The following is a 71,636-nucleotide window of genomic DNA, read 5'->3' on the forward strand; positions in this document are numbered from 1 at the left end:
CGACCTGGTGGAGCAGGGTCCGGCACCTGAGCCCAGATGGGATCGGGCGAGTCGGAACTTGCGTCCGAGGCCCTGAGGGGTCGGGCGAGTCGGAACCTGCGTCCGAGGCCCTAAGGGGTCGGGCGAGTCGGAACTTGCGTCCGAGGCCTTGAGGGGTCGGGCGAGTCAGAACTTGCGTCCGAGGCCCTGAGGGGTCGGGCGAGTCGGAACTTGCGTCCGAGGCCCTGAGGGGTCGGGCGAGTCGGAACTTGCGCCCGAGGCCCTGGGGGGTCGGACGAGTTGAATGAACTGAGGCCCGTACCCTGGTGATTGTGGTTAGTATGTTTTTTTGCGTTTTATTGCTCTGATTTGGGTATCCCTTTTTTATGGTACCCAACACTCCATGTTCTTGGAATTAAAATATTTTATACTCTTGGAGATGCTCTTAGAGTTAAAATAGCAACAGAGAACCTTGATATGGTAAAAGGATCTCAGTTTATCATTTGCTCTTTTGTGTTCACCATATGCTCCCTTATTTGTAAATAGCAGACATTAATTCACAGTCTAAAGTAAAATATATGCAATATACTATGTTATTATACTCTTAACGAGCTGAAAGGTCCTAATATAGTTTGAGGGTGGTGAATAACCTATCTAAAAAAAATCTACAAAGCACTAGAGCAAAAGCTTAGTACAACAAATAGCGTAATGCAATTTTACTCTAGCTCTACAAGGGTTGCAAGTTACCTATCCCTAAAAATTCTAGTTGTTGTAATCTCTAGAGCAAGCAATTGCTAAGACACTAAGAGCTCTTACGGTTGGACTCCAACACTGGAAATTCCAGCTTAGGGCAATTAGATTTTCAGCGAATTACGTCAAACTAATGGAGCACCCCTAACTGGAAATTTAGTGCAGCCGAGCAAGAAATTCTAGTTAAACTTCACAAAATACCCAAAGCAAGTGCTACCTATTCCTAAAAAGCACCAAACCAAATTTAGCACTTGAGGTAGCTTTTCATGAAGAAAATTCTTGGGCTTTCTCACACATCTCGCCATGTCACTAAGCACAATGTATATGCAAATAAGACTCACACTTAGTGGCACTAGATAACCATTGTAATTAAAGATTTTCCCTCTTTATAGTATGGATAAGGGCTTAGTGACATGGATAAGGGCTCCGATAGCATTTCCTTCGATGGCTTTATCATCTTTTCCCTCTCTTTTTTCTCAAAATTCATAGTGTCTAAGTGATTGTCCTTTTTTATTTGAGCAACCAATGGCAAAGCGAGATCTGATGTCCCCAAGCAAGGCAAGTGGTTAGGGCTTCAATATTTTGAGTAAGGTTTTTATGCTACTACCTTTTACAAAAGGAACTCGGAGGCAAATTGGTCAGTGATTGAGGCAGGGTACTTTGGATCATGAAGGTAGAAGCAAAGGGGTTGTCATTGGTGGCAATAGAGGGCAGTAATAATAGAGTCAATGTTGCACGCTTTGGACAAGATATAATAAAGAAGAAGGCGATTGACCCCACTTGGTTAGTGGTTGACCAGGGTGAAAGGACGACAACAAGCAATTGATGACGTAACTGACTAAGAGTGTGCCAGTGGTCAAGGATGACTATGGAGGCTTTTGGCAGGAAAAAAACCAAAACTGAAAACAAAAGTGTTATTTATTTTTGTTTCTGTTATTTATGGGTGTACACGTGGTCATCCTGCATATCTTATCTTATACTCTATAAAGCTAAACCCCACTAGAGAATTCTTTCAACATGCAAGTTATCCACATCAACAATCCACTAGAACTTGCAATTATAGCCAACTAGCACATATAATTATGATAGTTATCTCTTCATCCACTAACATATATTTAGTTGGCCAGCCAAATCATTCACCAAAATTAATTTAAGATAGTTTCATCTATATAACTATAAATATAAATAGTCTAATTTTTTTTTAAATTATGTGGAATCCCCGTAGCAATGCGCGGGGTATTCTCCTAGTTACAAGAATGTTTGAATCTTTAGCCAAACATTCACTTACCTTGGCAGGTAAGAAAACCACATGTAGTTGAGTGTTTGAATCTTTTATAGATTTTTTTTCCGTTTTTTGTTGTAGGATTTTCTTGCTACCTCAAGCTAGCCAATTTGGTTATCTCACCTTAGCAAGGTGCTAGCCTAGCCTGGCGAGGTAAGGCAAGATAGCTAAGAAACCAAACTGACCCAAAGCTATAAGGCCTTGTTTACTTCCACCCCAAATCTTATCTTATACTCTTATAAAGCTAAACCCCACTAGAGAATTCTCTCAACATGCAAGCTATCCACATCAACAATCCACTAGAACTTGCAATTATAGCCAACTAGCACATATAATTATGATAGTTATCTCTTCATCCACTAACATGCATTTAGTTGGCCAGCCAAATCATTCACCAAAATTAATTTAAGATAGTTTTATCCATATAACTATAAATATAAATAGTCTAATTTCTTTTTAAATTATGTAGAATCCCCGCAGCAATGCGCGAGGTATTCTCCTAGTTACAAGAATGTTTGAATCTTTAGCCAAACATTCACTTACCTTGGCAGGCAAGAAAACCACATGTAGTTGAGTGCTTGAATCTTTTATAGATTTTTTTTTGTTTTTTGTTGTAGGATTTTCTTGCTATCTCGAGCTAGCCAATTTGGTTATCTCACCTTGGCAAGGTGCTAGCCTAGCCTGGCGAGGTAAGGCAAGATAGCTAAGAAACCAAACTGACCCAAAGCTATAAGGCCTTGTTTACTTCCACTCCAAAACCCAAAAATTTTCAAGATTCTCCGCCACATCGAATCTTTAGACGCATGCATGGAGTATTAAATATAGATAAAAATAAAAACTAATTGTACAGTTTGGTCGAAATTTACGAGACGAATCTTTTAAGCCTAGTTAGTCTATGTTTGGACAATAATTACTACAAACAAATAAAAAGTGCTACAGTGTCACGAAGTTTTTTCCTTCAAAAACTAAACACGGCCTAAGATTGGCTTGAGGTGTTAGCGTCGTGCGTTACAAGAGTGTTCACTTCAGCCGCTATGAGTGTAGTAGTTGATCACACGTTCATAAGCCGCCATATATGCCTTCATCGTCGTTGTTTTTTCTTTCGCATTATTAGCTCTGGTCACTACCGCTGCGGTCGCATATCCACATTTATATTGTAATATAGTACTGTAGCACATGCTATACCAATCACAATTCGTAGTAATATGCCGATCAATTGATTACTACTACTTGAGCATTTTTAATAAACTTGACGTTATGGCCATGCATGATACCTGTCGGACCTATTTATCCCTGACAAAAATGAGTGGTTACCAGGGATCCCGCTTGCATGCGCCAACCCACGCCCACCAGGGCTCAGGCCTCTTTGTTGTCCACGCCCAGCCGCATGCATGCGCGCCCACCAGCCACCAGGGATCGAACCTGGGACCCACTGCTTTAGCCTTCACGTACTAGCCAGCTGAGCTAGTTTGCTTTCTCGTATAAAGAGCACCCATAACTATATTTATTAGGGGAAAACATGGAAAACTAACCCCTTGACAAAAATGAGTGGTTACCAGGGATCCCGCTTGCATGCGCCAACCCACGCCCACCAGGGCTCATGCCTCTTTGTTGTCCAAGCCCAGCCGCATGCATGCGCGCCCACCGGCCACCAGGGATTGAACCTGAGACCCGCTGCTTTAGGGCACTCACAATGCAAGACTCTATCACAGAGTCTTAGACAATTAACTACATATTATTTATGGTATTTTGCTGATGTGGCAGCATATTTATTGAAAAAAGAGGTAAAAAAAAAATAAGACTTCAAGTCTTATTTAGACTCCAAGTCCACATTATTCGAGGTAATAAATAACTTTAGACTCTATGATAGAGTCTGCATTGTGAGTGCCCTTAGCCTTCGCGTACTAGCCAGCTGAGCTAGTTTGCTTTCTCGTATAAAGAGCACCCATAACTATATTTATTAGGGGTAAACATGGAAAACTAACCTCTAATTAATCATTCATTGGTTACAACAATTATGTCCTAAACATAAAAAATTATGAGTATAGAGGGAGTACTAAACTAGAACTAGGTTAGAAAACAGGAAGAAAAACCAACATCCTATCCTATTGTCTTTTTGACCCATTCCCATAGAGACCCAACAGGTGCAAAACTCAAGCACACATCGTTTCAAAAAAAGAAAAAAAAAAACTCAAGCACACATCTAACCGTCCATGAAACTTGGCATCAAACCAGCGGCTCAGATGTCTATCTCTGGCGGCGCCGGATCGTAGCACCGAGGGTTTCCAGTCCACGTTCTAGAAGATTCCCGTCTACATTGGCCGACCCCGCGGCACACACCGTATATCACCGCCTCCTCTCCCCCCCTTCTAGTTCTCGCCAAAAGGAAAGCCCTGCCCGTACCTCCGTTGCGGCGCTACGAGCTCGACGGGCCTCGATCTCCACCTCTGAAGGTACGATCGGAATCTCCATTCCTTCTTACTGGATGGCTAGGTTATTTTTTTTGGATGTTTTTGCGGCGGGTTTGGAGCCGTCGACTGGGGCGGCGGGTTTGTAGTCGTCGGCTGGGATTCGCATTGCGTTTGGTTAGAGTTCATAGCTGTTCGCTTTGATGCGTGAAATTCATGGTTTCGGCGTTCTTGTCTTAGATTCACTGAAGAATTCGCTACTTCTGTGCTCTGCCTAACCAGTAGATCTCTGCCTTTTGCGATGCAGTGGCTGCTCGTGATCTAGATCTGAAGCCGTAGCGGTCGGCACAGAGTGTGAATCGAAGATGAGCGTGGTGGGGTTCGACCTCGGCAATGAGAGCTGCATCGTGGCGGTCGCGCGGCAGCGCGGCATCGACGTGGTCCTCAACGAGGAGTCCAAGCGCGAGACACCCGCCATCGTCTGCTTCGGGGACAAGCAGAGGTTCATCGGCACCGCCGGCGCCGCGTCCTCCACCATGAACCCCAAAAACTCCATCTCTCAGATCAAGCGCCTGCTCGGCCGCAAGTTCTCCGACCCCGAGCTGCAGAGCGATCTCGCCTCCTTCCCGTTCCGTGTCACGGAGGGCCCCGATGGTTTTCCCCTGGTCCACGCACGGTACCTGGGCGAGGAGCGGACCTTCACCCCCACCCAGCTGCTTGCCATGGTGCTGTCCAATTTGAAGGGCATTGCTGAGGGTAACCTGAATACCGCAGTTGTTGATTGTTGCATTGGTATCCCGGTCTACTTCACGGATCTGCAGCGCAGGGCTGTTCTTGATGCTGCTACTATTGCGGGTCTCCGGCCATTGCGATTGTTCCATGAGACGACAGCCACTGCCCTGGCATATGGTATTTATAAGACTGATCTCCCGGAGAATGACCAGTTGAACGTTGCATTTGTTGATGTCGGCCATGCAAGCATGCAGGTCAGCGTTGTCGGTTACAAGAAAGGACAGCTCAAGATGTTGTCGCATACGTATGACCGGTCTCTTGGCGGGAGGGACTTTGATGAGGCCCTGTTTAAGCACTTTGCAGCTAAATTTAAAGAGGAATATAAGATTGATGTGTACCAGAATGCGCGTGCATGCATTAGGTTGCGCGTGGCATGTGAGAAACTTAAGAAGGTGCTGAGCGCCAACCCAGAGGCCCCACTGAACATCGAGTGCTTGATGGATGAGAAGGATGTGCGGGGTTTTATCAAGAGGGAGGAGTTCGAACAGATCAGTGCCTCTGTGCTGGAACGCGTGAAAGGACCACTGGAGAAGGCCTTGGCTGAAGCTGGGTTGACTACTGAAAATGTGCACTTTGTTGAGGTTGTCGGATCTGGTTCTCGTGTTCCGGCTATAATCAAGATAATTACTGAATTTTTTGGGAAGGAGCCAAGACGGACCATGAATGCAAGTGAGTGTGTTGCGCGAGGATGCGCTCTTCAGTGTGCTATTCTCAGCCCCACTTTCAAAGTGCGAGAATTCCAGGTATTGGCTCCTCAGCTTACCTTTCTATATCTGTTTTAAGTTACTATGCATTGGATTATACCAGACTAGTACTATATCTTAAACTGCTGTCTATGCTTGCTGTGTTCTTTTTTCCTAGAACTAATGCTGATAGTTGGTGTTGGTTAACCTGAAAATCCTGCTTTTGATTACCATCAGTAAGGAGTCTGTTTTAAAGTTTGAAGAAAGCATTTGGTTTGATGTGTTGTCCTTTTTCAGATCACACAATGACACACACTTCATTGCTTGTAAATTGGTGAAATTGTCGTTTAGTGGAGTAGCTGAAATTGTCGTTTAGTGGACTTGCATATTGAAGTTTAGAAAGATGTGTGCTGCTGTCTATGCTCAGTTAATAGTAATGGATACTGCAACAGTTGCAATGCCATCTGGATACTAAAACATGGAAAGATGTGCGCCACTGGAACTGCTTATTCATGTGAAATAGATCACAGCACTGTGTCAACAATCAAACAGTCTATCACTCTTTTTCTTTTTTCTTTCAATGTTATCTTCACCTTTCTAGATATTCTTGTTGCATGCCGGCTTTTATTTTTTCCTCTGTTTCCTAGCGCTAATGTTGATAGATGCTATTGTTTAACCTGAAAATCCTGCTTATGATAACCATGTGTTCTTTTTCCTAGAACTAATGTTGATTGATGCTATTGTTTTACCCGAAAATCCTGCTTATAATATCCATCAGTACGGAGTCTGTTTTAGAGTTTGAAGATAGTATTTGGTTTGCTGCGTTGTCCTTTTTTGGCATTACAAATGCTACACACTTCATTGCTTGTGAACTGGTGAAATTGGTGTTCAGTGGAGCAGCCGATATGTATACTTGTATTTGATTTAGGTCGGCAATAATAGCCACTTAACTATTTAGTGGAATTTTTTTCCCAGGGTGTCCAACCGTTGCTTGTACCAATGGGCAATGGCCAACTAAATTTGCAATAGTATTCAATGAACCAATGGCCAACTAAATTTGCAATACTATTCAATGATGAATGTGGTCTGTTTTTTTCCTGGTTTGTGTTTTAATATCTTACAAAAAAGGACTAATTTGATCTCAGTGATCCTGTCTAGTTAAAGTGTTAATTCAAAATGTTCTTAAACTACGGATTCTTCTAAAACAGCCTTTAAGCTTTTCATGAAAAAAATGCTGAAGTAGTTATTGCTGGATAAAGTAGGTACTTAAGTATTCCATTTTCCTGTTATGGAATAGTGGTAGTAGTGTTAAAAAATGCCCTCTGCGACATTTTAGGTGTGTCCTTGTGACATTCTCACTAACTTATTTTTTTCATTAATTCTTTATTATAGTTTGTGTTGTTTTCCTTTAGTGGTGTATTTTGTGGAATCCTGTCACATGTTGAACAGGAGCAGTCTGATCCACATCACATACAAGTACATGGTTGTGTGTTGTTATGTATTTCTGTACTTAAGATCTTAATTAAAACTGTATAAAATGAAAGGTTACTATATAACATGTGCTTTTATGTCTTGCATCCTGCGAATGACGCTGGATTGGTATTTTGCAGGTTAATGATGGGTTTCCTTTCTCAATTGCATTGTCATGGAATGGAGACTCCCAGAATATACCCCAACAAACCCTTGTATTCCCAAAGGGGAATGCAATTCCTAGCACCAAAGCTCTTACCTTCTTTAAATCCAGTACTTTTGAAGTTGATGTTTTGTATGTCGACCCAGATGACTCACAAATTTCACAAAAAATAAGCACTTACACAGTAAGCAACCCTTTTCACAATGGTTATGTTATTCAATAGTAGTTCTGCTGGTGCTATATGTTTGAGTATTACAGCCCTTGCATGTATTACTATCGCTGATTTGATATGATGTGCTAAACTTTGCAGATTGGCCCTTTCCAAACCTCCAAAGGAGAGAAGGCCAAACTGAAAGTGAAAGTGCGTCTCAACATCCATGGGACTGTTACAGTTGATTCGGCAATGGTAAATTAAATTAATATGTGTTTGTGCAGCCTCCTTTGGGATAGCTGTCAGTGTTTCTAACACTTTGTTATATGCTACTTTTGCATGCAGATGCTGGAGGAGGAGGATGTGGAAGTTCCAGTCTCATCTGCAAATGAAGCTCCAAAGGATACTATGAAGATGGACACAGATGATGCACCAAGTGATGCTGCTGCTGGATCTGATGTGAATATGCAGGAGCCTAAAAGTGCTGAGACCACTGAGGCTGCTCCTGCTGCTGAAAATGGAGCACAAGATACTGAGCAAAAATCTGTTCCGATGGAAACTGATGCAAAGGTATGATATGTTCTTGACAAATTGTTGGATTATATGATAATGAGGATGATATTATAATGAATTAGTCCTTTTTTTATTTTATTGTCATTGGTGAGCTGCCAGACAACAGTGCTTTCTGTTTATTCAGAGTTTTTTCTTGTATCTTGAGATGTCATCACAAAAAGTAATTTATAGGCTAGTGTTCTTGTTCTGTCCATGTGTGTTAGAATTATAATAATTGATTGTCCACGTAAGTTATATGACTTGTATTCTGTTTATAAATGCCTGGTTGTATGTTTATGAACTAATAATAATTTGTTGGTTTACTTTATTGTATTTAGGTTGAGCTGTCGAAAAAGAAAGTTAAGAAAACTACTGTTCCAGTCCATGAGTTGGTCTATGGGGCCTTGGCTGCAATTGACCTGCAGAAGGCTGTAGAGAAAGAGTATGAGATGGCTCTTCAAGACAGAGTAATGGAAGAAACAAAGGAGAAGAAGAATGCTGTCGAAGCTTATGTGTATGACATGCGTAACAAGGTATATTGAGTTACATATACTATACCAATGTTGTCTTGTTAAGTTGTGAGCCTGATTTTGTTTTCTTCTATTTAGCTATATGACAAGTACAGTGATTTTGTCACACCTGAGGACAAGGAAGGTTTGATTGCTAAGCTTCAGGAGGTTGAAGACTGGCTCTATGAAGATGGTGAGGATGAGACCAAGGGAGTTTATATTGCTAAACTAGAAGAACTTAAGAAGGTATGCCTTCTTTAGCATAATTGCACACTATTCTACATTTGATCATTGGTATAATGTTTTTCGATATTTAAGGTTTCAGCAGTGGCGGATCTAGGATTTTAAGCCAATTAACAGTCATTGCAAAATTTATGAAGAGGGCTAATGTATTTTGGCAAAAGCTGTGGGGCCAGGTGGCGCCACAGCTTATGCCCATATTTGCCACTGGGTTTTAGATAAATGATGATCTTTTCCTTTCTGATTGCAGGTTGGTGATCCTATCGAGGCGCGCTTCAAAGAATGGGAGATTAGAAGTTCTGCTGTTAGTCAACTGGTATACTGCATCAATAGCTTCAGAGAAGCTGCACTGTCTAATGACCAGAAGTTTGAACACATAGACGTGTCAGAAAAGCAAAAGGTATATCTCTTACTAGTAACTATAGATAAATATAAGAGATAGGCCCTGTTTGGTTCCCCTTGAGTCACTTTAGTAGCTAAAGTTCCAAACACATTGACTAAAAGGAGCTAAAATAGTTTAGTTCCATTAGTCACCCAAGACTAGCTAAAATAATTTTAGCTAGCTAAAATTTAGCAAGGGGAACCAAACAGACCCATAGTGTAGTTGGGCTTTCTTCCTTCCCCTATTCCCATGATAGATTACCTTAACTGCAATGTGATTCATGAGAAATACTTTGACATTGGATTGCATTTCTGATATAGCTGTTCTCAACATGCAAGTCTGGCTGTTCTGGTGGTATTGTGGCAGAAGGATTAAGGAATAGGAGATGGTTTTTTCTGTTACTAAAACTCATTCTGTTTTACAGGTCATTAATGAGTGTTCGGAAGCAGAGACTTGGCTAATAGAGAAAAAGCAGCAGCAGGATGCTCTGCCAAAGCATGCTAATCCGGTCCTTCTTGCCGCTGACCTTAAGAAGAAAGCTGAAACACTTGACAGGTTAGTATATGACCTATATGCCCGTCTCCCTTTCTGAGGCTACCTTATTACTGAGAGAATCCCTAAACCTTGATCAACAGGTTCTGCAAGCCGATTATGACGAAACCGAAGCCAGCTCCTAAGCCACAGACTCCGCCTCCGGTAGAAACCCAGGCTCCTGAGCCTCAGACGCCAGAGCAGCAGCAATCAAATGGCGAAAGCGCAGCCAGCGAGGGAGCTGCAGAGGAGCCTCCAGCCGAGCAGATGGACACAGACAAACCTGAGGGAGCCACAGATCCCTCGGCCTAGCTTTGCCGTTGATCAAACATTTGTGTGATTGACCCTGTTCACCTGCTGTTATAGTCGGTAGGGTTGTGAACTAAGCGAGATGGTTGTTCGGTCACATTTGAGGATGTGTGTTGGGACGTTTTATGTTATTCTGTTTCTTGTTTCTTGACAAAGGAGGTGGTTGGATGGTTAAGGATTAAGAGCAGTGGGGTACACATTCTCAGGTTTTTCCCCCATGCGCTCGATGTAATCTTTATTGATGATGGTCCGTAAGACCGTGGGTAAATGTCGAATCCGAATTTTTCGTGTTTTTTTTTGTAAAGGTTTTTTTTTTTTGCTGGAAAAACATCAGGGTCTGCACATTTAGTTAAGATTATTATTCATCAAGTCTCTGCACCAACTGTTCCAACTAAGGTCTTCTCTGCCACACCTTATCCAGTAGTTTCTGGGAGCTCTTTAAAATCAGTTGCGCATCAACATTTACCAGTGCAGCTGCTCAAGAAGCCAGAAAGAAAAACTCATCAGTGAAGCAGAGCTGTACAAAATAGTTAACATTAACATTATTAGTAGCGCTTTGAACACTTCCAGCTGTACCAATGTGGCGACTGGGAATTGTAGCTGGTGAAATGCAGGGCCTCTCTGGAGCTGGTGAAAGCTTCCGTGGCTACAACTACGGGCCGTTTCTGTTTTTTTTTTCAAACACTTATTTCTAAAACAGCTTTATGGTTAGAGCTGTTTTTTTTTCTCCTCTCATAAAGACATGAGTTGGAATAAAACTGAAAAAAAGTAACTTATTATACCTCTCTCTCATCTATGAAAGAAGTAATTGATGAAGCTATTTTATCAAATACTTTTTCTAAAATAGCTTACCTTTATATAGAAAATTGTTAATGAAGCTATTTTCTAAAAAAAACAGTACTAGTGAAGTTAAGCTGTGGCAAACAAGGTCGATAAGCTGAAACTCGAACCGGCCGATAAGCTGGAACTCGAACTGGTGAAATGTAGGTCCGCTGGCTACTCTTTGCAGTTGATTTTGAGTAGAAGACGTTGCTACAATAGCAATAGTATTTGAAGCTGTAGCAGGAGGCAATTTTATCAATAGTTCTGGCGTCTTGGATATAGCGAGCGAGATCATCTTGAGTTTTTTAATTTTTTGCCACCCTTAAGTGTGCCAACGTTGTGTGTGTCAATGACATGTGGGCCAGGAATGACAAATATATAAGAACCCACCCATAACAATGGCATGTGGTGGCAAATAATTAAAAGTCTCGTTTTTTGTCATTAAAAAAATTGGTAACTCCAAGTGTTCTAGCAGTTGCGCTTGTGCCAAATGTTTTTGCTCATTTTTAATTAGTCGTTAATTAAAACTTTAGTATGGAAGTAAGCAAACAAGGCACCAGTGGTCTAGTGGTAGAATAGTACCCTGCCACGGTACAGACCCGGGTTCGATTCCCGGCTGGTGCATGGATTTTTTGTTCTCCGGCCTTGTCAGTCGTCATTGACACCTTTTTGATTTTTTTTTCACGTCTTGATCTTCCATTCCACCCATTAACCCATATTCATTTGCTACTTCTACTATCGGTATAGTGACGACGAAGTGGTAAAAGCAATAGCCACGCCAATATCACGTCCCTTCTATATCTAGCAAGCAAACCTCCGCAACCCATGCACACAAGTGTTGTGAGCCCATGGCCATGGCAAGCACACTCCCACGGGGAAGAACCACCGGCACAAACACACATCATGCCATTGCCATGCACGCCTATCTATCTAAACCATGCTAAACCTTTCTAATTAATGTACATGCACGCTCAGCCATGGCCATGGGCGCCCTCTGGAGCTTGGCCCTCTCCTACCCGGAGTTCCTCGTGGCCGCGCTGTGCTTCGTCTCCCTCTCCGGCCTGCGCCTCGCGGTGCGCGCGCGGCGGCAGCGCGTGCCCGTGAACTGGCCCGTGGTGGGCATGCTCCCGTTCGTGCTCGCCAACCTCGGCCGCCTCCTGGACGCCACCACCGACGCGCTCCGCGAGTCCGGGTGCACGTTGCTGTTCCGCGGGCCGTGGCTCGCCCGCGCCGACTTCCTGCTGACGTGCGACCCGGCGGCCGTCCAGCACTGCCTGGCGTCCAACCACGGCGGCTACGACAAGGGCCGGGACTTCGCCGAGATGTTCGACGTCGTCGGCGACGGGCTGCTGGTCGCCGACGCCGCGTCGTGGGCGCGCCAGCGGCACGTCGCCGCCACCGTCTTCGGCACCCCGGCGTTCCGGTCCTCCGTCCTGCGCACCATGGCGCGGCAGACCGTGCGCCTGCTCGTGCCGTTCCTGGACCGCGCCGCCGCCGGGGATGGTGGTGGTGGTGGTGGTGGTGGTGGTGGCGTCGTTGAACTCGAGGACGTGTTCATGCGGTACTCGCTCGACGTGTCCTACGCCTCCGCGTTCGACGCCGACCTCGACGCGCTGTCCGTCGCCGCCGCCGACGCGCCGGTGCCGGCGTTCGGCCAGGCAACAAGGGTGGCCAGCGAGTCTGCGCTCTTCAGGCACATCGTGCCGGCCTGGTGGTGGAGGCTGCTGAGGTGGCTCAATGTCGGCCCCGAGAGGAGGCTGGCCGACGCCAAGGCGGCCCTCGACGAGTTCGTCTACCGGGAGATCGCCGAACGCAAGTCACGGCTCGCCGCCGGAAGCCAAGCGGGAGAAGGCAGCAACCTCCTGGCACTGTACATGGCGTGGCCGAGGGACCCCGGCATGAGCGAGCGGCAGAGGGACCAGTTCCTCCGGGACTCCGCCGTCGGATACATGTTCGCGGCCAAGGACCTCATCGTCGCCGCGCTCACCTGGTTCTTCTACATGCTCTGCACGCACCGCCACGTCGAGGCCAAGATCCTCGACGAGCTCAGGTCCCTGCAACACACCGCCACGGTCGCGGCCACCGGCGGCGGCGGCGAGCACGCCGTGTTCGACTCTGACGCGCTCCAGCACGCGTCCTACCTCCACGCGGCGGTCCTGGAGACGCTGCGGCTGTTCCCGCCGGCGCCGTTCGAGGAGAAAGAGGCAGTTCGCGACGACGTGCTGCCAGACGGCACCGCGGTGCCCAAGGGCACCAGGGTCATCTTCTGCATCTACGCCATGGGCAGGATGGAGGGGATATGGGGCGGCGACTGCCACGAGTTCCGACCGGAGCGGTGGCTGTCCGATGTTGGAAGAGTCCGGCACGAGCCTAGCCACAAGTTCGCCGTGTTCAACTGCGGCCCCAGGAGCTGCCTTGGCAAGAACCTGGGGCTCAGCAACATCAAGATTGCCGCCGCGGCGATCTTATACAACTTTCAGGTGGAGCTCGTCGACGGCAATGTCGTTGAGCCACAGAACTCGGTGGTGCTTCACACCAAGAACGGGATGAGGGTTAGGATCAAGAGGAGGCACGCAGCATGATGCATCGTGCTACTTTTCATCAGTTTAACTCCAGAAAATGGCGGGGAAAGGAACAAAAGGTGATAGAGCTTATATAAGAATAAAAATGCAGCACAAGTTCCATTCCAGATTAATCTGCTCATGTAATTTCAGACAGGTTTGGATACAAGTTCTGAACTTTGATTGTTCTCATCAGGCAAATTATCGGTACAAAATTGTTCAATAGTTTCAGGGGAGAGAAGGAATTGCTGCATATAGTAAGATTTCCACAATTTCAGTAATCTGTAATGTACACTCACAGTCACAGGTAATACTTGAGTACTTGACACAGGTGATAATGTATCTTCAGAATCCGTTGATTGCCCTTTTGCAGTCCAACAATAAATGTACTGACCAAAGAATCTAAAGAATATTTCAGTTAGAAGTTCATCGCTGATGTTTTGCAATAGATATCTTGCTGCTATCATTCAGGTCAAACTGCGCAGCTATTCAAGAACCGTTTGTTGACACAACATATCAGCAGAACAGAAAGGGTTATAATAGTTGCAGCTGTAAAGATAACCGCCTGCAGAAACCAAACCAGAGGAACTGTAATAAGAAATGAAATGATGTCCTTCAACTTAAACTCAAATGATTTCATTGCTAATAGCATAAACTTGAAATTCCATCATAGGATAAAGAGTTTGTGCAGTGAATGTACAGTAGTTCTGAGACTAACCAGAACAGCAGAAGCAGCGAGTCCAGGCCGCTCACGAGGGTCCCGATTGTAGTACTTGCAGCAATAAAGAAGAGCTGCAACGTACCAAATGATAGGGCACAAGAAACCTAGAAGAAAACTGCACTAGTAATATTTCAATACAGAATCTACAAGTGAGAAAAAGACTACTGCAGTTCATTGCCAAAGCAGATTGACTCACCAAGACCAACCTATTCCACAGCCACAGCAGGGGAGCCGTCTGTCATATATTGACAATCGTGGATTTTCTTCATCTCCAAGTAGTGTGTACTTACCAAGGCACGCCTGGCAACGACAAAATTCATCTGACCTTCCTGTGAAATTCAGAAGAACCAATGATGTTAATGCAAAACGGCTCCAATAGATATTTGAAACACTCTTCACTATAAAGACTGAACACACTTCTTCTGAAATGACAGTGAGAGTTTTAAGGTCCAACAAACATGTTATAGTTATTGTGCATGGAACATAAGGATAAGGTATAAAAAAAGTTACCTCCCCTCATAAAAAAACAAGGCGCAAACCCCTGGCCGCAACAGTATTACAGTTATTTGGCAAAGTTAAAACCAATAACCTTGAAGCTTATCAGCATTTGCAGATATCCCACTGCTGATGTAAGGGCCTAATGAAAAATGGTTCTAAGAACAAGTCATCTCAGGTAGCAGCTGCACAGATCAGACATGAGATGTTAGCATGGAAATCTGACGGTGCCTAATCTGTCAAAAGCAAAATTTTGCAGGAGAAAATGCATTTCAGAAGAAGTGTTTAGGTTTCGCATGAGCATGTGAGCACACATTATGGATATCTTTTGTGTAAACTTCTGAATGGAGGCTGTTATAATTGTGGTTTAGCTATTTATTGTCAGGTTAAGTGTTTGCTGTAGGTTTGGTGATCTTTAGCTGTAGTGGAGTTGGGGCATTTAGATTTTTCCTTACCCTTCAGATTTGAAAGGGCCATCTTTCTCATGATGGAAAATATATAATGGATTCACCATCACCATATGAAAAGTTAGTAGGTTAAACCAGTATCCAAACGCATTAGCCTATGCATGAGGAAATGATGCAGTCTATATAGTCAGACATGTGAAAACAAAACAGAGAAGCCACTCTAACTCAACTAAATCTAAGAGAGTACGGGCACAACATGAGTCATCTGTATGACTGTATCTCTCTCAAATTTATGCTTCACTCGCGATCTTAGACTGATTATCAACCTGAACTAACAGTTCTGGTGCTGCTAAACTGAATCGTGCCCCTTTGCACAGGAAATCTGGAACAGGGTGGCATCTTGGGAAAACTTTGGAAACCTACAGCCAGCCATTCAAGCCCACGCCGACACCTTAGTTGACTGGTGGGAGGCGACCTTGCTCTCAGTCCCTAAAGAGAAGAGATGGGAATTCAATGGAATGGCCATATATATTATGTGGAATCTTTGGAATGAGCGCAATCGGCAAATTTTTGACAACAATTACTCCACAGCTCTTCAGGTAGCTGGGCAAGCCAAAGAGGATCTAGAGCAATATAAAATGGCCTTTGCAACTTCACATCATTAATGATCTTGTCTAGTGTTCTTGCTCGATTTGCGTTCATCCTGTTCTGGAACTTTTTGACCACTTAGGCCGGGTGGTCCATTTGGCCTTAGTGCTATCTTGTACATAAAACTTCTTTCCACTTTAACTGATCTAAGGGAGTACAAACTTGCAATATTCTGACAGTTACTCTAGAACAGGAGCTGAGCCCATTGTTTCAGATCTACAGTTACTCTAGTACAGGCTTGCGATATATACTAGTAACAATTACTCTAGAACAGGAGTTGAGCCCAATGTTTCAGATCTACAAAACATATGGTGAAAGACAAAAGTCACTCCAAATTAAAAATTTTAGAGCCAGTCAGGTTCCTTGTGCTTTGCTGCCACATTCTAAGACTGCATAAACACCAAGTTGTGATCCTGGGCCGGAGCCAAAGCAAGCTCTTTCCACGCTTTTTTATTCCCCTCCAAACGAAGTGTGGAAAACAGGAGTAGTAACAGCTCCAGGTTCACTACCCAAGACTCTATCGAAGCTGCGGTCAGTAATACCGACGAACAGGTTGCGCTCAGGGGTCAACGCCTCACAATAACAAGGGACCAAGAACCGATCGGCCAACTACCCCAGACTAAAACAGCAACCACGCGGTCCACAGATTCAGCAGGAGCTACATTCCCGGCCTAGAATCTAGTAATGCTCCCGCGCAGGTAAACCAAGAACCTAGCCTCGATTCCGCAGAAGCAATGAGAACCAAGGTGGCGTCGAACGCAATACAGGGGCGGGGCCGAAGAAACTTACGGGCCCAGACGGAAGCTCATGCGAGGAAGGAGACCATGGAATTTCCTCTGCTTGCGTTGCGTTGCGTGCGCGGCTTGGTGGAGCTTCGGTTGGTCCGGGTGGGTGGAGAGGAGAGGAGAGAGGAGAGGGACGCGGGGCGTGGGGAACGAGCTGGATGGGGCTGGGTGGGGTGGGGGCGCCGGGGCGGAGAGCTGGAGGCTGGAGCCGGCTCAGCGCCGCCGGTGCTGGGTCTGGTGGGTGCTCCCTTGCTCTTTCGGCCTTGTTTAGTTGACCCAAAAAACCAAAAATTTTTTAAAATTCCTTATCGCATCGAATCTTACGCAACATGCATGGAGTATTAAATATAGATGAAAATAAAAATTAATTGTACAGTTTAACTGTAAATCAAAAGATGAATCTTTTAAGCCTAGTTACTTCATGATTGGATAATGTTTGTCAAATAAAGACGAAAGTGCTACAGTTCCAAAAACAGTTTTTCAGTTTTCGGAACTAATAAAGGCCGTCGTGTATTTTGGTTTCTCCAGTACAGTACGTTACCGGATGGTATCATGTGAATGATCCAGATCTGTCATCTTAAGCGTGATTAGTCCCGGTGAACAAAAAACAATAGAGATCTGAAACTTATTAGATATTGTGCTTATACTCCCTCCGTCCAAAAAAAACATGTAAATCTCAATTTCCAAAAGTCAAAGAATCTTTAAGTTTGACCAAATTTATAAACCATGTTTTTTACATTTGAATCTCTAACTAAGTTTATCATGAAACTATATTTAATAACTAATTTAACTATACTCATTATATGTCATAAACATCAATATGTTTTTATTTGTATTTAGTCAAAGTTAAGAAGCTTTGACTCCTCGGACCGAGATTTTTATGTTTTTTTGACGGAGAGAGAGTATCTAATATACTCTCTACCTCCCAAAATAAATGTCGTTCTCGCTTTCCGAGAAACAACTTTAATTAAATACTCCATCCAAAAAGAGTGTCGTTTTAGGTTTTCGTGCCACAAGTTTAACTCGATTTGTAAAAAATATGTGCAATATTTGTATCTTTAAATAAATTTGTTAAAAAACTAGACTTAAAGATCTTTCCAATGATACTAACTATGTACTATAAACATTAATATTTTTTACTATATATTTAATTAAAGTTATTTCTCGGGAAGCGCAAACGACACTTATTTTGGAAAGGAGGGAGTATATATTAAAAAATAATACTTATGAAGTATCATTAGAAAGATATTTGAATCTAGTTTTTTAACAAATTTATTTGGTGATACAAATGTTGTACGTATTTTCTATAAATCTAGTCAAACTTGTGACACGAAACCTAAAACGACAGTTATTTTGGGACGGATGGACTAAACATTAGAAGTGGAGGCAAAATACTTATCACTTGTGTTCTCTCATTCCCCCCTCTCTAAATCATGGTATAATTATAATTCTGAGCAATTTAGGCCCCATTTGGATCTTTGGAGTTAAATTTATTCCAATAATCATAATTTAGATATATATATATATTAATTAAGCTACTATGGTTAGATATGGATTATATTTGTACATTATTGTTGGCTATACGAGATAGATACTTATGTACCGCATAACATGTTATAAGTTGTAAAATAGAAACGTAGAATGATGATATATAGAATCAATTTTCATCTCTATCCTATGAATTTGAGATAAACTTATATTTAAACTTTGAAAAGTGGTATAATAACAACTTCCAAACTAAATAACCTAATTTATTAAACAGATTTTAATTACTCCAAATGAAAAGATCGAAACAACCTCTAGTCAAGTTGCAGATGCTGATGAAATAAGTATATACCAGCAGATCTGTATTTAAAATATATTTTGATTATGATATTAAATTATAATATTATTAATGACCTTCTCGACAAAAAAAAACGTTCTTAAGTGTACCGCCTTAGAAATTATAGTATGCCCCGCGTGAAGGAAAGCTAGAAATACTTTTTTTTATATAAATTACACAATACAACACAAATATTCAAATATGCACGCATACTCATCCCTAAACGTACATACTCTAACACCTACATACGCTAACTTTATCTATATAAGCACATCTAAAAGACTAAGTCGGCAGATCTCGAGATTTATAAAGTCACCACATCCCGATGTGTACCCGTTTTAGTTGACGAGAGACTCGAGCATTTTTGTGAAGCTTGGCATTTCGTGAAGCTTTGACGCTCTGGCCGCGTGTGGTTCTTGCTGCACCTGTTTGCAAAAAGAGTGACTACTAGGAATCGAACCTAAGACACAATATTCTAGCAACTGCGCACTAGGCAGTCGAGTTAGTTTACTTTCTTCTATAGAGAGCACCCACAACCATATTTATTAGGAACAAATATGGAAAACTAACTCTTAATTAATCACTATTTGGTTACTACAATCATGTCCTAAATGTCAAGAATTATTGATACTCCTTCTATATCCATAATTTTTTGGCAACAGATCTAGTGCAAACTCATCTCCTGTGCAAACTCTAATCTGGACTACAAGATGTTGATCCAAGGGGCGCGGAGAGGTTGGGTAATTTTGCACTTAACCGCCCGCTCTTAATCACACTTTTACAAATCTCTCCTTCCACCTCTCTCATGCGCCCCCTTGGATCAACATCCAACGGTCCAGATTAGAGTTTGCACAGTTTGCACAGGAGATGAGTTTGCACCAGATCCGTTGCCTAATTTTTTATGTTTAGGATATGATTATGGTAACTAAGAAGTGATTAATTAGGGATTAGTTTTTTATATATGTCTCTAATAAATATGGTTGCGAGTGTTCTATGTACGAGAAAGTAAATCAATTTAACTGGCTAGTGCGCAGAGGTTAGAGTATTGCGTCTTAAGTTCGATCCCTAGCGGCGACTCATTTAACGTCAACTAAACAAGGTAGTTTAGCTTATATTCGTCTAAAACAGATACGGAGGAGTATGTACTCCGGTGTGAACTGTCTTGTGCTGGTCAATGCAACGACGCGCTAAGTACAGCTTAGTTATGCTGCTGGTAGCTACATTAACCAATAACCTAACGTAGCGGGAAATAAATAAACATATTTTGATATTTTGACTAAGTGCAACATAGCTAAACACGGTAGAGGTCTCAGCTATATCTTGTACTCCTTCATTTTAAAATATAGGCCACTTTTAACTATTGCCACAAATCATATTATCTCACTTTGATCTGAATTTAGAAATGAAACTAAACAGTCATTTCACCTGTTTAAACACCATATAAACATTATATAGTGGTGCACTGTTTCCTGTTAATCATCGGTTTTTCGTGTTTAATTGGTCGTTTAGGGCAGATTTGAATTTTTTTTGTTTAAAGAGAAAATTTTTGTGGAATTGGGGTCTGGGAACTAAACGGGGCTAAAAAAATTTGAGGCCAAAATTTTTGGCTGCAGGGCCTGCTAGTGTGCACGCATTCCCATAGAAGCCCACCAACGACAACTGCAACGGCATGCAGCCCAAGTTGTGTCAGAAAAAAATTTGTCAAACTAAACACCTAAAACTTTTCGCGTGCGTCGACTTCTGAGCTAAAATTCTGATCACAAAAATTTTTACCACTTTGGCCAAAAAATTCAAATCTAAACAGGGCCTAGCCCGTTTAATAAATTGTGCAGCCTAGATAATAGCTAAATAGTTGGTTTTCCTTTGTCCTGAAAGCTTGAACTCATAAAATATGTCAGTCAATTTTTTTTTTAAATTTGACCAACTTTATAAAAAAGAACATCAGTATCTATGACATAAAATGAGTATGCTATAAAAATATATTCTATGATAAATCTAATGATACGTATTATAAACTTAGCATTTTTTTCTAAAAATTTGATCAAAGTTAACTTAGGATAACTCTATAAGTTGAAATTTTAAGAGACAGAGAGAGTAGCATTTAGAAGAACATTGTGTGCACTATAGTGGCGGAGCCAGGATTTTTGCTTTGGGTATGCCGAACAAAAAAGTTTTATATATAACCGATAAAATCTATTTAGCAATTCGATAGAACTTCATAAAAAAATCCAACAATTCGGTACATAACTATTAAGGTCTTGTTTAGTTGTAATTTTTTTTTGCAATGTGGGCATGGTAGCATTTTCGTCTGTATTTGATAAATATTGTCCAATCATAGACTAACTAGGCTCAAAAGATTTGTGTCGCAAATTACAGGCAAACTATGCAATTAGTTATTTTTTATCTATATTTAATGCTTCATGTATGTGCTGCAAGATTCAATGTGATGGAAAATTTTGAAATTTTTTGGAAAGTAAACAAAGCCTAAATGGTATAAGTTGCGCTTCCATCGTGCGTTTGGAAGGAGCGGCCGAGAGCAGGTGCGAGATGAAAGAGAATGGAGTTTTTTTATCGAGGTCTTGTATAGTTCTGAAAAGTTTTTGGATTTGGTTGCTGTAACATTTTCATTTTATTGGACAATTAGTACCCAATCATGGATTAATTAGGCTTAAAAGATTTGTCTCGCGATTTACAGCCAAACTATGCAATTAGTTTTGTTATCGTCTACAAATTCGATGTGATGTGTGAAAAATTATTGGGTGTGAAACTTACATGTATATTTTTTGGGCTGAACCTAGGGTATGTCATGCCATATCTGTGCCACCCACTGGATCCGCCCATGGCACTATAAATGTATTTGTATTATGGATTTAATGAAAATGAGTTTGATGTAAAAGAGTGGTTTATTTTCTCAACTTTGTCTAAAAAATAACTTAGTATAAAGTTAAAACGGCATAAGACGCACAATCTCAACTTTGGAAACCATACAATAAAAAAATACAATATGCTTTAAGTGCAAGGTTAGTATTAGATATTCAAAGGCGGTGGATTGGATTTATTGGACTGGTTGCTACCTAAAGCAAAATAGCTCCACCCCAAAGCTAATAAAACTAATATTTTAACATATCAAAATAAAAAAAATGCTTGGGGCTTTTAGACCAACCTTAGGGTCTTGTTTGGATACAAATGTACTCAACTTAACCTATGTATATTAAAATGGATTGGGATGAAACTTAAATTTAATTTACACATCAATCTACTTCAACTCATTTGGACTAAGGTGAACTAGTAGAAGTGGCGCGCCGCTGCGCGCCGAGTGGAAATGAGTATCTTTAGGTTTATACAGGTAAGATGTGCAATATTATTAGGTTTGTACAAGTACAATTATACACACTGCGTATGTACATAATTAGGATATGATGACGGACACATGTACAAGACGTATATATCATCTACAGCTAGGTATATGATATAGATGATGTCGACACGATGTGGTACATAGGGGGGGTCTTTGTGGCCTCGGGTGTTGAGGCTTGTGGTCCACAACCGAGTAATGTGGTGAAGGAATCAATGTGCCAGATGCAGAAATCTGTTTGTGGTTAAACAAATATGGTTTCTGTTAATGAGAAAATGGGGCAACTATTGGAAAAATAAACATGGACAACAACCATTGTATAAATATGAGGGTGCATTAGAGAAAACTGAGCTGAAAACACATTGTTTGTAACAAATATAAAGAAGGGGGAAAATAATGCATTCACCATTCCTCATAGATTATTGTCACTATCAAAATTCAAGATTTCCACATTTATAAGTTAAATTAAGCAAAGCTAGATAGGTTGAGCACATGGATTATTGAGGATGAGGACCTGAGTCACTAAAAACTAGACAAATGCTCTAAGTTAAATGCTTTCCCCGAGGGGGATTGGGACAATGTGGGACTACCGTAGTGTACGTGGTGTTTTCATCTATACTTAAGCTCTCTACTGTCTAGACGATTACATTTAAAGAAATTGCATTAGAATTTCCAAATGTGCACGGATATGCCCAAAAAGGCATGTTGCTGTGGTATTTGAATAAAAAGAATAGCTTCGTACTTGGTAACAATCTATACGTCCTTCTATATTCATGTCATATCCAGGTAAAGGTAACTCTAAAATTTCATAGCATGAACAGGCCATCATTCAGTGAAATTGCAGGAGGAACTACTGGAACGGCAAGAGGAGACCATGGAAAACATCAATTTGGTTGCTTTGGGGATTCTAGACAGCAGGTAAATAAATTCAGCATCAATTTTTTAATCGTAGGTTATGCAAATTTACCATAAACTTTATCTGATCCTACCGTTTGTATGAACAACAGACTCAGTAGGCAAACATACCAGTGGTAGGCTGCCAGGTACTCCATTGTGTAATCATTGTTTAGCACTTAATTTTGTGAGAAGCATAGAAGCCGTATCAATTTTGCAAGAGGTACAAAAAATACTGAGAGCACACAAACTAACAGTTATAGTGCAGAAGTTAACATGTCTACAAAATATAGACACAATTTTTTTTATAAAGCATGTTGTTAAGCAAGCATGAACATAAAGTTGTAACCGATGATGAACAACAGCATGGCATGATCAAATCACCTAGTGCCTAAAAGATCCATAAAAAATTGTAGCCTTTTAAGAAAATAGATCTTTTGCGTATCACTATATAGGTTTGGGTTCAAGAGCTATATCAATTCAGTTTTTTTAACATAGAATAACTTTGACTAAGGACATGGACAATTCTTCCTCTGAATTGGTATAATAGATATGTTACCTCAGATCTAGAAGAACCAATGAACTCAAAAGTGTCAAGGTCCCAAAATTAAGAGTCCTATATACTGAGCCTGCAAAAGTTTTAAAAAGAACATCATGGAACAAATAAGAAGCATGAGGGACTAATAAGTCCGTAATAAAAATAATAGGAGTCCTATTTTTTAAAATTGACATCCCATGGAAAATGTAATATTGTGTGCGTGGGTATATAGGCCCTGTAATCTAACCTGATTCTCGTGGGGGTGCACATCTAAGCAGTTGCATGAAGCTTCATGATCAAGAAATTCCAGACGTAGCACGATATTTTAGACAAAATTTCAGTTAACAGGAACAAAGAAGAGGGATGCATCAGTGTGGCAACAACTAAACAAATTTTTATCATTGTCTAAGTAAGCTTGGAGAAATGGAATAACAATTGGCGAATACACACATGCACCTGACACTCATTACAGAGGCAGTAGGTACAACACCTTTCAGCCATAGGAGTATCTAGAGCATCACATCTGAATGCTACCAAGTTTTATGGAGAAATATCAATCATTGCAGATATTACATATGCATTACATAATCAAGCATATGCAGGCGGAACTTAATTCGCATGGCAGGTGGCAATGCAATAATAGAAGAAATATAAAGAAACCTGAACCAAAAGGCAACAGACAAGGAAACATCCATACTTGTGCACAGTTTCAGAGTACATGAGATTGTAAGAACCAACGTGCCTGACAACAACCGCAGACATCTAGTTTGTTGTCATAGGCTGATAAATTATAATCTACACATGGAAAAAGGAAGTCAGTAAAGATTTGTATTTCTTTTGCATACTGTTGGAAATTATATGAATATGACAATATGTTAAACAACTAAATAAATCCCTGTATATAAAATTGGTAATTAAGAAAATGACGCTGCGAATATACACTTTGAAACATATTATAAGTCCAGTTCGAGAAGCATCAACGCAGATGGAAGCAAAACATTAGAAGTTATTTTTTGAGCTCTAGGTAGCCTAAACAGTACAAAAATTGCTCTAGTGACTAATACCTCAGCTACCATCTATCTATAGGTCCCAGTTTTAGCTAGCATAGCACCCTGTCAATCCTGAAAAGGAGGTAGACCAAAAATTGCTATTTTAAGAACCTAGAGAAATGAGCATAACGTGACCTATACTGACGTATTAAGTGGTTTTATTTAAATTCATATCACGATCATAATACATGCGAAGAAATCAAGAAATGGAAAATATAATCCGTGGCAATAAATATTTCAACAATCACTGCCTACAATAGTTGACTGATGCATGTACCTCAAGAGAATGCGATGCAAACTTACAGAGCAGCAGTTAGCCCACGTTCTGAAACTATTTTGGCTGAACAAACTACAGTGATCCGAAGCAAGTAAGGTGAGCAAAGATATGTTGCAAAAGAACTACATCCTTTCTAATGGATGGTGCTTTATTATTGTTAGCACCATTTTCGATCCTTGTCATGAAAATGTGGCACGCTAATACATTTCGAAGCTCACAACAATGATGAGCCAGCGAACCAACATGGTGTCTATTGCTTCTATGAATGAAATAAAAATCAAAGGCATGGATATAGTAGTGTGTACCTGGTTCCAAAAGGCATGGGAGGAGCAAGCACCATAGCGGAAATCTAGAAATCCCCAGAATCCAATGGACGAAGCGGTGCTTCGTGGTACTATTTCGGGGTGGCAAGCTATAATCTGCATTGGTACCCCTGGTACTCAAAAATTGATTTCTGCAGCACTCCATCATAATGCCTCTGTACAAAACAGATGAATACTTTAGTGGCCAAAAAATGGGTGTGAAATTTTACTTTGTTACCTAACACAATCAAGCAACAACTAAGGAATCTGTAGGCCAAAGCTTAATTGAACGGAAATGATGTGATCATAACTGAAATAGTAAATATAACAGAAAAGTTCAGAAACAACAGTGAAAGTTGTCAGCTCACTTATTGAGCTGCAGGTATCCAATCTATAACATACAAAAGAATGAAAGCAGAAGATTGCCATATTTGGTTACAGGGTTGTCTTCACAACGCACGAAGCATCATGTAAGGACTGGCCAATCTCATGAAGCATGAAGTCAATTGCGCCTGTAAATATTATTATGAACACCTGCACAATACAAAACCTAGGAGTATGTAATTGGTAGCAAACTAATTTGGTTTCTCTTATAGGCAAAAAAATTTTCAAATAAAGATCGCCACAATCTAGTTCTAAAGAAAAGCGCACGCACCTGCTACAGGTCGCCACCCACAGCAGCGGTCGTGAGCCGCTGTCAATCTACTGGCTACTGCAGCCTGCACGCCATGGCGTGTCCGCGAGCGAGGGAGTAGGAATCTAGGGGAGGAGCCACGAGAGGAAGTTGGGGAAGGTGATGGTGACGTACCGCTAGATACAACCGGTGAGCTTGGCCGTCGACGCTGCCGGCGAGGAAGCCGCTCCACCGTACCACGCGATGAGGAAGCCGCGGTCTTACCTAGCCTGCCCAGCATGCTTTGACGCTGGAGGAGAGGGAGGGAGAGAAGGGAAGGCCGCCCACGGGCGGCGACGTCGCCCGTCGCCCCAACTGTCGTCGCGTCGGGAGGAGAGACGGGGAGGAGAGACCAAGAGAAGGGTAAAAGGTTGGAGAGGGCTGAGATATTGGAAAAAGTCTACTTAACCCCTGACCTTTGGACCAGTGATGAACTTGGAGGATTGTAGGGAGAAGAACATGATGTGGATGTAGTGAAGAGTGGGATTGCTGGTTTAGATGGAAAGCTGAAGAAGCTTGTAGTCCTAGGTCAAGTTGGAGTTGTCTGTTGTGTGATTGTTACTGTGTTTGTTGTGGTTGGTGTCATCAGCATGATCCTGAAGTAGTATTAGGTATTGTAATGCAAATTTGGTGCAATGAACTCTGTTTGAATGAAATGGAATGTGTTCTGGTCATTGAAATCAGTTTGGCACATCGAATTGTGATGCATTGGTTTTGATTGAGTGAATACAATTCACAGATTTTTTATTGTAAAAAAACAAAAATTGACAGATTTTGGACAGCAACATTTGGCAAGGCAAGTTGAAAAGAAGATTGATTGATCTAGAGTTTGACAACAAGATCCAGTTACGTAGCTGCTATGCCCAAAAGCTTTCCTTATCTATTAAACTACTTGTCTATTCCTATCCTAGAACATTGCCATTTGTATGGCCAAAAGAGTGCCAGTTTCATGCACAAAAGAGTGGCATTTTCATGGCCAAAATAGTGGCATTTCTGTCCACTAGAGTTACAGTACTTAATTACAATCATAGGTGGCATTCAGTTGTCCACTAGTTGTTGTCACCAAACATAAGCCATCACAGCCTCCCTCTTCCCCTTGTAGATGTACCAGCTTGTCTTGGTGCAGAAAAAGGTTGTCTTGGAGCACCAAAAGGTTGCCTTGGAGCAGCTTGATGTCTTGGTCGAGCACCTTGGCTTGATGTAGCACCTTGGCTTGATGGTACCTATAAGAGCACAACAAGTGTTATGGCTGCCTTGAAACTGTATGCTTTAAGTATTACAATACCTTTTGTTTCTTTGTATTTCTGCTTGCTGTAGCATCAGTCTCAGCCTCTGCATTTTTCCTCTTCTCGGTCCTTGCTCTTCTAATGTGAGCATTTCCTTTGTTCCCAGCTTCTGGATTCTTTGGACACCTTCTTGAATTATGCCATGTTGTGCCACATATCCTACACCTCATCTTGATGCCCACCCTGCTGAGCTTTGTCCCCTTTGGTTCTTCACCTTGCTCCCTTCTTCTCTCTGTCTTTGGCCTACCAGGCTTCTTCACAAAGGCTGGGGGTTCTGGTCTTGGCATATTTGTTGTTGGCCAATTATCTAGGCCTTCAATTGGTTGCAGGACATGTGCATATGTCTTCTTGTAGGCATCTATGGTGTAGCAAGGAGCAATGTAGTCATCTAGTTTCTTTGAAGCTTTGTAAATGCAACTTATGGTGTGGCAGCAAGGTAACCCTGACAACTGCCAATAGCCACAAGTGCAAGTGCCCTTTACCATGTTCACTACATACTTTCTATCTTCCTTCTCCTATACCTCAAAACCATCAGCTCCATTCCACAAAACCAAACAACACCTAGATCTCTCAATGTTCAACTTCAGCTTTCTAAACACATTTGGACAAATAGTTCCTGGCCATTTTTCGACCCTTGATCTATTCTCTTGAATTCTGATCATGACCTTCTTCCTTATGGCTTCATTCATGGATATCACTGGGAAAAATCTAGCATCCATGATGCTGTTATTGAAACTTTCACAGATGTTGTTATCCACTGAGTCACAATTGGAGCCAATTCTGAAGAAAGCCCTACTCCAATGTTGTGGATGAGTTGACATCATGTCTTGTGCTCCCTCAGGAGTGTCTTTTGCTAGGTAGGCCCTGTACAAATTGAACAAAGTTCTAGAGGAGGCCTTTGCACACCTCCACCATTTCTTCTGCAGCTTTTTGTCAGTATACTTCTTCCTCTAGTTGGCATATATGTGTCTTGCACACATTCTATGCTCAGCATTTGGCACTAGCTCCTTCACAGCCTTCAACAAGCCCTTCTGCTGATCTGAGATCAACACCCAGTCTTGACCACCATTGCTGATATTGAGATCTTTCTGCAGCAAGCCAATAAACCAGTACCAAGTGTCATAGCTTTCTATTGGAACTGCTGCCCAGGCAATTGGATACATTTGATTATTTGCATCTCTTCCTATTGCACACAGCAAGTTACCATTATTGGCACCTTTGAACCAACATCCATCCAATCCTATGACCTTCCTACATCCAGCCAAGAAACCCTTTTTGCATGCATCAAAACATACATAGAATCTTTCAAAAACTTTCCTATCTTGCTCTTCTGGATCCAAACAAACAACAATAGTGCTCCCAGGGTTGGTATTCAGCAGCTCCATCTGGTAGTCATACACTCTAGTGTACTCTCCCCTCATCACATCTAATTCTTTATTAAGCACTATTGACTTAACTCTTTTGACCTTTGACCTTGACACATCAGGTAGAAAGTCCTTTTGAACTCTGTTTTGAATGTGAGCCACCTTCCATGTGGGGTTGTCCTTTATGTCCTGGTAGTAGTGTTTAGCAATCAGTGTAGAAGTGACAAGGTCATTATCCCTCCTTGGTGCACAAGTGTGAACATCATGAAAAGTGGCCACTTTGAACCATTCTGACTTGGTGGTAATGGAACCATATATCTTCCAATTGCAGCCTGGCCATGTACACATTGCCCTCACCTTTGCCTTTTCATCCTTATCAAATCTGAGATGCATGTGGGTCTTCAATCCATACTTTATTAGTGCCTTTTTGAACTACCTACTATCCCTGAAGCACATACCTAGAGAGAAAATAGGAACTGGAGCCTTACTGTCATACCTATTCTCTAGGCTCTTCCACCTAACAGTCTCACCTTCACTGTTATCTTCATAGGAGTACTCCTCACTTGAGTCTAGATAGGGACTACCAGGTTCATCCAGGTTTGGAACCTCATCAACCAAATCTTCAACCCTTATTAGATTGAGTTGAGAACCATGAATGCCAATCTTCTTTCCTTTTTCCTTCATTTTAACCTCATATGCAAACTTTTTCATCTCAATTGCTTCTTCATCATCAGCAGAGCTGTCCTCATCTGTAGGAAGCACATAATCTTCATCTGACTCATCTTCAGAGCTATCATCATATTCAGGCATTACTTGTTTTCCTTTGTCATATGCTCCTTCACAAATTCCTTTGTACTCCTGGTCTTGAAACTCATGAACAACTTCATCATCACTGACATATTGTGTTGCTTCATCAACTGCTGCCATAACATCATCTTCTATCTCATCAGCAGCAGCCTCATCATCCCCTGCCCATATTTCTTGATCATCAGCAGTAAGCTCCATACCCACGTCCTCTGTATACATGTCAACCCATTTACGAGGAGTGTGCTGCTCAAGAAGGACTTAACAGGAAGCATCATCTACCAACAAGACCAATCCATTCCTCATTTCCATGCCTGGCTTCAACCAGTACAGTCGTAGAATGTTGTCAGTTGGGAAATGATCGGCAAGATGGCCCTTGATCTCGAAATACGACAACTTGTCCACATCAATCTCAGATACTCCTAAATCTCCACCAACATAGGTCACATAACCATTGAGATTGACAAAGGAACCACCAAAATGAAATCGTATAGACAACTTGTCCTCACCGGCCATCCTGATAACCAATAACACAGTACACGATTACGCATGAAGTAAAATCACAACAGTGAGCAGTAGCCCAAAATCAAGAATCAAGAACCGCACCAAAACCCTAACCTCACAGACAATGAACCACTAAAATCGTGTACAGAAAAGAACACACATTGAGCCCTAAACCAACCTAAAAACACCTCTATTGCCATTACATCAATGATTCGAATCCAATCTAGGGCTAGTATGCCATTACCAAGAAAACACAGAAAACGGGAATACCCCAAAATGCTGACCAAATCGCTAATCTGAACACTGCAAGCAAGAAGGAGGGTGAGCAGCGAACACGCACCTAGAATTCGTTGACGAAGCCGATCACTGGAACCCACCGGCGTTCATCGCCCTCCGCGTCGTTGTGCGTCGAAAAGAAAGAAGAAAGAGCCGCGGGTAGGGCAGGGGAAGAGATAGGGGAGGGGGAGGCTTCTATGAGAAGGAATGCCCTGACGTGCGGGCCCCATCTTCTAATCCCATTCAGCAGGGCAGCCAAGCCTAACGTGGCCATCCACCTCCACGCTGGCTGCCAGATAGGCAAAACAGCCTTGCCAAACCACTCCAGGGGGTGTTTTGCACCATTCATCAAAGTTTAATGTGTAATATAGACGGTTTTGTAGTTCAGGGTGAAACTTAGACACTGGTCCAAAGGTCAGGGGGTTAAGTAGACTTTTTCCCTGAGATATTTGTCGAGCCGGTCAGCACTGCTTTTCCCCCCACCCCATGAACAGTAGTGTATGTTCCCCAAAGAACCAGGAGAGGGGCAACATGGTGTTGGATTAGTGTATTTGTAGAAAAATAGAGAGAGATGGATAGGAATAAACACATCATTAGTAATGGGGTGTGCTTAGTAATAGAACATCTAATAAATTATGTGAAGTAAAGACATCATCGACAATAGATTTATCGTCAGTAACAAATGCATGAAGTGTAGGAAGTAATGAAAACAAATGCAAACAAAACAACACATGCAGACAAGAATTGCCAAGATATAATGACATTGCCATCACAAAACCTCTCCAAATAGCAATATTCGTGGAGGGATGAAATAATTTATCACCACTGCACAATTCTATTGTCTCAGTCTAAAACAGTTCATCATCACACAATCCCAAAACCTCAGTAGATAATACGACATGAATATATCAGTTCTGCACTGCCTCCTAGGGGGAGGGGCCAAGATCCTCAATGAGGAGAGGGAGTTGAGGGAAAGAAGGGAAGGATGAGAATATGGTCCTTTTCTTTTTCTTCTTGTTCAGTCGTAAGGTCTAACATCAAGTTTTAAACCAGGCACCAGGAGTACCTTGTGCATGACAAATTTACCAAAGATTAGTCGATGGTATGCACCAATTATCTTCGCCAAACAAAAACTACATGAACTCTCAATCTCAAGATAAAAGTGTGTATGCAAAATCAGGGGCAGGAAAAAGGTAAAAAGATTCAGGAATCGAACCAGCTAACAAGAGACAAATAAACTGAACTTGAAAGCAGCAATAAATAGATGTTACATGGCTTTGTGAGGACATTCATTTTCTAGAAACATAAAACTACAATAGCTAACATTGAAGATGAGTAATTCAATAGCCTGAAACCGAGTGTGAACATTTTACTTTGCTACCCACTCAATCCAACATTTAAGAAATCTCTAGAATAAAGCTTAGTCAAAGGAGATGATGTAATGATTTTTTTCTATATATTTGGAGGATGATGATTCCAAGAACAACTCTAAAGAAACTATTTATATTTTTCTTAGCTTTGTTTATATTGCTAGATGCAAATCGGAGTAGATACAGGGAAAAATTTGTGCAGCATCCTCACCTATGCTGATGTTGTGGGCATTCCACCAAACAAATCATAGACAAACAGCAAAAAATCTTTCTTTGCTCTCGAAGCCAGTCACAAGACCTGCTGCAAAGAAACTGCTAGACTGCTAGTGCTGTAGCTACCATTGATATCTTGCAGTGGTAGATCGCACACACCTTTCTCTAGCAGCAAGGTGCAGGCATGGCATACTGCAATTGCTCTACGCTTGAGTAAACGGCGAGCAACAACACCTCCAGACCAGCCGACGATGCAGCAGCCCAGAGCTATCGTTGCTCTACGCCTATGCTAATCAACGGGCAACACATGACCACAGGGATGTAGTCATTGACACACATTGGTAGAGAAAGGCCATGTAGGCCTCCAAGCAGCACCAAGCACAGGTCTCCATAGCAGCAAGCACGCGTGGAGAAAAGAAAAAGGTGAGAGAGGGGAGACGATGACAAACAGTGGTGTGTGGCAAGGCGAGGAGATGCGGTGTTATAGGATGTACCCATGCTACATCCCTCGATGTCGGACGCCACGAGAGGACGCCAGCAAGCCAAATACCATGGAGGAACCAATGGATCCGATGATGGACACCCTAGATCCGCGTGCCTCCGACCCATCCACGCCGCTAGCCGGCCGGTGCATTGCAGCCTCGTCCTATACGTTTGGCTGCGCCACCGCGTAGGGAGAGAGAGGCAGAGAGAGGGAGGAAGGAGGTAGAGGGGGAGGAGGCTGCTGGTGCGTTGCAGTGCCGCCATTTCGAGAGGGAGAAGGAGGGAGAGGAGCGCTGCCACTTCGGGAGGGAGAGGGAGAGAGGAAGGGGAGGCACAGGGGGAGGAGAAGGAGGCGACGAGAAGCATCGAGAGAGAAGAAGACGTGTTTTTTACCGCAACAGTGAACCAGATGACGTGGCTGGCCTGAAGTGCCGGAGAATAACATAGCATTGAAGTAGGGAATACATATCCATCCTTGTTTCGCAGCGATTCCAACGAGGAGCCACAGAGCGTTACCAAATGGCACCGCTCCCCATGGCTTCCCGGGAAAATTGTACAATGCCTTATTGCCTCGCCCAACACCCTACTCTGCTATGTCCATTGTTGTCGCTTCCTTGTCCTCGTTGAGACCGAGGCCACAATCATCGTGGTTGCTGAGATCCAACCCACCGTTATTGAGAATGAGGACACTATACCCGAGCTTGTTGAGATCCATCTTGCTTTCACTGAGACCGAGACCGTTGAGCTTGCTAAGGCCGAGCACATGCCTCCTCCTTGTGTCGCCGCAACTTGCCCTCCTCTTCCTCTCCAGGGTTGAGGGCAGGAGCTATCATGGGAGCAATAAAGATCTAGAGAGAATGAGTTGAGAGCCTAGGTATGATTTCAGTTAGCCTAGCCACTGGCTCCAAATGCTCTTATATATATATGTCACACACATGTAAATAGATTGCTGAAAAAAACAATGCATGTATAAATTGTGAGTAACAGGAGTTTAGTTTCTTGTAAGGCTTTGTTTGGATATTCCCTGGTTCGAGGGGAACAAAGGCAATTGAGGGGATTATGATTTGTTCTGTAAAGCTGTGGTAGAAAATGCTATATGCTAATTTGTTGTAATAAAAAAACTTCTAAATAACTGATAGATTCGGCTGAAAGATGATGCCAAAACTCTATAGGCTCGCGTCTTACTTTTATTCTTTTTCGCGGTGGACATTTTGGTAGACTTGTGCCGAATCTGATTGTGAAGCCTGGTGAGTGGTGAGGTACAATGTCAGGCAACGTGGGCCGTCGTTCCACACACGCGCTTAAGTACGACAACACGCTCTCGTAAACCCCGAGACCTAGAACTGCCAAGAAATTCTGTTTAGAAAAGAAAAAGGCTTCATTACCCGACCAACAAGGTTACCTGATGTCGAGAGCCGGTGTCAAGTCAACTTGCCTGCGTTGGCCATAAATCTTTTTTTTTTTTTTTTTTTTTTTGCCTTGGATCCCTCTCAGCCTCTTTGGAGTAGCGCGTTGTTCAGTCACAGGAGTAAACGCGTAGAGGAAGGTTTGCAGAAATTTATATACTCCACAAGAGGTTATAAGCGACCGGTAAAATGTCGCTTTGTCAGTCAATATAATAGTCGTCCAGCTCGTGTTCGCCTTATATATGCCTGTAAGATTTGTCGCCAATTCGCACTGCACCTGGCCAGAGACACTCAAAACACAAACAAGCCAGTGCGAGCGAACTCAGCTGATCGAATCTTCTCCGTTCTTCGTTCCATCCATCCATGGCAATGGCAACCAAGAACATCATCGTCACTGGCAATACCGCCACCCCCACCGTCCACGCCAAGTGTTCAGGGCGAGAATCAGCCGCCGACGACCCAGCAGTGTCCCCGCCCTTCTCCGCGCAGCTCCGGCGCGTGTGCGGCCACTGCCTCCGCGCCGCCGCCGTGGCCGCCGTGGGCTACAGCTTCGCGGCCACGGCGTGGCGCGTGCGTCACGACACGCGGGACCTGGCCTTCGTCGCCGCCGCGGCCTCCCTCCTCGCCGCGCTCCTCGCGTGCCTCCGGCGCGCCGAGCGGCTCACGCCTGACTCGCCCGCAGCGGAGAGGCGCCGCGTGCAGGCCGCCGTGTGGGCGCTCTCCACCGCGCTCAGCTGCGCGTTCGCGTACCGCGTGGCCGCGGTCATGCCGCCGCCGCTGGCTGTCCTCGTCTGGTGCATGACCGCGCTCGTCGCCCTCGTCGGTTTGTATCTGCTTGTGCTCTGCAGAGACCAACAGTATCAGGCACTCACCGACGACGATGCCGCCGTCGCCGGCGACAGAAAGGAATCTGCCAAGATTAGTCCTAGTGATGAATTGGTCTAGCAATTAGCTAATAATTATTATACGTGAAATTTTACGATGCTTGGAAAAAATTAGAACCGTCCATTTGGATAGATCTGATGGTTGTAAATTAAGAAGAACCAATATAGAGGAACTTAAGCTGTGGGTCGGAACCTTAAATACGTGGGTCCGGAACTAGATTATGAATTATTTTCTAAATAAATTAAAGGGTACAATAGTACTTTCTGCCCTTATCTTCCATGTTCCGTTCGGTCAAAAAAAAAAATCTCCCCTGTTCCGGTACGCGTCCTTATCTGTCCCTGTCTCCTACGTGTAGCCGCAGCTCCTGCGTCCAAATCCTGCGACCCTGCCCTTGCAATGTAGCCATGTAGGTGTTCTATGCATGGTTCAATAGAGCGGTAACTATTGCAGGGAAATGGAAAATGCTACTGTTTGGTTCGGCTTTGGGAGCGTTGCCATTATTGACGGAAGACCATGGACGTGTTGAGCATGAAGATGAAGTGGTCTAGCTCCTTGTGAAGTGGAGTGTCATGAATGGCTGCGTCGTGCTGCTGGTGCCATCAGCTGCCGCTGCCGCGGTGCCCGAGTCTGCGGAGGACGCGGCCCGCAGATTTCTCCTCGTCGGCAGCGAACTGCAGCCTAAGGCAATGCCCGTTTCTCCACTCTGCCTCCCAGCCGCGTCCGACCTCGCCCTCCTGCTCCGCCTCTTGGCCGTCCGCGGTAACGACCTCGCCCTCCCGTCGCGCATCGTGGCCCTCCACGCCGGCGAGTAGGAAGGAGTTGCACAGACGAATGACACAATGGATATGTGGGAGCTCCGCAGATCGACATCGTCCCGGCGACAGCCCTTCCTCCGGCGCGGTAGCCCGGCCTGGTCCTCCCCTTCAATGGGGGCAGTCCTCTTCTTCTCCACGGCGCAGAGCGGTGCGATGGAGACAAAGAACTCCACGAAGCACTCTGTTCTTGCCTGTGTCGCTCGTAGTGGCGAGTCCCGTTCGGCACGGCGATCGCGCGACACAGGCAGCAGCGAGTCCCGTTTGTAGAATTGGATTAGGGAGGTGGAGACTGTGTTCAGGAGAGGAAAAGTACTAAACTGCTCTTAAACATAATTAATTAATTTTCTTAATTAATAGTTGCTGTAAATAATTTTTAACGAAAGAACCAGTGGTTCCTCCCAAGCACGGTAACAAAGCTCTTATTATACAAATGGATTTTTGGGTCTGCATATTGTACCACTATTTCTGAAAATGTCTTGGATTTTGGTACTGATTATTGGGCCTTGTTTAAATTCAAAATGTAGAATTTTTGAGGTGTTATATGGAATGTCAGAGAGTGTCCGAATAGTAATAATAAAGAAATTACAAAAGTTCTTAGGGTCTATTTAGATTTGAAATTTTTTGGTCCAAAGAGGAAATTTTTTGTGGAATTGGAGTCTAGGAACTAAACAGGGTCAAAAAAATTTGGAGCCAAAATTTTGGGCTGCAGGGTCTGCTACTGTGCACGCACTCCCATAGAAGTCCACCAATAACAACTACAATTGTATGCAGCCCAAGTTGTGTCAGAAAAAAATTTGCCAAACTAAACACCTAAAATTTTTTACGTGCGTCAGACTTCTAAGCTAAAGTTCTGACCACAAAAAATTTTACCACTTTGGTAAAAAAATTCAAATCTAATATGAGACGATGTAGCACCACATTGTCGAATCATGAACTAAAAGTCTTAAAAGATTTGTTTCACAAAATAGTTATAATCTATACAATTATTTTTTAATCTATATTTAATACTTTATGTATTTATCCAAACATCTAATAGACAAAGGACTCAGTGCCGCTGTTTCAAATGAACAGTGCTTCACATATCTTGTCAAGGCTTCGTATTGCCTGTGCACGTGGATTTATCCGCAAGCTCACAACTATATGCTACTTTATTTAAGCGTTTCCTTATATAAAAGTCAAGAAATAAATAAGGCTGCGTTCGGTTGGAGGGATTCATGTCCTCGAACCGTTTAAAATCCTTGTGCAATTTACATAGCGAATTCTGATGCCAGGAATAGACACTAAACGAACGCAGCCTAAACAAGTTATTTTGTTCTGGGCTTGGGCCTATTCTGGGGCCTTTGGGCCTTTCTAACTGCTGCTTTGATTTTTTTTTTTTAGCAATACTGCTGCTTAGATTTCCTATAGTAATTGAAACCCTAAAAGTTTGAAGGGGCGTCTCTCGTTATCTGTTGACAAATTTTATGTCAGATTTTTCATAAACTAGTGAAGATGCACATACGGCACGCATGTACTTTTTTAAAAATATATATTGTTTATAGTGAAGGTGTAACAAAGAAGTTTTAAGAAATCAATTTTTATATTTGAGCTCTTAGTTCTTGATCGAATGTAGCATGTTACTAATTCTTTTGAAACGTCTGTGTGAAAAAACAAAGTTTCATGTCTATAATGTAAATAAAATATCTTTTATAAGTGAAGTGTAACAAAGAAGTTTTAAGAAATCAATTTTTATATTTGAACTCTTAGTTCATTATCGAATCTAGCATGTTACTATTTCTTTTAAAAAGTCTATGTGGAAAACAAAGTTTCATATCTATAATGTAAATAAAATATCTTTTTATAGCAAAGGTGTAACAAAGAAGTTTAAAGAAATCAATTCTTATATTTGAGCTCATAGTCCTTGATCGAATCTAGCATGTTACTAATTCTTTTGATAAATCTATGTGAAAAACAAACTTTTAGAAAACCAGGGAATATATAACAATTTAAAATTGACTCTTTTTTTTTGCATTGCAGTCTGGGCTTAAAAAGCCTTTGAAAGCTTTCGTTGCACACGTATTTTAAGAAAAACTTATTAGTAGATGAATATGACAATAGTTTGTTTTATCCAAAATAACCTTATGAAGTTAGATAAGCAATATTAGATGAATATGACAATAGTATTTTTTTGTCCAAAGTAACCTTATGTGAATCAAGTTAGTAAGGAATATTATATATAGTTAATTAGTTAACGGTAACGCACGTGAGATTGAGTCTTACACAAGACGTACGTGAGATGACGTCAAATTGAGAAAACTAGGGAATATATAACTATTTGAATTTGGTTCTTTTTTGTATTGCAGTAGCCAAAAAAAGTCCGGGCTTAAAAATCCTTTGAAAGCTTTTGTTGCACACGTGTTTTTAAAAAAACTTATTAATTAGATGAATATGACAATAGTTTGTTTTATCCAAAATAACCTTATGAAATCAAGTTAGACAAGAAATATTAGATGACTGACAATAGTTGTTTTTGTCCAAAATAACCTTATGAAATCAAGTTAGATAAGGAATATTATATAGTTAGTTGTATATACATGAGACGTACGTGAGATTGAGAGTTGTATATACATGAGACGTACGTGAGATTGAGTCTTACGCGAGACGTACGTGAGTCTTACATCTTAGGCCTTGTTTAGTTTTTCCTCTAAAGTTTACTCCCTACCCCATCACATGTTTGGACACAAGTATGAAGTATTAAAAATAAACTAAAAAATAACTAATTGCACATATTACGATTATTTTGCGAGACAAATCTTTTAAGCCTAATTAGGCCATGATTTGACAATATGGTGCTACAATAAAGCTACAATAAACATGTGTGCTAATGATAAATTAATTAGACTTAATAAATTTATCTCGCGTACTGAGAACTTCTGTAATTTGTTTTATTATTACTATTTGAAGACTCGATATGACACCTCATGTGATAACTGATGTGACACCCCTAAAGTTTACACCCTGATTTTAAACAAGGCTTTACATCTAAGATAAGGGCTCATATAGCACAACGTCTACATCAAAAGGTTATCATTGAAGAGCCCCCTCAAAATAAAACTCGCTCTTTTATGGTGTGATGATGATGATAATGATATGACCCACTAGACACTTGTAGCACAATTTTAAAGCATAATCAAATGTATACAAATCTGACAAATTTAGTACCAAAAAAATCTATCAACAAATAAATAGCAAAAGTCAAATTTAAAATGATTATCATCAATAATTGCCAATTTATTGGTGTTAACCGTAAATTTTTATTTCACTCAAAAAACTGTGAATTTTTAAAATATGTCTCAGCGAGCCCGTGTGCTGAGTGGTGTTGTTTTTGTTCGGACGTTTATTTATGATGAAATATTTACCTGTACTCAAAATAATGTGTCTTTTTCTGTGACTCTTTTTCTAAACTTTACTTGTGAGACCCGAAAAAAAATTCTTACCTGTATTGTCTTGTCTTCTATCATTTTTTATATTGAACTGTGTTAAATCAAATGTAAAATAACAATTTAACCCCAGACAAAAAATAAAGTGTAGAATTTAATTTGTCTGTTTTAGATTTAGAGTAATATTGCTCAAATAAGGTCACACATAAAGTTTGTCATTTTCTATGCGTATGAGCTATTTTCTTCGTGGGCCTTTGCCTCCGTTGTGCGCGGTACATCTCAACATCTGAACATACTATATGTTGATTTTCTGTAAGAAAAAAATACAACTAAATAGTTAGCAGATTTGGCAGTTAAGCTCAAGCGAATAGACCGCAGAGCGTTTCGGGCTCGCGGTTGTCTTGCTGGTGTCGGACGTATTTCTGTGTAGCACATAAATCTCACCTTATATTAGGCGCTAGTTCTCTCTAAAAATACTCCTTATATTTTTTTGAAAAAAGGAATTATTAGTATTCTGGCTTCTGCATCGACTAATACATATGGCTGTTCATTATACAAATAAGCATCACATAATTCAAGGAATCTCAAAAATACCCCTTATACTAGGTGCTAAAAAAATGAATGTATGAGTTCGTGCCAAGCGAGACAAGTTTCTGCGAAGGGCAATCCAAAGAGACGCATTGGTGTTCCATACTCATTTGGTCCCTTCTTAATAACCGTTCTCATATATGGAAGAGTCAAACCTATTTAATTTTAACCAAATATATACAAGAGATTATTGATATTTGTAATACGTAATAGTACCATTAGATTAATTATTATAAATGTATTTTTGTAATACACTTATGTGAAGATACAAATATTAATTAGTAATTTATCTTTTTATATATCTAGTCAAATTTAAAAAAATTTAACTATCACAAAAATCTAGGTGGCTTCTTTTGAGGCAGCCTTCACGTTGGCTTGCGGTTGCCAGACACGCTTAAAAATCTATGTAGCTTTGCGGTTGTCACCATGCCACCTCACGGATCTGTTCAACCTGTTTTTTTCTCCGAAAGGGTTAGAAGAGATAGCTCATACAATACTTTATTTACCAACATTTTGTCCTAGGCCTTGTTTAGTGTTTTTAGTTACTGTAGCATTTCGTTTTTATTTGACAAACATTGTCCAATCACGGAGTAATTAGGCTCAAAAGATTTATCTCACAAATTACACATAAAGTGTGCAGTTAGTTTTTATTTTCATTTATATTTAATGTTCCATGCATGCGACCAAAAATTCGATGTGACGAGAAATCTTGAAAATTATTGCGAACTAAACAAGGCCCTAGTTGTATGATAGAAAGTCCTTTTCCCCTTGCTCATTGCTATTTAGGCCTTGTTTAGTTTGCAAAATTTTTGGTTTTTGGCTACTGTAGCACTTTCGTTTTTATTTGACAAACATTGTCCAATCACGGAGTAACTAAGCTCAAAAGATTCATCTCACCAATTACAGGTAAACTGTGTAATTAGTTTTTATTTTCATCTATATTTAATACTCTATACATACGACTAAAGATTCGATGTGACAGGAAATTTTGAAAATTTTTGCGAGGCCTTATTTGTGGTATTGTTCGTCTTTCTTGTCTTATTTTCAGCTAGGTATCCTTGCACGGTCAACTAGGTCCCAAACTTAATCCAACATGTTCGATGAAGTTAAGCGTCTTATCATTTGATGGACACATGCACTAAAAGAACAATGACATTAATTCTAAAAAAAATCTATAATTAACTCTTGAAAGAATAAATTTAGTAAAATACGAGTCAAATCTCTGAGCCTTGCCCATTTTTTTTTTCTGGTGATAGTGACCGGTCTAACACGGTTGAGCGGGTACGGATAGTGACTGCCTGGGAAATTTTCCATCCAGCATCAGAAGCCGCGCTACGCAACCACTGAAGTTTCAGTCAAACTGATGAAATCAACCACCCCTCACCTTACCACCGAGATAACCGCTAGTTTGCTACCAATGCTGATTGTTTAATTTGTTGCAGGACCAAGAGATTATCGTTGTCCTCTCCACGCGTCTTGGATGATTTATATACACTACTACTTTTGCCCGGAAAGAATCTGCACGGTGTTGCCTTGCCTTGGTAGCTCTTTGTCTTCCTCTTGTTGAGCCGAACGCGGCGCTCGCTCTAGATCGTACCTTTTCGTTCGGTGAAGGTACGGTGTTGCTCCTGGTACCGACGAACGAGTCTTGCTAAGTAATTCCGGAGAAATTGATGGGATTGTTGACAGACTACATCCAAAACAGCGGCGTGAACAATCTCCTATAACTTAACTAGGCACACCATGAACGCAGACGCAGCATACAATACATCCACCACTAACTTGAAACAACGACACACACCAGTACGTCCACTGAGGCTCCGAGCGAGCTCCAGTTTCTTTTTCTTCCGGCTGCAGCCGGCGCCGCCTTGCAGTCGGCGGAGCCAGCAACCGAGAAGTCGCCCGCCACCGCCAGGAGCTCGGTACTCGCCCTCGTGTGCCTGCTCCGCTTCGGCGTCATCGCGTTCATGGCCATTGGCCAGCAGCATCGCCCCATCGGTGTGGCGAGCGTGCAGCGACCAGTGGGAATGGGAACTGGCCCTCGTCGCCGGGCCCTGCGTGCTCCTCGCCGCAATCTTCGTGTGCCTCCACCGCGCCGAGCGGCTCACGCCGGACTCGCCACCCGGGGAGAGGTGGCGCCTGCATGTCGCCGCCTGGGTTCTGGCCACCGGCATCTTCTGCCTGGTGGTACCGGACGACGACGTCGTCGCGGGGCATGCCCGCAGCAATAATGGTGGTCGTCCTCTGACCTCTGGTGCATGACGTCGTTCGTCGTGGCCGTGGGCTTCTACATGCTAGTGCTCTACAAAGACCAATTGTACCAAAGCGTGGACGAGGTCGACACGGATGCTGCCGGCGATGGCAAGACCTTCAATGATAGGTTTCTTACAAATTGGTGTAGCAAGGCTAGTCTCAATGATAGGTTTCTGGCCACTAGACTATTTTTTTTTTGACGAAAACCATTAAAACATGACTGCTATGGGTCAAAGTTGTCAAAAGGGAATAGTTTCTGTAAAGTGTAACCAAAGCTACGGGTAAACAGTGTCTGTGTTTCATGCCGGATGGGCGGATGCCTACTAATAGAGGTTGCTTCACGAGCTCTGTTGCATATATATACGAGAGACACTGCACACCAGTTCTTCGTGGAGACAGTCCTCAGTGCACGCAGCTCTCAGTCACCCACAAGAATACATGGATAATAAGACGGGCAGCATCATCGCCAATGTTGCCAACCCCACCGCCGATCCCTACGCGCAGCCGGCGGAGGCAGCAGCAGCGAAAGAAGTCACCGGCTAGGTGCGCGCTGCTGGTTCTCGTGCCCCTGCTCCGCGTCGGCGTGGTCGCGCTCATGGCCATCAGCATCGCGCCGGTCGGCGTGGCGAGCGCGCGCGGAGACCCGTGTGAGTTGGCCTTCGTCGCCAGGGCCAGTGCGCTCCTCGCCGTGATCTTGGTGTGCCTCCACCGCGCCGAGCGCGGCTCACGCCGGAGTCGCCTCCGCGGGGAGCGGTGGCGCCTGCAGGTCGCCGTCTGGGCTCTGTCCACCGCCATGATGAGCTGCGCGCGTGTTGGCGTACCGAGTATCGCTGGCCATGCCGGCCGCATTGGTGACCGTCGTATGGTGCATGACGTCTCGTTTGTCGTGGTCGTCGGCTTCTATGTGCTTGTGCATCCACACCACAACCTACATTCCCTGCAGGTTGCAGCGTGTTGCTCTTTATTGGTGGAGTTTAATCCAATCCAGATGCTTTGCTTCCAAGGCAACGCCGAGATATGCCGATCCAAGGCCATGTCACTGGTGCCGGCCACGAGTGGAGTGGGGCGGTCGATTCCGTGGCCATCGCCGGAGATGGCAAGGACCAGGTCGTCGTCATCGGTGAGAGGCGTTGACTCCAAGGCTCATCAGCAACCTTCGCAAGAAGATGAGTGGGCGCCCATGATCGCAGCAGCCATCACATCGTGCAACAGTACCCCTACCGTACCCGCCGCCGGCCTGCCTATCGGCGTCGTGTACGACCAGTACCCGCGGTTGGGCACCTGCTCCGTAATGTAGACATGGCTGGGCACCAGGCGCTCTGTCTATATAGTTTTTTTGGGGGAAAAAGGGTGTGCAATGGCAATGCAGGCCGGTGTAGTTTGTATACGAAATGCTTCCCTTCTTTTTGAGAGGTATATACGGAGTATATTATGTTCTATGCGACTCATTACAGTTGATCGATCCATTCATCAGAAGGCGACTTCGTGGCTGTTGGTGATGCTTGCTTCCATGGACCGGTGGAAAACTGCAAAGTGCAAACATACCTGCTGGTTCCATCCTCATACATGCCATTATGCCAACAGAAACAAGTTGGCTCAAACAAGTTTCCCTATAAGTACCTTAGAAAATCTCTCATTCTCATAAATCTTCGAGGCCACTCTAGCAAATTAGAAGCTGATACTACCCGAAACGGCTTTTTCGCCGAGTGTCCGATAGTTTGCCTAGTATATTCTATTGGGCACTCAGCAAAGAGGCAGTTTGCCTAGTGCCCCACTAGGCAAACAAAAACACTCGGTAAAGAGCAAGTTTACCGATTGTCACTAACAAGACACTAGACAGACTACTAATTTGCCTAGTGCCACAGGAGTACACTAGGCAAAGTGTCCAATTTGCTGAGTGTCGAGGATGAGACACTCGGCAAACATGCACAATGGCTAACGGCTGCTAGCAACAATGACTATTTGTCGAGTGTCCTCCGTTGACACCGCACTTAGCACTCGGCAAATCGGCAAATTGCGGCACTCGGTAAAGTGATCATTTTGCCAAGTGTTTTATTTTGACACTAGGCAAACTATTTATTTTTTCTCCCTTCAGCCCTAAACTTTTTCTTCTCTCCCCATACAGTATATGGTAGTCCATGTTAAAACTTGGTACATTTATGGTGTTTTTTGGTATATTTAGTTAATTGATTTCATTTAAGGATTTTTTTGGGAATAACTCAAAATTTGAACTGCAAGTGATTCGAATAATAAAATTAAATAAATGGAAAAATGATATTGATGTTACTGAGTCTAATGTGAGACCGTATCCAAAAATTCGATTATCTTATTCACGCAACATGACCACAAACGTGTAGCTCAATACTCGGAAAATTCTAAAAAAAAGCAAACAAATATGTAGTATATGCACAAGACGAGGGTGAAAGAAATCTTTCCCACTAAAGGATGTGGTAAAGTGCTCCTTTCGCCAACAAATATGTCTTGGTGGGACAGGGCGAGCTTCTTCATACTTTGGTTCCTGAGTTAAGCATGGTCTTTCAGAGTTGCTGCGAGCAATCTTCTCGTTACCAACCATCTACGGAATTAGAACGAGAGGAATTTAGAATAGAAGCAATAATTTTACAACAGAATTAGATGGTAGAAGCATAAGAATTTTAGCAAATAGCAAGCTTGAGATAGTAAGCATGAATGTAGTGAAGCAAAGATGACTAAAACGACCATTACTATCTAGGCTTGCGTCCTGCAGTCAGCATTGCTCTGATACCACTGTGTAGCACCCGATTTTAAGAACAAAACCAGATACATACCATATGTGAGCCCAGGAAGTCAAATCTCACATATAGCCACAAATAAGGGGTAATATCAATAGTCAATGCTTATATAACGAACTTAATATAAAAGATATAACCTTAGATAGCAAATAGTGGAAAGACACTCTGTTCTTCAGGCGAAAGCTCCAAATCCACAGGGACAACTGACTGGTTGAGCACAAGCCTAAACTCTTCTCCAAACTTGCAATCTGGTACCCATATGGGATTTTTATCCAAATAAAATGTAAAGGCAAGCGTAAGTACATCTCGTACTCAGCAAGAATAACATAGGGTTCATGAGGCTCAAAGGCTAGACACTGGTTTAACTGCATGTAGCTTTTAGTTGTCACAATTTTAGCATATGAGTAGCATCAAGTTGTCAAGTCCCGAAGTAAACTCATGATCAAGTAAAGTGAATAAAGAATAGCATAAACAACATATTAACAATAATAACATTAACGATTTGCCATTAGTGATCATTTATTCTGTATTGGTCCAAGGCCGCTCGTGACCGTGAGCACGGCTGATATATCAGTTTTACACTCTGCAGAGGTTGTACACTTTCACTGTGAGTCATGATTTACCCTTTCGCCCGAGGCCCGTCGACCTCTTAGCCCACTACCAAGGAAGACCGGCAGGGTTCACTATGAAGCCTTTCAAAGGTTCGTCTAACAAGTTAGGGCCGCTTGGTTTCGTTAGTCAGTCCGTGTGATCCACCCACAGGAATCCACGGTCTGCTATTCCCCATTTGCGCCACAAGGGTAACCACTAACAAGCTAGAAAAGGTCCTCATACTGAGCTAAAGCCAGAGCCATGTAGCCCTTACAGTTATACTGTAAGTCCCGGATGGTCAGATACAGATAAGTCCTTATGGAGAGAAACTAGAGCACCATAAGATAGCCCAATGCTCCAACCCTCTTTACCAAAGTTGCTAAAAAGTCCTCTTTTAATGTTTATTGCATATTCCATTAATCAAATTACAATATCATGGTTTAGTGGAGCACTAGCATAAGCTACCCAATGCAAAACCATAGGTGAGAAGGTATAAGATCAATACTAGGAAATCCTTAACAAGGAGACACATGCAATATGAATTATGTGATTAAAGTTATTAGGAAACAAGGATGATCCCATGCTATACTTGCCTTGAAACTCAGATCCTTCTTTTAGTTCCAAACCTTCCACAAACTGCTTCTTGATCGCCACGTAAAAGCTCACCGTCTAAACTCAGTCATCACATCATCAACAATCATCCAGAGGCAATCATACAAAGCAAACAAACCCATAATTAGAACAATACACCAACAGTAGAAAATAAAGATGAAAAGTTTATAAAATAAATCTACATCGCACTAAGATCACACAGACGTAAAGATCACGAAAATCGGAGCTATAACGAAGAAGTTATGATTTAAATAAGATTTCCTTTAATAAAATAATTAATTAAATAAGATCACGAAAACAAAAAGTTTCAAATTTATAAAACAGTGAGACGAACATTGTGATTACGAATCTAACACAATTTGAATGGATCAAATCGGACTTGAAACAAAACCAATGGCAAACTTGTAATTTTCGAAAAACATATTTTGAATCTTGTACTGAGTTTACGTCTTCAAAATCGGAAAGCATATTTTTAAAATTACGTTTTAGACTGCGGGTTGGAATTTTACAAACCAGGGGGGTTCTTTTGCAAAAGGCGCGGCCGAAAGGGTATCTTCTGATTTGGGCCGTCGGATTTCGTTTAGACGGCCGAGATTAGATCGGGGTAGGGAGAGGGAGTTGGCCGGCCGGAGTTGGAGCCAATCCCGGCGGCGCCATGGCCGGAGTTGGTCGGCGCTCGCGGTTTGAGCATTTTAGTTCACGATTCAACGAACAAAAAGCATAGAAAGAGAAAGGAGCTCACGGGGAATTCACCTAGGGGTTTTTGAGGTCGGAAAATCAAACGAGAACGCCTGGCGGCTTGAGATGGCGGACGGCGTGCTCCTGCAAAGTTCGGCAGCGTCAAGCAAAGCACACAGACCACGAGAATGCGAAAGAAAAGGCTTGGTGACCTCGCAAAGCTGACAAGAAGCTCGGCAAAGATCTCATGGGGGCGAAGATGCGTCGCAGCGACGGGTTGTTTTCGGGGTGGATCTCAGCGATGTTCTATGGCTCGGCTGCGGCGGCTGCTCGTCCTAGAGTTAGGGTAGGGGGTCCAGACGTGGCCGAGGGTGCTATTTAAGAGGCTCACGTCTCGCAGAGCATGCCAACCGGGGAAACCGTGCGGCCGGTGCTCGATCTCGTGGTAGAGTCCGGTGCGGCTACGAGGTAGGGGAAAGATCTGACCGGTGGGTCCCACCTGTCTGTGACTCAAAGGCATGGGACCCGCTCGTCAGTGAAAAGAAGAGAGGGGGAGGGATGCTGGCGCGGGGGGGAGGGGGAAGTGACTGGGCTGCGGTTACTACTTGGGCTAGAGAGAAGAAAAGGAGGGGGGAGAAAGGTTCTCGGCCTTCGGGCCGAAAATAGAGTGGGAGAGTTCTTCTCTTTTTTTTCTGTTTCTCTTTTCTTTTAAAACAAACTTATTTCAAAACATTTTCAAAACCAAATTTGAGTTCCTTTTTAACCTTTAGCCAAAACCACTCATCACAATAAATCCAAATGTAGAGGCATGCATGCTCAAACAAGTTGTTAACTCCTATAGTAAATTTTAATCTAAAGAAAAATATTATTTTTCCTATATTTCATGGCACAAAAAATACACAATTAAAACAATTTCTCCTATTTTGGAAAATTGCAAATTTTGGGGTGTTATAGATATAGATATAGATATAGATATAGATATAGATATAGATATAGATATAGATATGAAAGCTTCAATTCCTAGAGTTATCTTAAGTCAAACTTTTTAAACGTTAACCAAAATTTTAGAAAAAAGTAACATTTATAGTACCAAATTAGTACCATTAGATTTATCATAGAATATATTTTCATAAGATACTCATTTTATGTCATAGATATTGATACTCTTTTTTTATAAAGTTGGTCAAACTTAAAAAAGTTTGACTAACACAGATTCTAGGAATTGAAGCTTTCAAGGACATAGGGAATCTGATTCTATATACTATCATCATTTGTGAATGACCGTTCCAAGAAGTCTATCTTCATTTGTCAAGTTTTTTATCAATCTTTGGGTTAAACTACTCCACCATCTAGTGGATAACATGCATATCTAATATGACACTTTTCATTATAGTGAAGGTAAAAGGAGTAAGTAAAATAAGAGAATTACAATTACAATAAGAAACAAAAAGAAGGCAATATTTCTTATTGCACGGTTTGATAATACATTGCAACATCTTCCATGCGTATAAGCACTCATTTACCACATAGCCATTAATTACTCATATCAAGTCTTAATGCTTGTTTACCATATAGAGATTAATTATGTTCACTTGTTTAGGAATTAAGACAATATTTCAACACTATATTCTTTTTAATATGTAATAATACCATACGCAAGGAAAGTATCTCCTACAACTAAAAAGACTAAATAGGGGACATCGTTTTGGTGCGACATTCTCCCCATCCGCTTTTTCGTCCTGCCTCCTGCGACGCGCGACGCCCGGCTCTGTCTTCCGCCAAAAAAGGAAAGCGCCCGCCTCCTCGACGAATCCTCCTCGGCGCCCCTCCTAGATCCTCCTCGACGCAGAGCCCCCCCTCATCCTCCTCGGCGCCCCGCTCCCAAATCCTCCTCGGCGCCCCCTCCAGATCCTCCTCGACGAATCCGGTGGCCGCCCGAGCGAGCGAGAACTCTGGTAGCTGCCTGAGCGCCGCTGCGACCCACACCCCCGCCGCGCGCCCTGCGACACGCCAGTGGCCGCGCTCCGGTGGCCGCCCGACCGAGCGCGAACTCCGGTGGCCGCTCGAGCGACTACGACCCGCCGCCCGCTGCGACCCGCGCCCCCGCTGCCCGAGCGACCGCGTCGGTGGTCGCGGCCCGCGCCGCGAACGCCGGTGGCCCCCGCTGTCCGAGCGTCGCGTCGCGTTACCCGCGCGAACTTCGGTGGCCGCCTGAGCGACTGCGACCCGCCGGTGGCCGCGCTCGCTTCCCGCGCGGCACCCGCGGCCCGCTGCCCGCATGCCCCTTGCCCCGATTGAGACTTCGTGAGACGCGCCATCCCCGGCACCGGCTCACCGTGACCCCACCTCCGCTGCCTAGCGCCTCCGGCCTCCTGTCGGGCCACCTCCGTCCTCCGGCAGTCCAGCACGGTGGCGCCTTCCTGATCTAGCGAGCCAAACGAGGACCCCAAGTCCCCGGCGAGCCAGTGTTGGCCACATCTCGATCCAGAGCCAGGGGCGGCCCGGCCCTCCTCTCACCATGACCGTGCGCCTAGCACTTGGCTGCCAGCCGCCCTGGCCGGCCGACCCCTCCTCTACTGCCTACATCCGCCTGCAGCCAGCAGATCTATCGCTTCCGACGGCCCTGCTGTCAGGTGCGTTTGTGCATGCTTGCTTGTTCGTGTTATTGCCTTTCTGAATAGGTTTTAATGTTTCATGTGGTGGATCAATGGTGTATTTGCTTGTTCGTGGATTCAGGCTGCAGTGACTACTCTGGACGACACGCACGAGCAGATCGACACGGTGAAACTGCTGGGCGCTAGAGCTTGCTCCAGCTGAATCCGGGGAGGTATATGCTGAAATATTTTGTTCTGTAGACTGAATAAGAACGGTGATTCTCTGGACGTGTAAGTGCTGAATAAGAACTTCAAATCCAGCTGTCTTTTATATAATTCTATCACTGTGCAGCACATGCTCTTCATTCCAACCCTATAGCTGCATCGGGATCATGGTTCTTGATGACAAGGTTGCATTGCATAGTTCAATTAGTCAAACATACAAATCAATACATGCTGATTTTCCAGCTTCCTCAATATGGACTGCAGATGCCATTTTGAAGTCATTTTAAGATCTTGCTTTTGCTTTTAGGATTAATAAAACATATTTTAGCTTCTTCTCTTGATCTCTGTATGAGGATCTGTTTATGAGCGAAAAGATAAAAAAAAATAAGACACCACAACATTTAGCCGTACACAAGTTCACATATAGTCTGATGAGGCAGTGCCTTTTGTTTCCAATTTCCTAGCAAAGGCAATGAACGAGAGGGAAAAACTCTCCTAAAATTTGCTAGCCATGTTCATATAGTTGTATTCACTTCAGTCCAATCTCGATCAATAATTTGACCCATAATAGATATCATTAGTTTACTTAATTGATTATTGGCAGATTTTTTTGAAAAAACCAGGAAATTATTGGCAGATTAATTCTCTGCACAAGGATGAGTTTGTTTGACACTACATAGAATGTAGAAATGTTTGCAGCTATTTCTTTTTAGATGGTAAAATAGTACATATAGTGGTAGATGGGCAAATAATCTGGGCAAATGCAGTTTCCTTTTGGGAAGTTTTTTAGATGCAGTTTCTTGTGGGATGCTTCTATATTAATATTACTTTAGATGGCAAAAGCAGTAGCATCTAGATTGCACATGGTTTTAGAACTTCCTTATTGCAGACTTCATCTTATGGAGCTGTGCAAGTCGAGATATCAGAAGACATGCAGCTGGTGCATTTTGACTTGAATAGGTGAGACATGAGACAAGATATTGCATTTAGATGCAAAAGGTTTTTAAGCTTTGGCCAGTTCTGTTTTTTTGTGCTTGCAGATTCAATCTCACACAGTTTTTTTTTGCAGAGAATTAATTACTATTGTACATGGTATTTCAGTACTTGAGCTGATAAGATGTATTGCAACAGAAGAGAGCTACCACCCTAGGCATCTTGCAGCCGAACCAGCTAATCCATGTGTTGAGACCAAGGTGGACCACTGCTCCCTGTCCAACTTAATCTCCAATCGGTAAACCAGAATTTTGATACTTTTCTTAGGTATTCAGCACTTAATTACTTAGACTGCTTATTTCTATTTGGTCAAAGCTCTACCTCTAATGTCAGGTTATTAATCAAGTTCACGCTGACCTGGTAATTTCATTGTGCATTGTTTCATAGCATCAAACTCAATTTGGCTTAGGTTGTATTCCTAAAGATCAGAAACCAATTGTGATCGAGCAATGTATATTTGGTGAAGGTTGTGGCATGTACATGTAAGGATGTTTGACTCTACATTATACCTGTAGGTTACAACAGCTTGTGTTTTTAGCACAAATAGGTTTGGAAAGTGTTACTTTGCTAGATTATGAAATGACAATTTTCTATTGCCTGTATATTTAAAATAAGTTTCTAGATGTGTACCATTTTTAAAATAACTACCGGATCCAAATGCATAGGATGAACAATTGATGTCAGGAAAACTTTCTTACACTAATCAGGTTTTGGTTCTAATGCTGGCATTGTTCTTAGTACTCGGAACGTGTTCGACGCATTGTTTGAACTTGAATTGTGCGCATTTTAATTGTCCATTGCTACTGTTGTGGGACAGAGCATGAGTTATGGGTTCAGAAAGAAGATAAGGCTAGGGAGAAAGTGGGCAGCCTGCTAGATCTTGCCCAAGGCATGTCCTCTTGCACTAATGTTGAAAAATGTCTTTAAATTTATCTGTCCCTTCTTATATATGGCCGCAAGGACTTGTACAATCATAGACTGAAAAAGACAATGTCGATTATTGGTTTGAAATACCTGGGGTCATCTTTTATTCTAGAATGTCTTTAACTTTATCTATCCCTTCTTATATGTGGGCTTTTCTTGAGGAATGAAAACCTCTTTTCCTTTTTATGATTGGTGAATACTGGGATAACCTTTTTCAACCGTAAATAGTTTACTGCACATATGATATTTTCACATGCTTGTACAATAAAATGCTTGTTGAATTCCTATTAGTCCCATGATGCTAAAATGCTTAGTAGCCAAGAATTTGCTTATCACTATTGGTTATGCCTGTTTTCACGTAGATGTGTCTTTGATGAGAAAGGTGACACAAAGGCGCAAAGCCTTACATAAATTCAGAATTGTCTTCATTGCAAGGTAATTTTTTGTTGTGTGTGAGATTTTTTCATTCACCTAGATATGTGCACGAAATTCGATATCCTTAGTTTTTGTGTATCAAGCATTTTGATTGAAGGTTTGCAATGGCTGGAAAGATTATTTGTCTCCATTGACTTTACTATGGACAGAATAGATCTTTTCACGAATGAACTTAGTCGCTGCTAAGATATCTCATGAATCAGGGTATGTTTTATTGTCGTTTCTTGATTGGATAATCACAACTATTTCCTGTGATCTTTTAGCCCCTGGCGGCCTGGCCATTTAACCTTAATTACTTGCTCATGTTCCTTCAGGCTTGCAACATCAAAGATCCAATACAGAACAGAGTGGACTGCCCCACAAGCAGGAAAGGTGAAGGCGGCCATGGTTACACAATATTGCATACTGAGTCAAATAGGCTGGAAAATAAAGATGGTAAAGAGTCCATGATTACACATTGTTTTTAGTAATACAACAATACATGGGCAAACTCTAATTGTCATGGTGTTATATTTTCTTTTTGGATCAACACATGGGCAAACTTTGCCTTTTGAATTAATTAATTTTATAGTATTGTTATCCTATTATGCGATACGTATTTTTTTAGTATAAAATTTTAGATGTCCCGTAGCAACGCACGGGCACGCTACCTAGTACACTTATAAAAATAAAGAATACTTTAAGACATACCTTTGGTTCTTATTCTATTAGACATAGTCATCACAAAATTAGAGCTTCCTTGATCCGCAAGCTCTGCAAATAACTTATTAAATAAACTAAACTTTCCACTTTGTTATTCAATGAAAAATTTTCATATACAATTTTTTATAACCTTAATTCTGCTCTTTACACCAATCCATTAATCCATTCAACAACATGTAAGTCATTTCAACCATTAAATGATGATGCAAATACATTAATTTGGCACTACCCCAAAAACCTTTATTTATCAAAATGATTTTTGTGTTGATTCTTGCTCTTACTAATTTCACACATATACATCATTTCTTTGCATTTCTACCACATAAGCTCCATGGCATATCGACATCATGAATTCCACAATTTGTGGCAAACAACAAACTAGATTAGCATATACCCATTTTGTGATCATATATGTCATTCGACCATAAAATATTCTAAACATTTTAGGGATTAAAAGTTCTAGAGTTATTATCTAGAAACCCAAACATTTATATGTGTGAACTAAATACAAATTGATATTCTTTGATGAAATATTAGATGTGCAACACATCTTTTATGATGCATATCAACTTATACACATGAAACACCCTTCCATATACAACAAATGATTTTCATACAATGAAGTCTTAATAAGATATCGATAGGTTCTACCATAGATATGTACAGTATGTGAGTGTCATGACAACTAACATAAGTAGGAATTATAAATGATACATTAATTTTAGACCTCCTAATAACTAGTGAAATGTCAACCCATGGCAGTTCTATAATTAACCATTTGCATTCCTCATATACTTTATGGTCTACTATACATGCATATATCACTATTATATCAAGGAAACAAATTTTATTCCTCAAGAAAGCAGGTTAGCTGTACAAAATTGTTAATGCTATCTATTTACAAATGCTACTAGCAAAGGAAAATATAGTATTTCATATTGAATCACAAATACTAGCAAAGGCTAGACAAGTAATTGGTTTAGTTCCCAACAAACCAAGAGATATGTAAATAAGTAATTGATCCATACCACTATACATAATGTTGGTTCATGAGCTTTCGCTCATCGGATGAATGCAACATTTTCCTCTAACATAATTTAGATTATCTTTATGCCCAAAAGTGCAATGTATAAGAAGCAAAAACTTTGCAGGTAGAAAACAAATATTTCTATCTCAAACCATAAGGTTAACATTAAAATAAACATGCTCATCAGTTTTACCATTATATGAAAAAAATAAACTTTCATGTTGAGCTCTTTAATTACGTGGCATGCACAAGACATAAGAAGCAACAATAACTATCATGGTAACTCAAATGTGCTAAAACTTGCCCTAGTACCAAATGTAAGCAAAAATAAAAAATAGTGGAAGCTTTACAATACCATATTAGCACAAATTTATTCTACCTGATAAACAACTTTATGTGCGCAATGTATAGTTCAACCATTCAGGTTCCACAACACATGCATAAATCTACCGTGGCCCATTTTACCTTTCAAGGTCATTGAATCTTGGAAAATTCTCTCCCCTCTCCCCTTTACTTTTGGTGTTCCCTTGATGGTGATGAGGCAATGGTTCAATGAACAGTTATGTGTGTACTTCCTCCGTACCCATAATTCTTGGCGTTCTAGACTATGTTGTAAATTTTGCAAAACTTGTCGTTCTGAGCTGGGAGCTGTTCACAGGAACGGAAATACCCCCGCTGCTTGCGTCCTTTCCATCTGCCAACGGACTAAATTAATTATGAACCAATCGCGCTTGTGTCTGTTCAGCTGGCCGCTGCACGTGCGTCCAATTGCGCCCATGTCCGTTCAGCTGGCTGCTGCACGCGCGTCCAATCACTCGCGTCTGCTGATGCAAGCTGCACGCGCGTCCCTTCCTCTTCCTGCTCATGCAAGCCAGCCAGCCGCTCGCATGCAAATGCAAAATGGAGTAATAACAAACAAAAATGAGGCAAATGCAAAATGGAGTAACAAGCAAAAATGAGTGGCTGCCAGAACTCGAACCTGGTATGCGACACTCTAGCCCACAATGGCTAATCAGTTGAGCTAGTTTACTTTCTTGTATAGAGAGCACCTGACACCATATTTATTAGGGGCAGACATGGAAAACTAACCCCCTAATTAATTACTTCTTGGTTACCATAATCGTGTCCTAAACGTGAAGAATTATGTGTATGGAGGGAGTATTTCCTAGTGGTATATCCTTTTCCTCATGTATGATTGCCGTTTATGTTGTGTATCTTTTAGTGAGAGAGATAATGACACAGGCTATTATTTGTTTTATCCCATGTAAATCCTGACACACTTGCATATGTAGTCATATTAGCCAAACAATCACATGACCACTTAAATCAAGAAACATAAATGCATGCATTAATGTCCTAGAAACGAATATGTTTTTGACAAATGTAGTCCTAAAATATTTTTGCAGCTCTTATTCAGGGGAACGCATTGGTTCTGGTTTGGGGTCAGATGCAGCTAAGTGAAGAAAAGAAAGAATGTATATACTAGGCTTGCAGACCCTAGAGACATCGGCTTTGGCAATTTTTTTCCTCTTATGGAAGGTCCATTATGTCTAGGAATGCAAACTGATTTTCTGTCTTTTTTGTGAGTCTACTTTAAATATAAGCTAGTGTGAGACATTCTTTGTATTAATGTGGTCTAATTTCTCACTCACGAGCGAGGATGAAGCCGGATGGTTATTCCATTATCTAAAAAAATGTTCAGGCACTAGTAGCTTGAGTAACCATTAGTATTGGATTCACATGCCTTACCCATTAGCAAACGAAGCACACATATGCATGAAGCTTCAATGCACAAATGCAAGGTCTTAACGGTTAAACTTTTCCTTGGAGCAAAGACAACTTTGGAGATATTGAAAGAGGAGTATTTGATGGTTTACAAAGATTCACTCCTACCATTCTTAACAATCAGATGCATATTTTCCTTGACAAATAAAAATGCCACCTTGAACTTGTTTGTACCTAATCCCAAGAAGTAATGGAGATTCGAAAGATCCTTGAAGGCAAAATCATTTCTCAAATCTTGTAGTAAGGCCCCAACTCATCCCATGATGAGGTTACAACAATAACATCACAACACAGATTAGAAGAAATATTATGACATTATTCTTACTGAAAATAAACAAAGATGTATTTGATTTGGAGGCTAGAAAAATGAGCTACTGTAGCTTGATAGTTTAGTTGTGAATACCAAAACCAAGGGGCTTGCTTAAATCCATAAAGTGCCTTATCATGTCGACAAATATAATTTTGTTTGCTTTATCTTCATAGCTCGCAGTTGTTTCATGCAAGCTTCCTCCTCACAAAGATTGGAAATAAATTGAAGATAAAATTGAGAAAAGTTAGGCGGTTGCAATGGAAAGGAAAACTCTTATCCTATTGGGGGTAGACTTGTGCTAATTAATTATGTCTGACCAGTTTACTATGTTCATGCTTTTATTTTTATAGGTCCCAAGAGGTGTATTAAAAAGATTGAGTTGGGGGTAGACTTGTGCTAATTAATTATGTCTGACCAGTTTACTATGTTCATGCTTTTATTTTTATAGGTCCCAAGAGGTGTATTAAAAAGATTGAATTTTTAGATCTCATCTTTTGGCAGAATGATTAGCACAAAAACAAATATAAGCTAGCAAGGTGGAATATTTTGTGTCAACGGAAAGCAAAGGTGGTCTAGGAATCCAAAAGCGAGATTTTCAAAACAAATGCATTTTGATCAAGTGACTTCTCAAAGTTCACAATGAAGACAATATATATGTAGCAAGTGTAACATCCTGGATAGAGACACGGTCAAATTTCTGCTAAGTTTGAAAATTATTAAATAACCGGTAGAGTCTTCTAATAATAACCGGTAGAGTCTTCTAGTAAACTAGGCATCCGAGCAAGCAAAATCACATAACATAGTTGATATAATAATCTCATAATTAAGCAATGATATAAGTACACAGCCCAATCCAATAATAGAACAAAAGGGCGATTCGAACAACAAAGACGCCAAACCATCCTTTAAGTGACCTTCTTTGAGTAAGCTATTACAATTGCATTAACTTCAATTAAATAGATAAGCTTATATATGTAAACCAGATGTTTGTGTCATGAAGGTGCTACCAGTCCCAATGCATGTCGTGATCATATGTATCTTAAAACCAAATAAAAATAAGGTGAGCAAAAATACTCAGCAAGTACAATTAAAACTGAAAAATCAAACATCACAAATGGAGATCCATGAAAAAAGAAATTGAACATCAAGAAATTGTTCATAATAAGCGAAGAAACTTGAATCCTTAGAATTTACCGGTCGGTAAAACCAAGCATATAGGACCAACACTTACTCAATGATCCCTGAACATAAGAACCAAATTACACATTCAGATCCACCAGAACAACAATTAAATGTAAAGAAAATCTTTAAACTTGAATTTAAATATAAAAACTAAATTGCTAATCAAGATCCACCGAGACATGAACTGAATGTAAGGAACACTTGCAGTTTGAACCACATGGAACAGGAACATAGCACATTAAACAATTGAATCAATGGAAAACTCAAACAATAGGAACAAACCCTAGGTTTGTCATGCACATGCCTTAACCTTGGTGAAAACCTAGCGTCGCACCCTATGCACTAACACTTCTCAAACCTATGGAGGAGCAAACTACCTTAGAAAATTGTCCACATAAACCTATTTTATGAACACTGAAATAAACCTACCAGTCAAAGTCTATTCTTATATTTTCAAAATATTCGATTAGGTTTCCCAGTTTCCGCTGTTTTGATCATAAATCTAGATGCACTTAACCAATTGTAGAAAATAAATACATCTCAAACATCTACAGAAAAGTTCCTACAACTTCTATTTAGGACCAAATCAGGCTACAATTTTGTCGAAAACAGATGAAATGATTTTTTTTATTAATAGATGAAATGATTTCTACACTTAGAATATTCCTAGCCGGACAATAGGTTTATTTCAGTGTTCATGAACTGCTGTGCCTCTAAACATGAACTGCTGGCCAATAGGTTTCATGAACTGCTGTGCCCAGCACACAAACACAGTAGCAGGTGGGCCAAACCATATAGCTCGGCCAGGATCTAGATCGGGAAAAAAGGAAAACGGAAACGGACAGAGAGTAGGAGGCGGTGGCACTGAAAAGGAGTCAGACTGGGATTGGAGTCAAAAGGAAGACCTAGTAGAAATCCAACCGTCGAAAACTATTTAGTTTGATACAAACTCATCCGTTATCTAACCAGGATGTATTAGTAGTCAAACGAATTCATTTTGATGAGCTCTACACAACCATATGGTTTCTGCTCATCCATACCACTTGTGGTTGAAAATGTAAAATTTCCTCTCTTTCATCTACCTAGTCAAATATTGATTTCATTAAATTCAAGGAATTATAGCAAGAGCTCCTCAGGAAAAAGTATATGAAAAAAGACTTAATTTAAGCCATGTAAGATTTCATGACTCTGCAATGGTTTATGGGGGGGGGGGGGGGGGGGCTTCAAAGGACCGTTACAAAGTTTGAATGACTATAAACTAGAAAATAATAGAACCCAAATTCAATTTTGGGAGGATAACTGGTTGGGAATTAACACAAGCCTTTAAATACAAATATCTCAATCTATTCAATACAGTGGACAAGAAACAAGTAACTGTGGCGAAAGTGTGTTTAATTTTATGCCTCTATATGCTTCTTTTAGGAGGGCAATCATTAGCTGGGAATAAGTTAGTAGAATGTCAAAGCCTAGTCCGTGAGAGTTTGGAGTTATAATTTAGATACGGATAGGAATATATTCATCTCAAATCTAAATGAAAAATGATTATTCTCTGTTAGATCCATGTATAATAAGCACTTAGTCAATACTGAAATAATGGTTACACACGAGATCTAGCACCAAAATTGATGATTTTTCTATATAATTTGGTTCTTAAAAAATAGGGCGTGATTCTTACAAAACACAACCAAGCTAAGAGAATGGGAATAGTAGTAAGACATGTTATTTCTGTAGTAAGCCTAGAACTATCCAACATTTGTTTTTTATTATCATTTGTCCGGTTCACATATATGGTGTGTTATGTTTGTTTTCTTTTGTATTGTATCACCTTGAATCCAATAATCTATTTGGTAGTTGGTCAAAATGAAGTGATCACCAACATGTTCAACTATTATTGTCTAGGGCAGTGACTTTTTGTTGGGAAGTTTCGATCACAAGGAACACCATGGCGTTTGATAAAGACCAACTAAAAACATTTTTATAGGTTCTGTTTTAGAGGGAGGGGGGCAAATTGGTTTCAATTTATTGCAGTGCTTGGATGAAGACAAAAGAATAGATTCTTGGGGCATGTAGGCTATTAGAATCAAGAGCCATGCAGTTCTTCACATCCCACTACCAGAAAACTGAGTATCCTTGAGGGCCAGCAATTTCCTTGAGGGGCGAAATTAAACCCCCAAGGATATACAATTACCTTGAGGGTTGTATAAAACCCCCAAGAAAATGCATATTCTTGAGTGCTGAACCAAACCGCCAAGTTAAATCTATATTTCCTTGAGTGCTAGTTGAAACCGCCAAAGGTAATTCACATTTTCTTGGGTGTAACTAGAAACCGCCAAGGAAGTTCTAGTTTCTTTGGGTGTAAACCCTCAAGTAAATTATTGTAGCTGCCAAGGAAAAACAGTTTATAGTCATATTTCTCTTAACCACCGATATAGTGAACTCATTGCAGTCTTGTTAGTTAGACATTGCATTTTATAGACATAAATGCTCCATTGACATATTTAGAAAATGATATATAATTTTTGTTAGTAAATTAATCCAATAAAAGTTATAATTTTGTGTTGTTATGCATTAGAGAATGCATATACTAGCACTTAGGTTGAGATGCCTGCTTATTTTAAAGCTAAAATGTAACATAATATCGTATGGAGGCAAAGTTTATATCAAAGTTATAGAGCCCAAAGAGATATACAACTTCTTAGTTGATGAAATTTTCATTTTAAATTATTTGAGGTCCATAAAATATGTTTTAAATTATTAGAACTTTAAACTTTAAATTTTTTGAATCTTTCAAATGACCTCAGATAGAGATACAACCTAAACCAAAGTTATAGTACTCGATGAGATATAAAACTTTATAATTCAAACTTTTTTCATTTGAAATCATTTAGGTTCTCAAATATTCATTACAAGATCCACTAAAGTGAAAACAAAAAGAAAGAAACATTCACTTAGTCACAAAAGACTTCGTGGTGTAGTGGTAAGTTAGTTTCACATGGAACGTCAGGTCATGAGTTCAATTCTCAGCTACAACAAATATGAGATTGTTTTTCTTTTTTTTCATGCATATCCTTGAGGGTCATCGGCACTCAAAAAAACATTTATCCTTGGGTGTTTTTACATTTTTTTGGGTGCCATCGGCACTCAAGGAAACCTATATCCTTGGGTGTTTTTACATTTTCTTGAGTGTCGTTAGCACTCAAGGAAACCTATATCCTTGGGTGTCGTTATATTTTCTTGACGATGTTAAAAATCTGACCACTGATTTATTTTCTTGACGGTTTAACCCTCAAGGAATTGATTTGTGGCGGCCGGCACTCAAGAAAATAGTATTTCCTTGTCTCTCTACCCTTGACGGCCATTCCTTGAGTGCTAGCCGCCAATATTGATTTCCTTGGCGGTTTTAGGGGTTTCCTTGAGGGTTTTTGACCCTCAAGGGTATTCAATTTTGTGGTAGTGTCCCAGGAATGGTTTTTTAGCTACCATATTAGATTATATAGTTCTGAACCTATAATATGTTCAAATTCTTGTTTTATGTGCACTTGTAAAGCATATATGCATGTGAAAATTAGCTATGTAAGATGTCCTGGAATAATTTGCAAGGTTAACTTGAAAAAATACGAGGAAAATAAAATTCAATGTAATAGGAAAATAAAATTCAGTTTGTAGTTTTGATGGATAAACTCTTTTCTGAGTTGACATTGAAAAAGAAGCTACTTGAACCAACAACAAGATCGGATCATTATGGTTTGATTTTATTGGAGATATAAATAACATACTGAACTGACTACAAGATTGCGTCAAATGATAAATTAGCGTCCACCAAAATAAAGTACTTGTCAACAGTGGCGAATCCCGCTCGAGAAATGAGCTAGGGCGGACTTATACTATAAATTTTTAGCAAACCAATGGCAATATAAGCTAACAAATTCCATAAGTTGCTTTGGCAACATAATAATTTGACCAATATTAAAGTTTTGAGCACATATTTTCCACATCAAAATTAGAGAAGTTTGTTCCTTAAATTAAGAGAAGCTATACATAGTTCTAAACTGACTTACCAAATCATTCGATGATTCATCCTTAATAAAATTTTAAACAATTAACTATGTGAAAAGGGCAAATAAAAAATAAAGATACCTGCAGCCCGGCGCAGGTTCTTAGGTTCCGCAAGTTTGTGAATTAGCGAGAGAGACGACCAGAAAGTCAGAAGTCGAGAATATCGAGAACCGTGAGAAAGACCGATCATATTCTTATTACGCTTTGTGGGCTGTGGTTTTCTATATGGGCTGAACTACACATGATGGTCCAAGACATCTAAGGTGTCTTCAACCTCCGTCGAATACTCTAGGAGCCTCTTTTTATTTTGTACTAATGTCTAAAATTTTCATAGAGTTTCAGATGAACCCTAAGAGGATCTAGGGCGGCCGCCCTGGCTCGCCCTAGTGGTGGATCCGCCTATGCTTGTCAAGATCATTATGCTTATCGTTTATACAACTTGAAGTCCTAATGTTGAAGTTATCAGGACTGGAAGTTTTTTCACAGGCCGAAAAACAGGAGCATCTACTCTTAATACTCCAAAATGTATTGGTGGACTGTTCCCAATTAGTTTAAACATGTTCTTTTATGTGTCCCTACTCTACAGGAGGCAAGACCTCCCCATCCTGTAAATATGATAAGAGCCAATTCTAGGTCATTTGTGGACATCCAATTGATGAAAACCAAATCTAATTTATTTTATCATTTTTGCCTTCCCTTTGCATTGCCATAATTTTCCTTAACCTAATTGTCTTTCTTTCTACATCTCAACAATAACCTAAGGAGTCATTGATGTGGCCTGACAAGACTAGCGCAACCTATGGCCGCTTGTCCTGATAAGGCCCTTCTGAGTTGGTATTTTGTGCTCCGGTGAATCTTGACAATACTACAGTACCCGCAGCGACGAAGCCAGGAAAATTTTTAGGTCGGGCTAAACAAAAGTCGGCGACGATTTATCTCTACTATGGCCCCTCACAAAGTCATAATAGACATATATATAATAGCTAGAATCAATCTTATATTAAAAATGTCGACCAACGACGAAATTCACAAAATACATCAGGAAAAAAATGAAGTTCATTCATACTGACCAATTGTGAAACTAATAAACAACCCTACGTTGCTCCACATTATTCGTCCGAAGTAGCAACCTACACAAATATACATAATTTATTAGTCATTCATTTATGGACCTCTAAATTATAAATTTAGAAGAGAATGGAGTGTACCACCACTTTCTTAGGCAATAACATATGTCGCTTTTTCATCTCTTGAAATAGCTTTTTAATCTTTTCATTATCAATCTTTCTAAATATCTCCTTCAGTCCTTGTCAGTATAACATATCATCAAGTCATTGAGCCATTCATCACCCATTTTATTGCGCAAATTTGTCTTTATAATGTTCAAGGCTGAAAATATCCTCTCAACTGAAGTTGTTGCCACTGGTAGTATCAAGATTAGCTCAATGAGATGATAAACATATGCTCTCTTTAATTGATCTCTAATTGCTGGTTCATAAGAAGCAATTGGTTTGCACTGTCCATGGTCAGCAGTTAGGTTTGAATGACTAAACTCTTCCCTTGGTTTCTTTGGTTGAATTGTTCTCTCATTATTAGTATGTGGAGTAACTGCAGTTGAGCCACTGTCACCGCCACTTGAACTTGAATAGTAGTTCATCAAAGTTCTTTTTGACATACTGAAAGTGCAAATCCAAAAACTGAAATCTATCATAAATCAAACATTGAATCACACATCGGGCTGCCTAAAAATGATCCTTAAAAAATTACCTGCCTGCCACTACCACAATCTCGAATTGCCTTGAGTGCCAATAACCATCAAGAAAAGGGGTTAAACCGCCAAGGAAATAATCCTTGACCATAAACCGTCAAGCAAACGCACTCAAGAATAGAAGCTAAGGGAAATTAGTTTTCTTGGCGGTTCTGGCACTCAAGGATGATTTACTTGAAGGCTGACCGCCAAAAAAACTACGACCAGACTTAATTTGCCAAAGCGCCAAGAAAATGTTGCAACCGTCAAGGAAAGAAGTTTTCTTGAGGGCTTACAACCTCCAAGGAAAGTAGTTTTCTTAACTGCTAACAACCTCCAAGGAAAATATTTAGACCGCCAAGGATTCTTGTTTCCTTGGCTGCCCATGACCTCCAAGGAAACTATAAATTTCCTTGGCTGCTATTGACCGCTAAGGTAATTGTGTTTTCTTTGTGGGCTGGCACCCAAGGAAATCTATACGAGCAACAAAAAAAAATACTCGCAATAATCAACAAATTTTGAGATTCTGGTAACTAAACTCAACTGACACAATGATGACATGTCAATCCAGCATAAATACAATCAAAATCCAATACATAAATATATTCAACTAATTTAGTTGAAACATATTACAAATTAAAGTGTCCAACAACTACACTCCAATCAGATTAAAAAGTGTTCAACCATTACGCTAAAAGAAAAGAATATCTCAGTCATAGCTAACGTACATAAGTCCTAGCACCTATATAGATCTAAATTGTCCACTACAAGATGGTTTTGTGGTCTACGGCTGAGAATTGTCCACTTCTTTGAATCCAGACTTCATTATAGCATACATGTTCAAAGTGCTAGCCTTCTCGGGTCCAAACTTAGATTCCTATAAGACCATGAAATGAAGTCACAGATTAGTTTAGCCATAGTTGTATCTAGGTATCATCACAAGATTAAAGAAATATCACTAATTTGTTTAGCCACAATCATAGAAATGTATGTCACTGAAGGACACACAAAAACAAGTAAACAATGAACATCTGAATATGCAGCAAGTCATTGAAAGAAAAACATTTTCAAATGAAGCATTGACATGTCACTGGTTACATGTTTGGCTAAACTAATATTGTGTTCCAGATGCACTATCACTCAAACAGCATAAAAGTGAGAGTAGCAGCAATCATAACCTACACCAATCTAGGTAGAATATCTAGCTTTGCAATGAGGCCCCTAACAAAGGTGCAGCTGAACTCCTTTTCCTTGTACTGGAGAAATTAAATGACTAATCATGCATCGCCAACACAACTTTGAAACTAGGACTGATAAAGTCCAACCTATCCAGCCCTAATAAATCATCGCTTTGATCTGCCTCCACTACCACAATGTACAAGCAGGTCATACTGGACAATTCCACCGTACCTCCTGCTCCTGAACATGTTCAGGTATTGTCATGACACAGTACCCACAATCTGCCAAAATGCAAGCCAAAGAAGCTAAAGAAATGAACAGCCGCAATATACTTAACTGAGTTAATCCAAGAAATGTATGTCCTGCATGCAGTTAAGATTTCTGAATTGAGATTGGAGTTAACAATCTTACACACATGTCCTGTACAATGCTGAAGGGCACTTCGTTGCATGGGTACCTATTTCCATGACAAAAAAACCATATAGTTCCTTCAGTATACGCTGTCCCCAATGTTCGAACAGATACACATGGAATAAGTTTGGCTACAAACAGTTGTACGCACAAGGTAAAAAGCATATACACTGCACCAAAAATCATAGCACTATCAGCATGAACAGGATGAAATAATGGGGAAATCAAACAAAACTAGAATCCATATGCTCAAGCCCACATGCCCGTTGAGTCCTGACCCCTTCCCTTACCTCGAACCACTGCCACTGGCGCTGTTCCTACCAGGGATAAATCTAGCCAATCTGGTGTCCTATTTGAGATTCATACCTGGGATAGATCTAGACAATCTGAAATGGTGGTTGGGGACAAATGATGAGAGAGAGAGAGAGGTGTATAGAGACCTACCGTAGATATGCTGTGCCTTGCTGTGGCCATTGCCATGCGTGCTCCATCGTCATGTCCCGGGTCCCTATGTATCTGAAGTGTGGGAGCCATCAGAGATGGGAGGCCTTGGTGCGAGGTGGCGGCGACGCCAGCTTGGAGGCCCCAACGCGAAGGAGCGGTGTGGGCGAAGGTCGATGTGGCCTGCGTCGGAGTATGCCCCGGCCGGCGGCAACGCTTGGGTGCGTGCGAGTGCAGCACTGCTGGGGAGCAGTGGCGCGGGGTGGAAATGAGCTGGGAGTGGTGGATTAGGGTTTGGGAAGTTGATATTGGATGCCATGTGGGACCCACAACTTTTTTTGGCCTGGCCCGATTAGGATTTAGGGTGGGTTGCGCCCTTTGCCGAGGGCCCAAATTCAAAGCCCTCGGCAAAGGTTTTTTTATTTTTTTTAGTATTTGTTTAGCCTAGTTTTTTTGTGGTGGCAAAATACATTATTTGAAACTTAATTTTAAATTTTGGAAAAATTTTGACTTTTTTTATATATTTCTTTAATTTATTTTGTTTTGTTGATTTTTTTAATAAAACTTTTTTTCGTTAATTTAGTTTGGGCAAGATTTGACTTTTTTTTTTGTTGGTCAAACTTTGAAAATAAAACACTGAATGATCTTAGATAAATTTTTTAATACTTATAAAATAAAACTCATCAAGGTCTACATTTGTTGTCATTGTCAACTTTTCATTTGATAAAGTTTAAATCATTCACATATAGTTTCATAAAGTCTATGAGATTCAAGACTTTGCTACTAGTATTTACTAGCACTTTCTCAAATGCAAAAATTAGCTACATATCAAATGTATATCTTGATAAGTTATAACACCCTTGTATTCAAAATGTTTTCATTTGAGGTCATTTAGTGCCTTATTTGACCAAGTTTGACCAAGTTCCATCTTGGATTTTTAAAACATGTGACTAGAGTTTACTTAAACTTTTCTAAATGGTAAAATGATTTGAGAATTTTCATAATAGCTTTGAAAATTTTCTCCGAATTTTTTGAGTTTTTGGAGTATTTTTGGGCTTAAATAATAATTATAGACTTTTCTAGAATTATTTTATCCATCAAATTATCATAAGATAATTAATAATATCTAAACTTTGTTAGAAAGTTTTAAAAACTCACATGACAACATGGTTTTGGGGTATAAATATTTGCATAAAAAAATCAAATGATTTAACAAAGTGGTCTTATACATATTGTTAAAAAATGGACACATATCTCAGAACTTATATAACTATGTAAGAGATACATCAATTTATGAATAATGTATAGTCCAAGTTTGTTAATAAGATTTGAAAATTTTATGGTAAGATAATACAGCCATATTATGATCTCATGCCAAATTTTAGGACTTTTGGACACCTTTATGATATTATTGTTTTTTTTCCAGTCGAAGTCACCAAAATACTCATAAGCATTTCCTTGACTACCAACCACCAAGGAAATTCAATAACCCTCAAGGAATTTACTTGACGGTTTAGAATGACTGCCAAGGAAATGGGTATTTTCTTTGGCGGTTGAGAATAACTGCCAAGAAAATGAGTCATTTCCTTGGAGGTGATTGGAAACTGTCAAGGAAATACCCATATTCCTTGGCGGTTTACTTAAACCTCCAAGGAATATATGTTTCCTTGAGTGTGGAGTAGCACCGCCAAGGAAACTGTCATTTCCTTTGCAGTTTGATTTTGGCCCCCAAGGAAATTTGGAGCCGCCAAGGCAATTCCAGTTTCGTGTAGTGTGCTCCTCTGCTTGTCTGATGGCTGATGGCGATGGCTTGATGCTCGCCTGCGCCGTGCAGCCTGCCTGCTTTGCTGCCGCCCAACTCGCGTTCCAGCAGCTGCGCGGTGCCGCCGCCGCTGCCGTCCAGCAGCCGCGCATGCCGCTGTGGTGAGCGCCCTGGCCTCCGGCGCCCGCCCGCTGCCAACCGCCACCACGAACAGGGAGCCGCTGCCCGCTGGCCGTCGCTAACATGAAGCCGCCGCCGCTAGAACTTCTGCTCGATGGGTTACGGGATGCAGCAAGCCAGGAGCCAACAAGCAATAGGGTTTGTTTGTTTCACAATTGGGCTTGGACAGTTGGGATTTGCCTTTGTGCTTGTGATGTTCAAGGGCCAAATAATTAAAAAGGCCATATCTAATAAATCTAAACCAGTTAGCCCCTCCTAATCTACATAATTGTACATAAAAAATCAAGGCAGAGCTAAGGGGGGCTTCACGTTACCTGGATCGGTAGGTCGGGCTGAAGCTCGGCTTGACCGGCCAGTAGCTTTGTCGCTGAGTACCCGGTTTCTAAAACCAGAATATTCCATTTTTGCAGGCAGCAAAATGTATTTTTGTTGAGTTGCTTATGACATATGCTAGTGTGACAGCGTGATCTAGCACCAACAATAAGGCTGGCCTAGAAACTCTTTACAGTCTCCTGATTGATGATTTATGACTCAACTTGCAAGAACACAATAATTTTCTAGACCAACAGGTAGTTGCATGACCAGAGTCTGGATCAATTAGTGCCTAATCTTTTTGGATCAGTCAACAACAAAGCAAGGAAAATGACAGTGTATATGAAGCCATCACCGAGATGAAATGGGTGCAGGACATAAGGGGTGCCATTATAGTGCCCGTGTTGACAAAATTTTTGAAGCTTTGGGACTTTCTCTCGGATTTTACTTTGCAGCCTAAAGTAGATGGTACTCATTTATGGCAATTTCCTAGTTTGTGAGTGTACTCTGCTAAGTTTGCATGCATATGGGGGATCTTTTATTGGGGCTGTACAGTTTGGGCATTGGGAGAGAATCTAGAAGAGCTGGGCACCAGGCAAATACAAGTTCTTCATGTGGTTAGTGGCACACAATAGGTGTTGGACTACAGACCATCTTGCTAAAAGAGGTTCCCCCCACCCTGGACACTGCCCGCTCTGTGATCAAGCTGACGAAACGATTGGTCATCTACTGACCTCATGTGTCTTCTCCAGGCAAGTATGGTTCAGCATTCTACATAAGGTCGCGGCCTATAGGACCTCTCCCCACCAGCATGACAATAACTCTTTTGATGCATGGTGGACAAGCACAAATTCTGGTGTTGATGACCAGACTAAAAAAGATCTCAATTCCATCATCATTCTAGGAGCTTGGTCCATTTGGAATCACCACAATCGCTGTATGTTTGATGGGATTCAATCGAGCCTAATAAGTAGTGTTCTGGTTTTGGTAAAAGATGAGTTCGTCCTGTGGAGTTTGCCAGAGCCAGTCAACAATGCCTGAGTTCCTCTCTAGTGGTCTTGGGTCAAGTTTGAAAAGTGAGTGAGAGAGAGAGAGAGAGATACACCATTAGATGTAAAAGAGACGGTGTGTGTGGCTATGGGGTTTCTAAACCCACTCCTTTACTCTTCTTAATATAACACAACTCTCCTGTGTGTTTGAGAAAAAAATAACTCAAAATGCAGAAGAACAACTCGAAAACATTTCTAATTTTAAATATTATTTCTCAAAATGAAATAATTAGAATGGCAGGTACATATCTCAAAATGAAATGTTTGTTCCTAATAACATCTATTATGTAAGGAGTAATATAGTCATGACATCATCGCTACAAGTACTGCAGTATGGAGGTTTTTTCAGTGCGTCCTTTAGAATGCACATTCCTTCCTCCAGCTACTAGGCTGCATGTCATATAGCTTATTTCTATATCCCGCATGATTGCTCTTGGCCGAGGTGTTCATTCACCTAGCGAAATAATAAAACTATGATAATATTGCAAACAAAGGAAGTTAACAAAGATCCATCATCCATAGTACGATGAGGCGATGAGCATATAGGTTTCTATAGCTAAATTTATAGGTATTGTAACACCAACACTGTATTATAATGTTATCACCAATAAATTCGATACAAATTTCAAGGGAAAATCATATCATGCATGTTTAACATCCACCAATATTCTTAACATGCTGTCAGCTAGATGAGAATTACCAAAGTAGAACAACACACATGGAATACATCAAACATACGCAAGCACCATACAATATGAAGTTCTGTTGAGAAATTAAAGAAACTCCAGTGAGAAATAAATCCCCTAACTTCAGGCTGCGTGCCCTTATTGAGGTCAAAGACACTTCTGACCAGTTGTCATCCGCATAGCCGCATAGGTGATAGGTCCTGCTGGCAGATCAGCTGCTGTCTCAAGCCAAATCCTCATCAGAAACACCTGATGGCACTGGCAGCTCAATCTCATTACCCTGAGTCATAGCCTGCTGTGGCTTCTGGACGTCATCACAAGCCAGTGGCACCGTGTGAGCTGCCACGACCAACCCTGTCGTCCCTGCAGGCTGTATATTCTCATCAGTTGGCACAACCACTAGCCCAGTCCTTTCTAACTCATGATGAGGCAATATTGTCAATGGTGGCTTCACATTCTGAGCTTCCAGCAATGCTTTTGCCTTGTAGTGTTCCTCCCACCAGTGCTTGCGCTTATGCCCACCGAGGATCTGCCCAGTTGGGAACTTCTCATTGCACTTGTCGCACACGTGCTCCCATGTGCTGCCAGCGCCGCCATCCTCAAGCAAGCTGTACTTGGTGCGCTTGTTGCTATGAATAGACATGTGGCCTCCTAGGGCATTGGATGAAGAGAACGTCTTCTTGCATGTTGTGCACACAAAACATTTAGCAATTGATGCTGATGACGATGAGACATGCATAGTACTGTCCTCGCAAAAACTTTGTGCCCGTGTTTCCAAAAACTCAGCGATTTCTCTCATCTCATCTGTTTCTTCATCTGCACTGATATGCTTATTTGAGCAGGTCATGCTGGCTGATAAGTTATCCTTCTGGTGCCACTTGAATTCCATCAACAACATTTCTAGAGTCTGCGCTGCAATCAAGGTCGTCTTCATCTCATCCTTCTTTGTCTTCCGTGGTTTTTGTGAAGACACTGTGGGTTGTTGTTCTGCCATCATCATGCGCATGTGCTTTTTCTCCTCCCGCCGGTGAACACCCTTGTGCCCATGCAGTGAAATCATCTCCTTGAAGCTCTTTCCACACTCATTGCATGTGTGCACCATTATAGGCTTGTCCACCGCCGCAGCTGTATTGGCTATTTCATCTGGGGAAGCTACCTTAGCATTGTCAAAAAGGGAGATTTTGTTGATCCTGGTGGCTTCTGCAGCACTGATCTCAGATTGTTCCAATGAAGGAATTGCATTTGGAGAACAGTTAGCTTCAAAATTGTCCACTAGTTCCCTGGCATTTTGTTTTCCAGCAGACATCATCACCTCCTGCGATGAAATAGTATGTTTAGATGGAGGTGTCCCATACTTATCCACCTTGAACTTGAGAACCTTGCCAGAACTTGCAACCCTATGCACAAACATTTCTCCATTGGATTCTTGATTTGCAGCATTATTTTCCATGGACATCTTCTCACTCAAATGCATTCTTTTGTCCATATTGGGTGGACGACCTTTGCTGTATTGTGTACAGGAGTACAGATAATTTTTTTTCACCTTCTGCAACCTTTGAATTAATGGCTGTGTCCTTATCAATAGCACCAAGAAAATCTTCTGCAACCTTACACTTGTACGCCGCAAGGAAGAAGGTTGAACTCAATGCAAACAAACGCCTGAAATCAAAGCATCCATTATTTTCCTGAAATAAAATGGACGCACAGAGACTCCAACTAAGATGATTAATTATGTATATCTAATATGAAGTTTTCCTGTAACATATAGACATATAAACTGAAGCAATATATTTGGTTTGAAAAAAATTCCGCATCAGAACAATACAATATGGTCACAATAATACAATATGTATATCCAAAATTCATGCGTGGCAAAAAAAAAAGTTCTACAGAAGAATACTTGGCCGCTACTACAAAGAGGTACAAGAGCTAGCCAATACAACCATCTTTTTCTTTTCTATGATTTCCTAAGGTTATCAAAAAATATTCAATAAATGATATAGCACTAAAAAAGATTGAAATAGAGGATAAAGGCAAAGTATATGGTGTTTGGTTTGAGGAGCCACTCCATCCTAGATGAGGTAATGCATCATGAGTTTGTTCCTCAAAATTTTGGTGGAATGACTCCACTTCTCATAGTAGTACTAATTATTAGCTTGTGAGGAATGAGATAATGATGCATCAACCTATTCTATTCCACAAACCAAATAAAAAAATGAGGAATGATTAGATGATGGATCACCTTATTCCTCAAATCAAACACACCCTAAAAGATGAAAAGAGAGCTCAAGAAACCATTACCCACATCATCAACAGATAAATAAAAAAACAAACACTGTTGTCAAGTCAAGCATATCTCTGGACTCTGATAAAGATATATGACAGATCTGAAGCCAAGAACATGAACAGGACTAGTAAAGAACATGAACAGGCTATATAGGATGACTTACTATATTTCGTAATGACCTTCACGAGGAGATATGACAGAACTGAAGCCAAGAAGTCCTATTCCAACATGTTGCCTTCATCAAGATCTGAAAAAAAAACCCTAGAAAATAAGAGATTATACCAAAAGTATACTGGTTTCCTGTTTTCACTAAGTTCCTACAAAGATCTAGAGAATCAATTTGAGCTATCCATGCAATAGAGAAGTATGTTGAGCAACTTCACCTTATTGTATCTACAAGGGGGGGGGGGGGGGGGGGGAAAGTACGGCGATTTAGTCTACTGGTGTGATTTGTGAGAAAGTACTGAAAGACTGTGACCAAATCGCAGAAGAAACTTGAGTATATAGGGAAAAGAATCACCTGACCGATGTGAGCATGTCGATGGGGAATGGCTCATATATTGTCTGCTCAGTATGACGAAAAGTTTTTTTCTCCTGAGGAAAGTATGATAGTTTAGGCATAATAATATGACAGACCAGGAGCATATATATTCTGGAAAATTTTAGTTATGTTTTGTAACGGACTAGAGGGCGCGTGACCTGCATGACATTTCCTGGACAGTCAGCGCATTAACTTTCTACCAATAATAATTATTATTCCGTATTTTTCACTACTAAAATATACATGTGAATGCGAGTCAAAAATGAACTTATTCATCTTTCAATCCCTCACAATACGGGCAAAATATGTGGTGGAAATGTATTTTACGGAATATATTGAAGAGATGCTCCTTCGGTGTGGATATCTTTGTTATTATTTGTAACAAAATGTCTGGATTCTCCACAAATAAATGGTTCGTTTACCATATTATTTTTACTATATAACCTTTTTGTGATGAATTTCTATTATATAACTAGTCCATACTGGCATTTTTCTATATACATTTGTGGTGTAATAATCTTGAAATCAATCCAAGTCATGATCCTTCATATCATCAGAGTATCTGGTTCGTTCATTGCTAGTGCATATAACAAGCCACCGGGATAACTGTTCAAGCAGAGATTGAACTATGATAGCAATCATTAATTACTGGCCAACTTATTCATGTTACTTCCCAACTGTAGCAATAATTTATTTCTGCCCAACTTATATCTTGTATTCTTATTATATTCTTAGTCCAAAAGTTGGTAGTATTCAATATGTGCCTATCTGTTGTCATTAAGACTGACTAAATTAAAGTTGGCACCACCATACCTCTTGCTTGATTATTAATGCTTGTATATCCATGACTATCAAAAAACGATTCCTGGCAAATCTTTAATATATTCTTCCCAAGAATCCCTCTATCTTTCCTGGGTACACAAGACCGAAATTTCAAAAG

At 41.1% G+C, this 71,636-nt stretch overlaps 4 protein-coding genes, 2 long non-coding RNA genes and 1 other non-coding gene across 21 annotated transcripts; 5 read left to right on the forward strand and 2 right to left on the reverse strand.

Annotated features, from left to right (window-relative positions):
• On the forward strand, positions 4,311–10,499 carry LOC8064200 (heat shock 70 kDa protein 15). Its single transcript, XM_002439340.2, has 10 exons — positions 4,311–4,464; positions 4,727–5,954; positions 7,505–7,711; positions 7,838–7,933; positions 8,024–8,248; positions 8,569–8,763; positions 8,839–8,985; positions 9,230–9,379; positions 9,786–9,916; positions 9,997–10,499. The coding sequence occupies exons 2-10, from the start codon at positions 4,785–4,787 to the stop codon at positions 10,202–10,204; spliced, it is 2,529 nt and encodes an 842-aa protein (XP_002439385.1). The 5' UTR covers positions 4,311–4,464; positions 4,727–4,784; the 3' UTR covers positions 10,205–10,499.
• TRNAG-GCC lies at positions 11,577–11,647 on the forward strand. Its single transcript has one exon. It is a non-coding gene; the product is annotated as a tRNA-Gly (tRNA).
• On the forward strand, positions 11,874–13,658 carry LOC8080967 (noroxomaritidine synthase). Its single transcript, XM_002439341.2, has one exon. The coding sequence runs from the start codon at positions 12,001–12,003 to the stop codon at positions 13,603–13,605; it is 1,605 nt and encodes a 534-aa protein (XP_002439386.1). The 5' UTR covers positions 11,874–12,000; the 3' UTR covers positions 13,606–13,658.
• Positions 13,680–24,370, reverse strand: LOC8080968 (60S ribosomal protein L18a-like protein). 2 transcript variants are annotated; one of them, XM_021447811.1, is made up of 6 exons: positions 23,497–24,370; positions 23,271–23,340; positions 14,816–14,985; positions 14,502–14,634; positions 14,303–14,420; positions 13,680–14,149 (listed from the first exon to the last, which is right to left on the reverse strand). In XM_021447811.1, exons 3-6 carry the CDS (start codon positions 14,823–14,825, stop codon positions 14,057–14,059), a joined length of 354 nt encoding a protein of 117 aa, XP_021303486.1. In that variant the 5' UTR covers positions 14,826–14,985; positions 23,271–23,340; positions 23,497–24,370; the 3' UTR covers positions 13,680–14,056. The 2 variants fall into 2 exon arrangements, with proteins under 2 accessions (XP_021303486.1, XP_002440719.2); XM_002440674.2 differs by lacking the exons at positions 23,271–23,340; positions 23,497–24,370 and adding an exon at positions 16,645–16,852.
• Positions 33,362–35,573, forward strand: LOC8064202. 2 transcript variants are annotated; one of them, XM_021448082.1, is made up of 2 exons: positions 33,362–34,224; positions 35,385–35,573. In XM_021448082.1, the coding sequence occupies exon 1, from the start codon at positions 33,620–33,622 to the stop codon at positions 34,199–34,201; it is 582 nt and encodes a 193-aa protein (XP_021303757.1). In that variant the 5' UTR covers positions 33,362–33,619; the 3' UTR covers positions 34,202–34,224; positions 35,385–35,573. The 2 variants fall into 2 exon arrangements, with proteins under 2 accessions (XP_021303757.1, XP_002439387.1); XM_002439342.2 differs by having other exon boundaries at positions 33,362–34,215; positions 35,376–35,573.
• Positions 47,595–51,626, forward strand: LOC110430330. 13 transcript variants are annotated; one of them, XR_002447736.1, is made up of 6 exons: positions 47,595–48,501; positions 48,605–49,647; positions 49,757–49,947; positions 50,068–50,162; positions 50,498–51,243; positions 51,354–51,626. It is a non-coding gene; the product is annotated as an uncharacterized LOC110430330 (long non-coding RNA). The 13 variants fall into 13 exon arrangements; XR_002447740.1 differs by having other exon boundaries at positions 49,757–49,918; XR_002447738.1 differs by having other exon boundaries at positions 49,757–51,039; positions 51,123–51,243.
• LOC110430557 lies at positions 62,422–63,457 on the reverse strand. Its single transcript, XR_002447903.1, has 2 exons — positions 63,365–63,457; positions 62,422–62,725 (listed from the first exon to the last, which is right to left on the reverse strand). It is a non-coding gene; the product is annotated as an uncharacterized LOC110430557 (long non-coding RNA).

The sequence above is a fragment of the Sorghum bicolor genome, chromosome 9 (assembly GCF_000003195.3).
Source record: "Sorghum bicolor cultivar BTx623 chromosome 9, Sorghum_bicolor_NCBIv3, whole genome shotgun sequence".
NCBI lineage: Eukaryota > Viridiplantae > Streptophyta > Magnoliopsida > Poales > Poaceae > Sorghum > Sorghum bicolor.

What these genes read in the sequence shown, in the direction of transcription:
- LOC8080968 (XM_021447811.1), bottom strand. An exon ending in TGTGGAATAGGTTGGTCTTG is followed by an intron (nt 14,421 to 14,501) that starts GTGAGTCAATCT and finishes TTACTAGTGCAG; the next exon opens with TTTTCTTCTAGGTTTCTTGT. An exon ending in TCGCTGCTTCTGCTGTTCTG is followed by an intron (nt 14,150 to 14,302) that starts GTTAGTCTCAGA and finishes TGGTTTCTGCAG; the next exon opens with GCGGTTATCTTTACAGCTGC.
- LOC8064202 (XM_021448082.1), top strand. Translation starts at nt 33,620, where the DNA reads ATGGCAATGGCAACCAAGAACATCATCGTCACTGGCAATACCGCCACC.
- LOC8080967 (XM_002439341.2), top strand. Translation starts at nt 12,001, where the DNA reads ATGGCCATGGGCGCCCTCTGGAGCTTGGCCCTCTCCTACCCGGAGTTC.
- LOC8064200 (XM_002439340.2), top strand. Translation starts at nt 4,785, where the DNA reads ATGAGCGTGGTGGGGTTCGACCTCGGCAATGAGAGCTGCATCGTGGCG. An exon ending in TCAAAGTGCGAGAATTCCAG is followed by an intron (nt 5,955 to 7,504) that starts GTATTGGCTCCT and finishes GGTATTTTGCAG; the next exon opens with GTTAATGATGGGTTTCCTTT. An exon ending in AACTAGAAGAACTTAAGAAG is followed by an intron (nt 8,986 to 9,229) that starts GTATGCCTTCTT and finishes TTCTGATTGCAG; the next exon opens with GTTGGTGATCCTATCGAGGC.